The sequence below is a fragment of the Erinaceus europaeus genome, chromosome 12 (assembly GCF_950295315.1).
Source record: "Erinaceus europaeus chromosome 12, mEriEur2.1, whole genome shotgun sequence".
Lineage (NCBI taxonomy): Eukaryota > Metazoa > Chordata > Mammalia > Eulipotyphla > Erinaceidae > Erinaceus > Erinaceus europaeus.
Window position 1 is genome coordinate 93740634 of NC_080173.1, and position 71862 is coordinate 93812495.

Here is a 71862-nt window from a genome sequence, read left to right on the forward strand (position 1 = left end):
TTTCTGAATGACTCTATCCAACAAATAAATAAATAAAATACTCCTTAAAAAAAAAAAAGATGAGCCTTGTAATTAAATGGATCAAGAAGTCTACATCTGGGCCTTTCTGTCACCTAAGAGAAGTCAACTTTACTAAATTGTTCTTGTCAAAATGCTCAGTGGTAATCAGGGGGAAAAGTATTAAGAATGGTCCTGTGGCTTTTGTCTTATAAGACAGCAGAACAGATTTTCTTTTAATATTTATTTATTCCCTTTTGTTGCCCTTGTTGTTTTATTGTTGTAGTTATTATTGACATCATCATTGTTGGATAGGACAGAGAGAAATGGAGAGAGGAGGGGAAGACAGAGAGGGAGACAGAAAGATAGACACCTGCAGACCTGCTTCACCGCTTGTGAAGTGACTCCCCTCCAGGTGGGGAGCCAGGGGTTAGAACCGGGATCCTTATGCCGGTCCTTGAGCTTTGCGCCACCTGCGCTTAACCCGCTGCGCTACCGCCTGACTCCCAGCAGAACAGATTTCTAAACTATGTTAACGATAACAATTTGATTCTGGCACAGACATAGACCCAAAGATTTAAAATGGTGTCCCAAAGCATATGAGAAAACACAGAACTATTTAATTTTTTTTTTTTTGGAAAATTGACTAACCATAGGGGAACAGTTAAATTAAATTTTATTTCATATGTTTATACTAAATTCAATTACAGGCAAAATGATAGATCTTAAAATAAAATAAAAGTTGTAGAAATATCAGGAGAGAATTTTGGTGGGGGCCTTGTGGTATTGTTGTTTATGGGGTTTGGTTTTTTTTACCTCCAGGGTTATCACTGGGGATCAGTGCCAGCACTACAAATCCACTGCTCCTGGAGGCCATTTCTTCCATTTTATTGGATAGGACACAGAGAAGTTGAGAGAAGAAGGAGAAATAGAAAGGGAGAGAGAAAGAGAGACACCTGCAGACCTGCTTTGCCACTTGTGAAGTGTCCCTTCTGCAGGTGAGGAGCCGGGGGCTTGAACTCAGATCCTTGCACAGGTCCTTGTGCTTAGTACTATGTGCGCTTAACCAGATATGCCACCGTCTGGCCCCTATGCCTTTGTAATTAAAACAAAATTCAGAAATCATAAATGATGGAAATAGCTGGATAAATATCTTAAATCCCACTCATACCAACAACACTAAAATGATGCAAAATACAAGTGAAGAGATGGGAGAAAGACTGGAACAACAAGTTTCAAACAAAGCACTGACATATACAAAGTGTAAAACAGGAACCACAAAGCACGACATATGCTAGGTTACCTTGATGTTCTTTTAATCTCTAGAATGAACATGACCTCTTCACCGAAGGAGTCACTCTTTACTTGGATGAGCCCCATGGGATGGCAGAGACATGGGCCAGAGCCACAGGCAATTAGAGGCCCCAAAGTCTGCTTCCAAGCTCCCTCATGTGGCTGTTGTTGGGAGGTTTCAGCTCTTCACAGTGTGGGCCTCTTCACTGGGATGTCAAGTAGGTGACATGGCCTTTTGTTTTTCCCCCTGAGCAAGCCATCTGAGGAGACAACACAGGCCTCCATGACTAAATGTACAGTCTTTTTATAACCTGCTCTTGCAGACCACAGATTTCTGTCATTCACTATTCATCAGAAAGACGTTGCTAAGTCTAGCCTTTTGCTCAGGTAAATGGAAATGAACTTCTATTTAAAGGGTGGGGTATCAGCATTTGTGGAGGCATGAGATATAAATAGCCCAGAGACTAGTGTGTCTGCCAGGCCTGTGGCCCAGATTTAATCCCTTGCACACCTTGTAAGGAGTGCTAAGATGTCGTGTCTTTGCCTCTCGGGCTCTTTCTCACTGTCTGAATAAGCAGTGAAACCATCCATGCTTCAAATAAGTCCGTGCATATTCTTAAAAAGACAAAAGGATATGTGAAATATTTCTAGAAACTACTCTTCCACATTTTCACTGATGATTTTTTTTCTACATACACACACACACACATTACACACATAGACTCACATTCTCACCTACAAATTCTTGCCTGGGTCAATCCTACTTACTCTTCAAGTGTCAAGTCAAGCTTCACTTCCTGCCAAGGCCCCCTGCTTCCTCAAATGGCTGAGTATGACAACTGCATTCCTCCAGTTTCCACCCAACAGTAATCACCGATTTTTTTTTTTTAAGACTTTTCAACACGTGGCCGCAAAGAGGAGAAGCCCATATTCTCGGGTATTTCACGATAGGCAAGGAAGTCTCTATCCTGCTGAGCCTGCTACAGTGCTGTCTCTGGAATTCCATAGCCTCACCTTGTGGAGACCCTCAGACAGTCTCCTATGCATGCCTCCCCTTTAAAAAGCTTTTAGCCCAAACCCAGCCATGAGCCAAAGGGGCTCCAGGCTGTGTGACAGTTTCCAGGCAGTTGAACAGCTCCAACATGTATGAGCTCTGGTTCAAATCAGGACTAAATTCCAGGGCTCTCTGCCGGGCATGTGTGTCCCGGGATGGACAAGCTGCTGACTCAAGGAGGATCCTGAGCAGGGAGCAATGGGCCCCTGTGTGGTGAGGCTATGCTGTCTGGGTGATAAAAGTGGAATCTAGGGTTCAGGTGCGATGTCTCTGCTTATGAGAACATAGGGCTTTCTCTAGCCCTGGGTCTTTCCCAACTCAGGGTAGCTGGGGGCACTGAGTAACATAAGTGAACAGGTTGAGACTGTGTACATCCTGTACAAAGATAAAGTGTTGTTCTGAAGGCAGGTCAGGGAGAACGAAATTTGGTAGATCAACAACTTCCTGGAAATCAAATACTCAAATCAAGCAGCACAGATGACCATACAGTGTTACCTAGCTAGACCTAGCTATTCAAGAGTAAGTTGAGGGGCCGGATGGTGATACACCTGGTTAAGCACACATATTACAGTGCACAGAGATCCAGGTTTGAGCCCCTGGTCCCCACCCACAGAGGGAAAACTTTGCAAGTGGTGAAGCAGGGCTGCATGTGTCTCTCTGCCTCTCTCCCTCTCTAGTACCCTTTTCCCTCTTCTGGCTGTATCTATCCAATAAATAAAGATGATTTTAAAAAAATTGTAAAGAGTAAGTTTAAGGGGGCTGGGTGGTGGCTCAGTGGGTTAAGCGCATATGGCACAAAGTGCAAGGACCTGCATAAGGATCCCAGTTTGAGCCCTCCGGATCCCCACCTGCAAGGGAGTTGCTTCACAAGTGATGAAGCAGGTCTGCAGGTGTCTGTCTTTCTCTCCTCCTCTCTGTCTTCCCCTCCTCTCTCAGTTTCTCTCTGTCCTATCCAACAGCCACAATCACAATAATAACAGCAAGGGCAACAAAAATGGGGAAATGGGAGTCAGGCGGTAGAGCAGCGGGTTAAACGCACGTGGCGCAAAGCGCAGGGACCGGCGGAAGGATCCCAACAACAATAAAAACAAGGGAAACAAAAGGGAAAATAAATATAATTTTAAAAATTTTTTAAAAAAGAAAATCTTGTGGTCAAGAGGTGGGGAAAAAAATGGGGAAAATGCCCTCCGGGAGCAGTAGATTCGTAGAGCAGGCACCGAGCCCCAGCAAGAGAAAAAAAGACTAAGTTTAGGGGCCAGACAGTTGTGCCTCTGGTAGAGTACACATATTACCATATCCAAGGGCCTGGATTCAAACCCCTACCCCTACCCCCAACACACACACACCCATGAAGAGGGGAGGGGCGTTCCCAAGTGGTGAAGCGGTCTGTCTCCCTCTCTATCTCCCACTTCCCTCACAATTTCTGTCTCTACCAAACACGAAAAAGAAAAAAAGAAGACATGGCCAGCAGGAGTAATGAACTCATCACGCAGGCACTGAGCCCCACCGATAACCCTAGTGGCAATAAAAATAATTAACCAATAGCAAGCTCAATCTCTTTGACTTCACAGACATCCAGGATGCATTGTTAAGTAAGCAAAGTATAGGAGATGTTTTTGTTGTTGTTCTGTTTTTTTGTTTGTTTGTTTGTTTTGTTCTGTTCCTAATTGCTGAGGCTTCAGTCTGGCACTCAGCACACTGGAGGGAACTTTGAAGCTGTATTCTCTCTCTGTCTCTATCTAAAAAAGATTGCCATGTGCACAGCAAAGCAGGCCCATGGTTCAAGTGAACTCGTTTGCCTTCCCTAAAATGAATCATTTGGAAGGCTCCTTCTCTGAGGCAAGTCATCATGGCCACTGTAATGTGTGAGATGTGCATTCAGGAGGTCCTGGGTTTGATGCCTGCCACTACTGTGTGTCAGAGCTGAACAGGGCTGTTAAAATGCAAATACTTTATGAAAAAATGAATTTTTTTACTTTTTATTTATTCCCTTTTTGTTGCCCTTGTTGTTTTTAGTGCTGTAGTTACTATTGTTGTTGTTATTGATGTCATCGTTGTTGGATAGGACAGAGAGAAATTGAGAGAGGAGGGGAAGACAGAGAGTAGGAGAGAAAGATAGACACCTGCAGACCTGCTTCATGACTTGTGAAGTGACTCCCCTGCAGGTGGGGAGCCGGGGGCTCAAACCGGGATCCTTACGCTGGTCGTCTTTGCACTTGGCACCATGTGCACTTAACCCGCTGTGCTACCACCCAACTCCCATGAAAATCTGTTTTTTATTTTTTAAAAAAGCAGTGATTTCCTAAATATGCGAGAATTGGTTATTTCTACCTACAAGGCAATATTTGTCAGCCAAGGGATATGAACTCCAACATTTCATTCTCGTCAGTGTCTGTGAAACTACTTCACACCAGGCTGAGTTCACACGTTACCATACGCAAGGACCTGGGTTCAAGTCTCCTCCATGGGGAAGCTTCAAGAGTGGTGAAGCAGTGTTGCAGATCTCTCTCTCTCTCCCTCTCTCTCTCTCTTCCCTCTATCTCTTTCTCCCTCTATCTCTTTTCTCCCTCTCTCTCCCTCTCTTCCCTCTGTCTCTCTCCCTCCCCTACCTCTCTCACTTCCTCTCTCCCTCCCTCTCTTTCTCTCTCCCTCTGCTTCCCTCCCATCTCTCTCCCTCTCTCTTTCCCTCCCCTCCCTCCCTTTCTCTCTCCCTCTCCTTCCCTCCCATCTCTCTCCCTCTCTCTTTCCCTCCCCTCCCTCTCTTTCTCTCTCCCTCTCCTTCCCTCCCATCTCTCTCCCTCTCTCTTTCCCTCCCCTCCCTCTCTTTCTCTCTCCCTCTCCTTCCCTCCCATCTCTCTCCCTCTCTCTTTCCCTCCCCTCCCTCCCTTTCTCTCTCCCTCTCCTTCCCTCCCATCTCTCTCCCTCTCTCTTTCCCTCCCCTCCCTCTCTTTCTCTCTCCCTCTCCTTCCCTCCCATCTCTCTCCCTCTCTCTTTCCCTCCCCTCCCTCCCTTTCTCTCTCCCTCTCCTTCCCTCCCATCTCTCTCCCTCTCTCTTTCCCTCCCCTCCCTCTCTTTCTCTCTCCCTCTCCTTCCCTCCCATCTCTCTCCCTCTCTCTTTCCCTCCCCACCCTCTCTCTCCCTCTCCCCTCCTTCTCTCCTCTCTCCCTCCCCTCCCTCTCTCTTTCCTTCTCTCTCTCCCTTTTTCCCTCTCTCCTTCCCCCTTTCTCCATCCCTATCTCTCTCTCACCCTCCCCTCCCTCTCTCTCTTTCCCTCTCTCTCCTTCCCCTCTTTCTCCTTCCCTGTTTCTCTCTTTCTCTCCCTCCCTCTACCTCTATCTCTCCCCTCCTCATCCTCTCAATTTCTCTGTCCTGTCGAATAAAGGAAAAAGAAGAAAGGGGAATGGGTGCTGGCAGGAGCAGTAGATTTTTAGCACAGGCTCTGATCCCAGAAAAAAACCCTGGTGGCAACTGGAATTTTTTTTTTTTTTAAGAAGCTGTTCAGGGTAGAACAGTGGCCAGGGAATGAGCATCCTGGAGCAAGCAGTGTACAAATGTGGACCCTGCCTCTGTATTATTGACAAGGAGCCTTTAGGGTGAGGACCCTGGCCCAAAGTAAGGTGACAGCTCCATGGCGCTACAGAAACAAACATAAAAGTGGAGCCGAGCAGAAACTACAGGCAGCTTTGAAATGTTTGAAAAACTCACCCAGCCACTAAAATTCCACTTGGCCAACAACTCACTGTGACCTCATTCCTCTTTATAAACAGCTGTCCTGATACTAATCCTGCCTCCTTCCATAATCTCTTTTTCAGGAGACGAGAGAGAACATGTCCTGAGCCTAAAGGAAATTTGGTCTCCCAGACAGAGACCAGCACTTCTCTGTAACACACACCACCCCGTGATACGATCCGGTGATGGACCCGTGTCCCCACAGCTCCGCGTAAGCTGTGGCATGTCTGCTATGTTCACAGTGGGCCCTGGCATCCTGTCAGGCACCAGGCACAAGGAAATACTCCAGGCTTATTTGTCGGGTGCCTCTCACCATGGATGCAAACGTGAAAATAAGAGAACAAGTTAAGGCTGTAAGGCTACACCCCTTCTGATAAAGTCTAGAAGGAAGAAGTTCAGAATTCTCTCAGATGGGCATGGAATTATCGCTTAAAAAGAGCAGACAAATGAGATGTAAAGGTGTAAGAGACTGGGTGGCCAGGTGGTGGCTCACCCTGGTTGAGCACATACATTCCAATGTGCTAGGAATCAGGTTCAAGTCCCTGGCCCCCTATAGGGGGAAGACTTCACAGTGAAGCAGGGATGCAGGTTTCTCTCTCTCTCTCTCTCTCTCTCTCTCCCCCACCCCTCTCTTCCTGTATCCCCATTCCCTCTCAACTTGTCTCTATCCAAAATAAGAAATAAAATAAGGTTTAAGAAACTGTACCTCTTGTTTTTTGCATCCCTCCACTGTTCCATAAGAAATGGCACACCAGGGGCCCGGGAAGTGGTGTACCTGGTTAAGTGCTCATAGCACCAAACACAAAGACCCCTTCGAGGACCTGGGTTCGAGTCCCCAGCTCCCCGCCTACAGGGAGGACTCTTCACAAGCAGTGAAGCAGGGCTTTAGGTATCTCTCTGTCTCTCTCCCTCCCTACCTCCTCCTCTCTCAATCTTTCTCTGTCCTATCCAGTAAAATGGGGGGGAAATGGCTACCAGGAGCAGTAGATTCATAGTGCTGGCACCAAGCCCCAGCAACTGGAGGTGAGAGAGAGAGAGGGAGAGAGAGAAATGGCAAATCACAATTGTCCTTTGATGCTTTATTAGGCCCATAGTGCCAGAACTAGATGGAACTTTACAATGTAGCTGCCTACTCAGGACTCAAAACTTTAAACTTTTTTATCTTTATTTATTGGATAGAGACAGCCAGAAATCAAGAGGGAAAGGGGTGATGGAGAGAAAGAGAGGCAGACATACCTGTAGCCCTGCTTCACCACTCGCAAAACTTTCCCCCTTCAGGAGGGAACCCCGAGGCTCGAACCCAGATCCTTGTGCATTTACGCTCAACCAGGTGTACCACCACCCACCTCCTCAGGACTCAAACTTTCTCTTTTTTTATTTTTTTAAATATTTATTTATTCCCTTTTGTTGCCCTTGTTTTTTTATTGATGTCGTTGTTGTTGGATAGGACAGAGAGAAACCAAAAGAGGAGGGGAAGACAAAGAAAGGGAGAGAGAAAGTTAGACACCTGAAGACCTGCTTTCACCACCTGTGAAGTGACTCCCCTGCATGTGGGGAGCCAGGGCCTCGAACCAGGATCCTTACTCCAGTCCTTGCGCTTTGCACCATGTGCGCTTAACCCGTTGCGCTACCGCCCGACTCCTAAGGACTCAAACTGTCTGCAAAGCTTAGCCACATGGTTTTTCCAGTGTCTGGATGTCATGAAAGACACTCCCTCTTACCAAGGCATCTAGTTTCGGGAATTAAGACTTAATGTTTTGTAAGTAACTTGCTCCATCAATAACTGAGCATGAACTGTGTGACAGGCCATGGAGCAGGTTCTGGGAATTGAACAATGAACACAAACAACCTTGTCCAAGCCTAGCAAGTCTGCTGGTGAGATAAAACAAAACAATGGACTCCGGAGAAGCATGTCACACAAGAAGGCTGCTTCGAAACAGAATGTGCTCACGCTGAGCCTGAGTGTACTTAGTAGCACAGCAGAACTGTCCCGGGCAAAACCAAAGAGGGGGTGGGGAGATGCTGAGTGCGGCAGAAGCAGCCTGCACCTGGAGCTAAGAGGTGGGCCCAGATGCCAATCCCGAAGGAGCTCTTTTGCCTAGGCACTAGCCTGGGAAAGCAAGGACAGTAATCGGACAGGGATAAGACCCAGTGTGCTGGGAGCCTGACACCCTGCAAGCACACTCCCTTCGAGCTGTACTTCAGTCTTCCAGATGGTAGACACTCAAGAAGGATTCCAGAGTTGGGGGGGGGGGGTTCTAACTTGCTTGCAAAGCCATGGTTTCTCACCTCCTTTGTCGACCAAAAATAATAATGGAATGTTCTGGATGACTGAACAATCGGACTTAAAGAGGAAGTGAATTGATAGCCTGACCTTGTGCTGGCAGGTGGGGGGGGGGGTGGTATAAGCTTTCTAGAAAGATGTTATTTGGCTTGGGAATGTTTACTGCTCCTGGAATACACAGTGTGGGAGAAGAGATGGGGTATCTCGATGCCAAGTTCAATGTCCTTTTCATACACCATGGTCCCAGATGGAAGTCAGATCACAGTGAGGACCAAGAATATGGGATGCTAGCGAGCCCCACTGAAACTTTTGTGTGAGTTAATATTGATTTACAATGTTACAAGACAGCAGGGGTACAACTCCACACCATTCCTGTCTTCAGAGTTCTGAGTCCCCAACCCCTCCATTGGAAGCCTTAACAACAGTTCTCATAAGGTTGTAGACACGGGTTGACTATTATTTCTACAACTGTCTATCTATATTTGTATAGATTTTCCCTTTTTTTTTCCTATGGTTCCATCTTCTCTTCCTTTCCAAGTCACACATACACCTACTACTACATCCAAACATCCCTCCTATTTTCTTCTTCTTTCTCCAGGTCCTGATGGAGTTGGAGTTCAGAGCCCTCTGGTCATCTTCCCCTTATCATTTGTCCCCCCCACTGGGAGTATGAATCAAAATTATTTGGGTGGTATAGAAGGTGGGAGTTCTGGCTTCTAGAATTGCTTCTCCACTGGACCTGGGTGTTAGCAGGTCAGTCCATACTCCCAGCCTGTCTCGAGCTTTCCCTACCCCACCTAAACTTAAGGTGTTTCTGTATCCCCTATTGGTCCTGCCTGCCTCCCACCCAGCATGCCCTGCTCCCCAACCATCAGCACCTGCACCTTAGAGAAAGTCCATCTAGATGCTCAATCAGGGACAGACCTGGCCCAGTCCTCTGCTACCAGGTGAGGATGTCCTAAGTGTGACTTCTCGCAGTGCCAAGTAGCTTGTGGTAGCTTTGGTTTCCTATCAAAAGATGAGAGGAGGGGTAGAGTAGTGAAGGAGGAAGGGGGAAGATTCCTGACTATTTGACAAGCATAAAGCCAGGCCTGAGCTTCAGTCAAGGATAGGAGGCCACAGGATATCTAGGGTCCCTGATTATCTCCCTCCCCCAGTCTCTCATTCTGCCTTCTCTTGTCTAACACTGACAATAATGTGCAGGCTTTGAGTATATGCCTGCCACTCCAGATTGGTGGGGATTCTGAAAAGCTTCTAGGAATGAATGAGTCAATGCAGGCTGAAAAGAGGCAATTGTCCAGATGTGGACATTTGCTGTGACACATCTCACAAAGCAAAATTATGATCTTCTCACTATCTCTGTGGACAAAGAGGCAGACTGCAAGGCTACCCCCTCATTTTCTGTCTCCAGGGACACCTCATTGGCCCCTGCCCCTGATAGAGATTCCTGTTCAATCTCCCCGGCTTAATGAGACGTCCCTACTATCTCAAAAGTTCCCATCTAAACACCAGAGGTCAGGGGCAGAAAGATAATTCTTTCAGTAGGGCTCACATGTTATAGTATGCACAAGGACCTGGGTTCCAGCCACCAGCACCACATAGGAACATTGGCCATGGCACTTGGTGAAAACCCCATGAATGGGAGTCGGGCTGTAGCGCAGCGGGTTAAGCGCAGGTGGCGCAAAGCACAAGGATCGGCATAAGGATCCTGGTTCGAACCCCAGCTCCCCACCTGCAGGGGGGGTCGCTTCACAGGCGGTGAAGCAGGTCTGCAGGTGTCTATCTTTCTCTCCTCTCTGTCTTCCCCTCCTCTCTCCATTTCTCTCTGTCCTATCCAACAACGACAATAACAATAATAACTACAACAATAAAACAACAAGGGCAACAAAAGGGAATAAATAAATAAAATAAATACTTTAAAAAAAAAGTCTTAAAAAAAAAACCCATGAATGATGGAGTCGTGCTGTAGTGTTTCTCTTTCTGTCTCTGTCTAGAATTAAAAGGCAAGAAGGACTAGAAAGAGGAGATGGGCAGAAGGAGGGAAATAAGGGAAGGGGAAGAAGAAGGAGATGGATAAGGAGAAGAGAAGAGGAGAAGGAAAGGAGGAAGAGGAGGAGGAGGAGGAGGACAAGAAGAAGAAGGAAAAGGTAGTGGAAGTTGTTTTCCAATAGTAATGCAATCACACAGGCTCAAAATCTTGGTGCAAAGCAACTCAGGCGCACACCTGTCAACATATGCAAGGACCCAGGTTCAAGTCCCTGCTCTCCACCTCAGGGAAGGACACTTCACAAGTGGTGAAGCAGGTCTGCAGGTGTCTTTCTCTCTCCTTACCTCCCCCACCCCTCAATTTCTCTCTGTCCTATCTAGTAAAATATAAAAAAGAAACATACACTCAGGAACCAAAGTCCCTCCCTTGGAGCACCCATTTTGCTCTCCTTGTCAAAAAAGAAAAGACCAAATGGTTCTTGAAGGATTCATGTCTCCTACATAATGACCTGGACTCAGTAAGAACAACATCCTTAGCTGACCCTATTGTACTAGTTACATATTTTGCTACAAAGTCCAAAATTCTCACCATCTTCTTCCTGCTTTCATGCCACCCCATATATCATGCCAGATGAAGGTGACAGACCACCTCCTCAGACACACCTGCACACCAGTACCATTGTCTATGCAAGTATCACTTAAAGATTTCCCTCAAGCAGCCTAAATGCAAGACATGCCCCCAGAACAGGGCTAGAGAAGTTACAGAATTGCAGAATTAATATCCTTGGAGCCATGCCAGTGTGACAATGACCATCAGGCCCAGTCACTCTGCAGAGATTAATTATCAATAGTTTAAACACCAACTGTGGAATCTGCAAATGGGGCAAACACCAGATTGTTCACGGATGCCAAAGAATGTGGTGAAAAACAGCTACTTAATAGGTGTCAGAGTGGGGCCAATTAGTTACAGAGAAACACAAACAATCCAACAAAATATTCTGGTATTTCATAAGCCTTCTACAACAGGGAGACACTTGGAAACAACTCTCCTGCCAGACTGAACGTTCCAGATGGCAAGGAGATAAAATGAAGAGGCTGTGGCCTCTGGACCTTTAGAGAAAGCCAGTTCCCTGGGGAAGCTGGACAGTCTGTTCAGAGTAGCCTCAGAACCTTTCAGCTTAGACAGGCAGATGAAGTCGCTTTAGAAATAACCCACATTCCATTCTGTGCCCTGCCTTCTCTTGACAGACTTCAGGCCTCTTGGGACAACTGCACATCTGGTTCTGGGAACACCAGGGATGTCTCTCTGATTCTCCAAAAAAGGTTAGTCCCACCAAGAGACCTCTGAGCTCTACCAGACCTGGCTGTTTTGTGTCCACACCCACAACAGTGGGTCCCTGCTCATGGTTTTTTTTTTTTTTTAACTCTAAATAGACAGAGGATTAATCTAAACTTGACTATCTATAAAAGTTATTTTAATTAGACAATATAAGAGTACATATTTCTGTGGAAATTCTTGAATACTTAGGGGAAAAAATGAAAAACTGCAACTTCTTTGTCCTTGAAGATACAGAGTGGTTGATAAATGATTCCAAATTCCTATATATTTTAACAATCAATGGGGTTTTATAATCCATAACTTTTTTAAAAATCTCCAAAGTATTTTATTATTGGATAGAAACAGTGAGAAGTTGAGAGAGAGAGAGAGAGAGAGTTACAGAGAGTTACAGAGAGATACCTGTAGCACTACTTCACCTCTTGTGAAGAATTCCCCTTGCAGGTGGGGACCAGGGTCTTGAACTCAGGTCCTTGCTCACTGTGATGCGTGTGCTTAACCAGGTGTGCCACCGCCTGGCCCCCATAACTTCCCAAATATACTCTGGTTATGACCTCCCATGAAGGGATAGAAAGAATAAAAGCCCTTGGAGAAATTTATCACCTCTCTTCATGCTGAGAAGTGCTCTAAGGGCACAAAATATAGTCATTCAGATTCACTGAATATATATATTTAGTGAATGCATTCTGACCAAGAGCTAGGAACCTAAGACAAGGTTTTGGATCCAGATTTGTGCAATTTTCTTAGCACAGCTGTGTCTGGCCAGTATACGTACAAAGATAAAGTCTATCTGCTCCAAGACTGATTCTACATTTCTTGCTTCAGAGCTATTTGAGAACAGCTTCAAGCATGAGTGGATCAATTTGCACTGCGGTCTGGTAAAGGACAACTGGAGTTCAGCCAGGAAGTCCTCTTCTGCCAATTCTGTGTCCCAGGTCAAGCCTTCAAGAAGTACAAAGGATTGTCATTCCACACCTGAAGTCTCTGGTCACAGTCTGAAGTGCAGCATGCTGGGGTGGCACTCGTTGTGTTGATCGCAAGATCCGCAGATGCAATATTATTTTATTTGAATTGAGAGCAGCATGCAGAAAAGTGGGCCCCACCCTAAGGTTCCAGGACTGGGGGAAATATATGCTCTATAGTGGAAATGTGAGGTTCCTGTTGTCTTAGGGTTCAAGAACACAATGGATAGTTATTGTTATCGTCATATTATTTGGTGATAGGGTTAACTTTGGAAAGTCCCTTTGATAGGGTTTGGGGTATAGTACCCAGCATCTTGTATATAGCTGTGCTATCAGTTGCTTCTGTTCTCCCTGGTCTAGGCTTTTGGGAGAGAACATATCAAAGACAGCCTATGTATTAAAAAGACTCAGTCTGTGTTTTAAGAAGTTCTAGACATATCATCAGTTTTTCACCTCTCATATTAAATAGTGGTTTATATAATGTTTACACTTTAATAGGATTGTACATAAACACCACTCCCACCATCAAAAGACTGTGTCCCATCCCCACCACCCACCTTCACCCCCCAACATCCACCGTGCCGGGAAGCCCAGTGGCCACCCTCCCCTTCACCACAGTGTTTTTACATTGGTGCCCTGCTCTCAGTTTAATCAGATCCTGCTTTTAGTTTCCCTTTCTGTTCTTCTTTCTCAACTTCTGTTGATGAGTGGGGACATCCCATACTCATCTTTATCTTTCTGACTTAGCTGACTTAACATAATTCCTTCTTGCTCTGTCCAAGACGGGTCAGATAAGGTGGGCTCATTGTTCTTAATAGCTGCATAGTATTCCATTGTGTATATGTACCACAGCTGTGGAATGGTGTGGAATGACAACCCTTCAGCTTCATTACTCGGATGAGACCTTTCCTTTCATAGTATTCTCTAATTCCATTCCAGGTGTTCCACTCCCCAATAAAGTCCCCAAACCTAGATATAGTCCAGGTCCCCTGAGATAGAGCAGAGGTTCACCCGTGCCCATAAACTAGGGGAAAAATATATACCTGAAAGCAGAAGTACACAGGAGCATGCAGGGAATACCCCCAACACTTCATCTGCACTATTACAGTCTTTAGGTCCATGATTGTTCAACAGTTTGTTTGGCTTTGTATGTTAACTCTCTTTTCAGCCACCAGGTTCCAGATGCTGACCAGACTTCCCTGGACAGACGACCCCATCAATGTGTACTGGAGCACCACTTCCTCAGAGCCCCACCCTACTAGGGAAAGAGAGAGACAGGCTGGGAGTATGGACCGACCAGTCAACGCCCATGTTCAGCGGGGAAGCAATTACAGAAGCCAGACCTTCCACCCTCTGCAACCCACAACGGCCCTGGGTCCATGCTCCCAGAGAGATAGAGAATGGGAAGGCTATCAGGGAGGGGGTGGAAATCGGGTTATGGGAATTGTGCGGAATTGTACCCCTCTCATTCTATGGTTTTGTTAATGTCTCCTTTCTTAAATAAATAAAAAATAAATAAATAAAAATAAAGAAGTACAAAAGGAGAAAATGCTTCGTTTTTCAATGGGGAGGAAGGGTATCTGACCACCACCCACACACGGTCACTTCATAAACCTTTCAAGGAAAAAAAATTCATTATTAAACTCTAGTTTCTAGTGGAGTACTAAAGTGCAGTACCTCACAACCCTACCATGCAGGTAGGACTCAATTTTCTCTTCAAGCCTTTATTTTCATAAAATACTTTGAGAACTCAGCGCTGAAAGTCTACAAGCCACACACATCCCTGCTTTCCTCCCCAGTAGACTTAGCAATGTAGCAGGGGGTAGACAGTAGGAGAGCCTTGAAGGCTTAGAGGAAGAAGGAACACAAATTCTTGGCTTGCTTCCTGTTTGCCCGCCATTTGCTTTAGATTCTTGCAAGCTTCCCCTGGCAATATTCACACAGTTGCAGTCCTTCCCTGAAAAAAAAACCTCATGGTGTCCACCAGTCAAATAACATGCACACACCAAAGGTTGTCCTCTGAGCTCAGAGACACCAGCGTCAATTTGAGGAATGTTCCCACACTCTTGCATCAGAAATCTTGAGATTCAACCCACATGCCCCTTCTCCGTGTTGTCTGACTTTTAATGAGTCCATTATCTCTTCCCTTTGTCTTCCCAAACCACGGCGGGGTGGGGGTGGGGGTGGTAATTACTTCCTACAGGTGCCCCTCCATTGATAACCTTTGTGTTCTCTTCCTGCCTTTTCAGTTTTGGGTTAGCAATTCTTTGCATTAAATGAATTCTGGTAAAATTGCTGTGGTAGCCACACAATGGGAGCTCAGACCCACAGGGATACTGAGGTTGCACAGGCTTCTGTGCTGAATGAATATGGGCCCCAGATCAAACCGGTGGGGTTCACAGTTAACAATATTTATACACTTTTCCCATATTTGAGAGATACTCTCTTCCTTGATCCAGCTTTCTAGCCCTTTTTCCAACTATGACACCATCTCCCCAGATAATGACATAAGTCATTTGCATACTAGATGTCAGGATCAGGCAAAAACTAGTAGGGTCATGGGCCTCTTGGAATATACCTAAAATAGACCTACTTTTTCCAAAATGGAGACCCCAAATCTTCATCTGCAATATTCCAGCCTTTGGATTCATAATTAGTCAACAATCTGTTCTGCTTTATATCTTAACTTTTTCAGCCACTAGATTCCAGATGTTATCATGATGCCAACCTGACTTTGCTGGGCAGACGACCCCACCAATGTGTCCTAGAGCTCCACCTCCCCAGATCCCTTCCCCACTAGGGAAAGAGAGAGACAGGCTGGGAGTATGGCTAGACCTGCCAATGTCCATGTTCAGCAAGGAAGCAATTACAGAAGCCAGACCTCCCACCTTCTGCATCCCATAATGAGTCTGGGTCCATACTCCCAGAGGGTTAAAGAATAGGAAAGCTGTCAGGGGAGGTGATGGGATATGGAGTTCTGGTGGTGGGAACTGTGTGGAATTGTACCCCTCTTATCCTATGATCTGGTCAATATTTCCATTTTTATAAATAAATTTTTTTTAAAAAAAAATAGTGTGGTTTTATCTCCTGCCTGGACCTAGGCAAATCACCCACCATTAATCCTTGCTGTTTGTATTAGGTGTCATGAACTGAGAGTGTCCCAGGGACCCTTCTGTTTGGGATACTAGAGGAGGGAGAGGTGCACTTGCCCACCCACAGCCCATGCTTGTGTCTAGTCTATCTCAGTCAACAGAAGCAGAAGCGAGAGAAAATATAAAGGACATTGTGAAGATAGAGGCAAACAGAACTTAATTGCTGCACAATCTTGGGGGGCTGACTGCAGGGACTCTTCACTAAACACTGACATGTTTCTCCTTGTTGGTCAGAAGTGAGCTGTATGGAAGCCTCCTCGTGACAGGTCTTCGAGAAAAGATGATCTTGTTGTAGTTTGCAGTGGGACTATCTCTGAAATTCATATGACTGTTCTTGGGCTCTAAGATAGCAGGGAGGCCCAGGGTTGAGACAGAGTAGGTACCCCACACTGATAACGTGGTTTCTGATCTTGAGTCCTTGTATGTGGTACCAGTTGACTTGGATGACTTTTTCCTTTTGATCTGGGTGTAGCTAGGAGACTTGCTCAATCTTGATGCCCTTTGACTTTCCTCAAAAGCACGCATGCATTCCAGTTCCAGAGCTTTGCTTTTCTCAATCAGTTTTTCAACCATCGGGGAGGTATATGTGACATAGGCTGGCCAAGGATTGCGGTTTTCAAGTAGACTAAGGGGAAGTCCAATGTTTTCTGTGAGTTCTACCAACAAAGAGAAAAATAGACAAGTTAGAGGCATGCCTGGATCTTTTTTTTTTTTTTTTTTTTTTTTAGAAACTGAAAGGTGCAAAAAGGAATCACATTTTGAACTGGATTTCTTCTTACACTAATAGTTCTTTTACCTCTTGTGTTCACTGTGAATAAATCTCATTCAAAATTGGAAGGGTGTGTTTATAGTTTTGGAATATATATATATATATATATATATATATATATCCTGATCTTATAGTTTTGTTAACTGGTTTCAAATAAATAATAAATAAGGTTATGAAAAAAAAAAACCTGGAATTTCCAAAACCTGGAAGCAATCCAGGTGTCCAACAACAGATGAGTGGCTACATAATTTGTGGTCTATACACACAATGGAATATTACTCAGCTATTAAAAATGGTGACTTCATCTTCTTCATCTCACCTTGGATGGAAATTGAGGGACTCATGCTACATGAGATAAGTCAGAAACAAAAGTATGAACATGGGATGATCTCACTTCTTCTTCTAGCGTTTGCCCTTCTTCCGTAGCCAGTCAACAGTGTCAGGTTGAAAGCTATCAGGAGCTGCTTGTTGCTGGCTTTGAAAGTGACTGGGATCCATGTGGATTCAGTCGGCTAGGAAGGATCGTCAGTTTCCCCAATGAATGGGTACTCACGGGATGCACCACGAGAAGGTCGATCCAATGATCTCACTCATACACAAAAGTTGAAAAACAAGATCAGAAGGGAAAACGCAAAGCAGAACTTGGACTGGAGTTGGTGTATTGCACCAAAGTAAAAGACTTTAGGTGTGAAGGGGAGGGTTCAGGTCCTGGAACATGATGGCAGAGGAGGACCTAGTGGAGGCTGAATTGTTATGTGGAAAACTGAGAAATGTTACACATGTACAGTCTACCGTATTTTACTATTGACTGTAAGCCATTAATGCCCAGTAAAGAAAATCTTAATTTTTTTAATGGCATTTCATGTTGTTAAACAAAATCATGTTGGTAATGAGTAGTGGGCTTGGGGTCAAGCAGGCTTGGTGCCAACTCTGATTAATATGGTCTTGTCTGCTGTCTCACTTATACTTGAACATAGGCCTTAGTAAACCCTGTCTGTGAATGTGTTGGATTCTTTTCAATTGCTACTGTATGAGAGTGAGCCCAAGAACCTGAGTTAAGTCACCATAGTACATGACAGCTATGAACATTCTCACTGTGTCTCCTTGCCTGACTAAATTCATTTAACCCTCATTACACCTTCCCTTTGAAACGTCACTCTGTCTGCACAAGGGTCTTTCCACTTTCTCCCCTGCCGCTTCCACCTTTCCCTGCGTTCATATTTGATATGTATCAAATAGTACATATATTCTAATCTTTGGCATCATTTCAATAAAGTTCTAAAGGAAGAAGATTAAAAAGATTCATATTGGGGGTTGGGTGGTGGCATACTTGGTTGAGTGTACATGTTATGACGTGCAAGGACCCAGGTTCATGCCTCCAGGCCCCACCTGCAGGGGAAAAGCTTTGCAAGTGGTGAAGCTGTGTTGCAAATGTCTGTCTGTCTCCGTACCACCCACTTACCTCTGGGTTTCTGGCTGTCTCTATTTAGTAAATAAACAAAGACCATGAATTTTTTTTAAGTCATCTTGCCATCTTCAACTAATTCCGTGAAAGATGTCATGGGTGGGGATAATCAGAAGGTGCTATGATGCCTACAGTTATTCTCAGACTTTGTCAAGGACATTCAGGAAGTTGGAGGTCATTTGGAGATAATCCTATCAGGAAAGAACCACTTGCATCTCCATCTTTCTGCAAGAGCCAGGTATTATTCTGCCCGCTGAAGGCAAGATGCTTGGCAACACTTCCTACCAAGAATCATACAGCAGGACTTCCAAGGCCAGACCTGATGACATATTCTTGTTTCCCCAAAACAAATACAAGATGAAAAATTTCTGTACCTCAGGACATTTGCTAAAATATGCCAGAAAAATAAACTAAAGCCACCTGAAGCAAAATAAACAGTAAGACCATATCACAACATGCTGTGTTTCTTCTCAGTATGACAAGAACAGGCACCCCTCCAAATCCCACCTCTGTGTAGTCCCACCCCAACTCTCCAACCTTATCCAGCTCAATGGTAGAAGTTCCTAATATTAAAGCCAAGTCTTACCTTCATTTTCCTTCACCTTTATTGCATCGATCTTCTCCAATACTAGCGAGTCCCTTACCTCGAAGTCCCAAACACCTTTGGAAAAATGCACTTGTTAGACGAAGCTATCTCAAAGGGACCTGCAAAGAAAGAGATCAGCAGCCAAGTCCAGGTTCTCTCTGGATGAGGATATTTGCTCTGAGGTATGAGAATATGCCTCCCTTGGAGCTGGAGACTGGATGAACCCAGAGCAAGAAGTCATTTCAGTCTCGAGGTTCTTTCTCTTCTTTGATCTCTTAACTTTCAAAAGGTGGGTGCCAGGCAGCTATGAGGATTCAGTAGGCAAGAGACATACCATATTCTTTGTCATTGTTTATTATTATTATTATTTATTGGTTAGAGACAGCCAGAAATCAAGAGGGGGGAAGATAGAACAGGAGAGAGACAGAGAGACCCCTGCAGCCCTGCTTCATCACTCGGGAAGCTCTCCTCCTACAGGTGAGAACCAGAGACTTGAGCCTGGGTCCTTGTGCATTGTAGTGTCTGCACTCAACCAGGTGCACCACCACCTGACTCTCTATCATTGTGCAGATGTGGTCATCTTACTATATGCGGACTGAGTTTCTGATATTTTGGTTGCCTTTATCAGTCTAGGGTCAGGAAATAATGCAAGGTAGACAGAAGCCAAGGGCAGTATTAATGTTGTCCATGGCCTTGGGGGAGGGCAGTCTGTGATCTTGCTGACTCCACAACCAGTATTCTAAACCAAAGGTAGAGGTGGTGAAGATCTGGAAAGTTTTTTTATTGACTACCTAGTAATAGGGAATAAGCCTAGGAGATCTTCCCACTTCCGGTCCATTTCTAGAGCATATACTTTTATCCCAGAAGTCATTCTCTCATGTTTGCTTTTGCCATCTCTGTAACCAGGAAGCATTTCCTGTATTTCTTGCCAATGTCTAATAAAAATGAGCCTTGGACATTTCTACCCAGGCTTTTATAATATCACTTTTCAATTTTATTGGGAAATAATTGGCATGCATCTCTGCATATGTTTAAGTCATATAGACAGATGCCTTGATTTTTTTTCTTATAATATTTACTTAATTTTCCCTTTTGTTGCCCTTGTTGTTTTTTATTGTTGTTGTAGTTATTATTGTTGTTATTGATGTCATCATTGTTAGATAGGACAGACAGAAATGGAGAGAGGAGGGGAAGACAGAGAGGGGGAGAGAAAGATAGACACCTGCAGACCTCCTTCATTGCCTGTGAAGTGACTCCCCTGCAGGTGGAGAGCCCGGGGCTCGAACCAGGATCCTTAATGCTGGTCCTTGCAGCTTCTCGCCACGTGCTCTCAACCCACTGCACTACCGCCCGACTCCCAGATGCCTTGATTTATATCCATTATGAAATCATAAGCACAACTGGTTCAGCTGACATCTCTATTCTTGAATATTCCCCAATATATCAGAGGCAGCAAATGTTAGCTATTGCCATCACGTGATATACTGTATCCCGGGGGCTTTATCTTATTATAACAAGTTTGTACCTTTTTACCAGCTCCCTGCAGTTCCCTTTCCCTACCTTCTGTCTGTTGACCCCAAGTCTGATCTCTTCTTCTATGAATTTGACTTTTCTTTTTTAGATTCCACATATAAAGCCATTTAATATCTGTCTGCCTCTGATTTATTTCACACAACATAATATCTTGAAGCTTCATCCAAATCATCACAAATGTGGATTTTTTTTATACTTCTCATGACTAGGTAATATTCTAACACATACATACACATGTGTGTATATATGTGTGTGTTTATGTGTGTATGTGCATATATAGCAGTTTCATTATCTAATCATCTGTTCATGGACACTTTAGTCATTTTCATATTTTGACTATTTAAATAATGTTGCAGATAATTTTATTTTTTAGTTAGTGCCTTTATTTTCTTTGGATATATTCCAGAAGTGGAACTGATGGATCACATTGTAATTCTTTTATTTTTTTTCACATCCTGCATAGTTTTTACCACTTGAGACATTTGTTACCAAGTTCAGAGGTATTGCTGTTGCTACTGGCCAGCATATGGCTCTTGGAGAACCATCAGCTTGGGACAGAGCTTCTCCAAATTGAGTGAACATTGTAATTACTTGGGGAGTCTGATTAAACACAAAATAAATTCCAGGGATTCTGATTCGGTAGGTCTGTTTGGGGGCCTCAATTCCCAGGTGCTCATGGTGATGGTATAAGAACCCCTGTTCTGAGCAGCTCTGGCTTAATGGTTCTAAATCTGCCAGGCTATAACACCTGTGTCCACAGCCATATTCAAGTGGAAAGCACTCTCCTGAGAGAAACACTTTCCAGGTTTTGTCTCTACTTTTTTGCTCCTAATCAAAGAACCATTGTGAAATGCAAGTAGAGTGTATCATTGCCGGGGCAACCTTGAATTTCACTATGTTTACAAAGCTGATTGTAATTGTTCATAAATTTCAACATTGTATCACATGACTAGCAAAGAAAATAGCTCAAGGATTCATTAATGCCCATAAGAACAAATAATCAAACAACAAACAAATGACAACAAAACACTGTTTTGCCAAACTGACTCTGACCCCAACCTTACTGACACTTCTTAGAAGCAATCTGTCATGACAAGAGAATTCACTCATTTTATTTCTACTGGGAAATGGCATGCATGTACAAACTATTGCATTTACTGTAGACTTTAAAATGTTAATTTCCCAATAAAGAAAAAAATAAATAAATAAATGTAAAAAGATAGAGATGGGCATTACTTAATGCTCAGAGGATCAGTCAATCAAGAGGACTTAACAATTATTAACATCTATGTACCCAATGAGAAGCCATCTAAATATATCAAACATCTACTGAAAGAGCTAAAAAAAAAAAAAATCTTATATCTTCTTTTAAGATCTTGGGACTCTGCATTAGCAAGTTACTTCAACTGGTGAGGGGGGGGTGCCTACTCTGTCATGCACAGAACAAGGTTTCAGAGGGCTCCTACCACATTGGGAGAAGCTTCAGTGCTGTAATCTCTCTCTCTCTCTCTCTCTCTCTCTCTCTCTCTCTCTCTCTCCCTCTCTCTCTCTCTAGCTGAAAAAAACAATCTGCTTGCATTGATGAAAGTCTGGCAACAACAAACATCTCAAAACTTTAAGGTTTCCAAATTGCAGGCCATCCACCCCAAATCCCTAATGACATCAAGTGCTCCGTCAAGTGGCCATCAGCACCTCCAGTGAGAGAAAATTCTTGACTCCTCTTCCATGTTAAGCTGTTAGAAATGTGTTTGTGTTTCTCCCTGTATGTAAAAGAAGTTTAATAAATTGTGCCAGGCAGTATGAAACTGTTGTTTGCACCATGGTATTTGAAAGGACTTGGGAGAATTTCCTTTCATCTTTGCTTCTCTAAGTTAAATGAACTTAAATGAACCCCTGAAACCTCAGATAAGCCAATTAATAGCAAATAATCAGCTTTATCATCAACACGCTTTGTACTGCCCACCATATTGCTCAGAACCCTGCACAACAGGTCACGAGTCATCAGGCCAGTAAAACAGTTCTCTGTGGCTGACAGGTCAGCTCAAGAGACAGGTAGGTTTTTCTCACACCTACCAATGTAAGGACAAAAGAGAAAAAAATAAAAGCAATAAAACTAGAGAAAATACTGGAGACATCCTCAAAACCCAAAAGGAGACCTTGTTTGTTTAAAAATAAAGAGACAAGTAGTTGACATGAAGTCTGAAGACAGGCAGTGGGCTTTCCCAATCTCCTTTAACTCTTGACACAAAGGTTCCATTTCTGTAAATGGAGTGCAAACCAGCAGTCTGCCAACAGACATGGCACGGAGGGGATGGGCCAAAGGCATAATATTGAACAATATTGAATGGCGGTTCTTGTTTCTGCTATAAACATACAAAGGCCTGTGTTCAATTCACTGGGTTCTCCGCCCTAACTCCTCACACTCTTTACCTAAACTTTCATCCCATCACGTCCAGAATCCAGTCTGACCCAAAAGGATGCTTAGCCCAAATAGGCCATAAGGGCTGACACTAGCTTTGAACTTGATGCAAAGGTGTTCTTTATCATAAGCCTGTTAGCACCTCTGTTACCTCACTTAGGAAATGAGTATGAAGGGACTGGGCAGGGGCATCTGGTAGTGCACACAGTACTTATCACAAGGACCTGTGCAAGGATCTGGGTTGGGAGCCTCGAGCACCCCACCTTCAAGGGAGACACTTCACAAGCAGTGAAGCAGGTCTTCAAGTGTCTCTCTTTCTCTTTCCCTATCTCTGTCTCCTCTCTCACTATCTCTCTATCCCATTCAATAAGATGGAAAAAGTGGCCTCCGGGAAAAATGGATGTATAGTGCAGGCACCAAGTCCCAGTGATAACCTGGAGACAAAAAGAAATGAGGGTGAGGAGAAAGCCCCATTCTGTGACCCTCCCAAAGGCCTGGATATTGTCGTAAAATCTCTGGGAATTAAAATTCTCCCCAACCATCAGTTCCTCCAAATTTGTACACACTGGAATTACTGAAACTCACTTAAAAAATTCAAATTACTGGTTCCCACCTGCAGCACTGTGAGTTAATTGAAATGGAATACTGGAAAAAGAGGAGGAGGGGAGGAGGAGGAGGAGGAAGAGAAAGAGAAGGAGAAGAAGAGGGAGAAGAAGAAGCTTGATTCCAATATGCAGCTAAATTTGGGACCCACTAAGTGACAACATCAACCAATTTCAAGATTTCTTTTTTTTTTGTTCTTTATCCTTCCCTTCTTTTATTTTTTTTTGAAATACATTCTTTTTTATTATAAAAAGGAAACATTTCTAAGAAATTAACTTTTTTTCTTTTTTTTTCATTTTATTTGATAGGACGGAGAGAAATTGAGACAGGAAGGAAGAGAGACACACCTACAGGCCTGCTTAACCGCTTGTGAAGCCTCCCCAATGCAGGTGGAGGGCAGGGGCTCGAACCCAGGTCCTTCTACATAGTGCTATGTACACCTAACTGAATTGTCACCACCTGGACCCCAGGAATTAACTTCTGTTTTTTTTTTAATATTTATTTTATTTATTTATTCCCTTTTGTTGCCCTTGTTGTTTTATTGTTGTAGTTATTGTTGTTGTCGTCGTTGTTGGATAGGACAGAGAGAAATGGAGAGAGGAGGGGAAGACAGAGAGGGGGAGAGAAAGACAGACACCTGCAGACCTGCTTCACCGCCTGTGAAGCGACTCCCCTGCAGGTGGGACTCGAACCGGGATCCTTATGCCGGTCCTTGTGCTTTGCGCCTCCTGCGCTTAACCCACTGCACTACCGCCCAACTCCCAGGAATTAACTTCTTAAAGATAAGCAACAGAACCAGAAAATCATTTCAGTTCTAAGACACATTATTTTCCTTCAAGAATTCATTATTATTAGTAGTATTAGTATTATTAGTATTATTATTTTCTTTATTTTATGATAGGACAGAGAGAAATTGAGAGAGCAAACAGAGATAGAGAGAGAGAGAGAAAGAGCGGCAAAGAGAGACACCTTCATCACTGCTTCACCACTCATGAAATTTCCTTCCTACGTGTGGGAACTAGGGGCTTAAACCCCCAGTCTTGGTATATGGTAACGTGCACTCACCCGGGTATGCCACCACCTAGCCCCTATTCAAGAATTCTTAACTATATATATTCAGTGATCATTAAGTGTTTAAAAGGAACTTGAGTACCACTACCTTTCAGTATTGGAAATGGCTTGGATCAAAAGAGAACCAGTGTTTAAAGTCCTAAACGAAGACACTTGAGGCCATGGATGATATTCTCATGCCAGGCTAATCTCGCCCTCTGCCACAGACTGCATTCTCCTGGCAGGAACCCATCCCGCAAAAGAATTAGGTGGCTTCCAGGCAGGATTGATGGATCGGTGCATTGGCACGAGTTAACCTCATTGGGACATTTTTTGTGCCACTCAATATTGTGAAAGTAGTGTGTTTTCTCATGCTGGGTAAGACATCATCTTAACACAGCATTTCCTAAATTGTATCCCATAAAATGAGTGGCTCCTTTAACAGATTAATAGGTGTGACAGAAAGGAAAGGGTCACCCTATAACCACTGAAGTAACAATCCATTATCTACATGGCTGTGTGATAAAAGCATATCAAGCCCATCCTTAGCCAAGCACATATGAAAAATAGTATGTTAGCTTCCTTTAGTGCAAGACTTCTAAGAGTCTGTCATATATTAATGAGTTCTCTAACTCTCCAAAAGGGAGTATCATATTAGCATTCTTTAATGTTATCTGGTCCAGGAAAACATATGTTTATTTATCTACTTAATTCACTTTATTTATGTACTTATTACCCATGTACCTAGTAATACAAAACGTGTCCGTGTGGATTCTGAAACCATGTCTGCAGTGTCATCTGGTTTTTATTTTTTAACTTGAAGCCTAAGAAAGTGTGAAGACACAAGCAATGAAGCCTTGTCTCTCACTTTTCTCCCTTTGTCCTACCTAAGAATCTTGTCAGGTCCTAGAAAGGGAATCACACATTCCCAAACAGGAATTTGACACAGAGTGTCCTTCTCACCTCTGCATTTTAACCTCTTCAACTACCCATTTCCTCCCCAACCCTCCACTTCCTCTTCTGCCTGCTGGTGGCTCTTCATGTATTTTTGGGTAAGAGGAAGTTGCCACTTAAGCCAGAAAGTGTCTTAGAAGCCTTATCTCTAAGACCCAGAGAAACAGTCTAGATATGAATCAACTAAATGCAGTGTGCTGAGCTCTAGCCCCAGGTGGATTGTCCAGGCACCCCAACTTACAGGCCAAATGCAGGCTCTGCCTTCCACACTGAACCCACCTTCTCAGGACTCCACCTCCTGACTCTGACCCTGGTCCCTTGGGTGCTAGGAAACTCTGCCCCTAGCAACACCTCTACCTGACAGACTCTGGGCAGATACACACAAGATAAAGAGTTTGATGTGCTTTGGGTGGCGTTGAAGCCTGTTAAAGAAAGAGGGAAGTGAAGTTAGTCTTTTTTTTTTTTTTACCTCCAGGGTTATTGCTGGGCTCAGGGCCTGCACCATGAATCCACTGCTCCTGGAGGCCATTTTTCCCCTTATGTTGCCCTTGTTGTTGTAGCCTTACTGTGGTTATTATTATTGTTGATGCCGTTTGTTGTTGGATAGGACAGAAAGAAATGGAGAGAAGAGGGGAAGACAGAGAGGGGAAGAGAAAGACCTGCAGACCTGCTTCACCGCCTGTGAAGCGACTCTCCTGCAGGTAGGGAGCCGGGGCTCGAACTAGGATCTTATGCTGATCCTTGCACTTTGTGCCACGTGCGCTTAACCCACTGTGCTACCACCCGACCTCCTAAGTTAGTCTTTTAAAGAAATACTCCCTCTTTCTTTTCCCTCTCCCTCTCCTTATACAGCAGTCTTCCTCATTACTTTCACTTCCCCAAGCCCCACCCCACCCTCTTTCAGAGAAATTGAAAAACTAGTCCATTACTGCACTTTGTTAAAAATTCAAGTTGCAGGGGGCCAGGTGGTGGCGCATCTGGTTGAATGCACATGTTACAGGTGCAAGGACCCAGATTCAAGCTCCCAATCCCCATCTGTAGGGGGAAAGTTGCACAGCTGGTGAAGCAGGACTGCAGGTGTCTTTGTCTCTCTCCCTTTCTACTACCCCCTTCCCTCTTGATTTCTGACTGTCTCTATTCAATAAATAAAGATAATAGTAAAAAAAAAAATTCAAGTTGCGAGGATGAGTAGCTTTGGTAGGCGTCAGCACACTCTCATCTATCTCTTGCTGGAGGCGAACAGCTATCTCTGAGCAAATCTTGGGGTAGGGCGGTGGACAGAATTGCCCTTTGTCTATCATAGGTCCCGCGTTGGCGATTCACCAGTTTGGGTGGGTGGAAGGGGATGTGTTGTTTCTTGATGACACTTCTGGCTGGACACTGCATATTTGCTCTCCGATTGCAAGTATCCAAGGGTCACAGCAGTGGAAATAGGCGTCAAGTATCTATAGGCATGCAACATCAATTCATCCATTCACTCATTCGTGGGCTAACTCATTCTTTCAGCAAACCTGTGCTGAGTTCCAGACACATCCATGAGGTGCAGATCTTATGCTAAGAACCCACTATGGATTCTTGTACATGGCTCTTGCTTTGGGGGTGTACACTTCATTTTGGCAGGTGTGTCCTCTAAGCATGTTTGTCTTCCACGAGAAAAAGTAAATTAAGGAGGCCGGGTGGCAGTGCACCTGGTTAAGTGCACACTGTACTAAGCACAAGGACCAGCACCAGGATCCTGGTTCAAACCCGGCTGCAGCAGGTCTACACTTGTCTTTCTTTCTCTCCCCCTCTAACTCTCCCTCCTCTCTCAATTTCTCTCTATCCTATTGAATAAAATAGAGAGGGATGAAAAAAGGGGGAATGAAAATGACCACCAGGAACAGTGGATGCACAGTGAAGGTACAAAACCTCAGCAATAACCCTAGAGTCCTACATATGTGTGTGCGTGTATGTGTGTGTGTGTGTGTGTGTGTGTGTGTGTGTGCATGTATTAAATTAAACAAGGCTAATCCATGCCATAACATATCTAAACATATATATAAACATACAAATGTAATTTAATATATAAACTTATTAAATTACATATTAAATTTAAAATGGCCGGGAGTCGGGCAGTAGCACAGTGGGTTAAGTGCAGGTAGTGCAAAGCGCATAAGGATCCCAGTTCAAGCCCCCGGCTCCCCACCTGCAGGAGAGTGATGAAGCAGGTCTGTAGGTGTCTGTCTTTCTCTCCCCCTCTCTGTCTTCCCCTTCTTTTTCCATTTCTCTCTGTCCTATCCGACAACAACATCATAACAACAATAATAAAGGAGCTGTGGATTCACAGTGCATGGACTGAGCCCTAGCGACTGGAGGCAAGAGAGAGAGAGAAAGTTCCTATACACAGGCCCAAAAATAAATAATATAAGTCCTCCAAGCCACTGTCCCAGCAGACAGGTATGAGACATCCCTATGCACTGAGCATCCAAAGCAGGGTGAGGCCGATCTTTGGTTCAAGGATCTCACAGCCCCTGCAAAGAAGACAGTCTGTAAGCATCCTTTCTCAGCCTGGGTAGGGGGATACGTCAAGAAACAGGTTCAAAGAGAAAGATAGTTGTGAAGAGTGTTGAGGGACAAGGAGGAGGGTTTAAATGTCTGTCTCAACGTGTACAAAGCTTGTGACACACGTCTCAGCTCAGGCTCCATGTTTCCCTTTCAGTATGCAGGTTCCATGGACTGCTTCCAGCTGGCGTGCTCTCTGCGGGTAACTGCAGGAAGGCACACTGGGCACTGTGTACCTCTCAGCTCTTAGGACAGATCTGAATTTTATATTTACCCAAGCCACTCTATAAATAATGACTGACCACACTCCGTTATAAATGGGAAAGTTTCCATTTTAATATGAAGACCTATTATGGGGGGGGAGGGGGCAGGCAGTGGTGCACGAGGTCAAGTGCACATAATACTAAGCGCAAAGATACGGCTTCGAGCCCCGGCTCCCCACCTGCAGGCAGGACACTTCATGAGAAACGAATCTTCTTTTCTCCCTCTCTATCTGCCCTCCCCTCTCAATTTCTCTCTGTCCTACTCAATAACAAAAAAAAGGGGTGGGGAGAGAGAAATGGCTGCCGGGAGCGGAGCAGTGGATTTGTAGTGCAGGCACCGAACCACAGTGATAACCCTGGAGGCACACACACACACACACACACACACACACACACACACACCCGTTGCATATGGTTATATTACCTCCAAATCAAATTTCAGGAATAAATCAACTATATATAATCAGAAGAAAGTTTTTTCCACCTTTTCCTTCCATGACAGTTTGATGTAGACTTGCACACTGAGAATCTACACAAGTTGGAAAGAGGTAGAGAAACAAGCTGTGGAGAACGGTCCTCCAATCTGATTCGCAGGAAGTCAGACATGAAAGGCCTTCAGTAATGTCTGCCTAGAGACCCTCTCTCTGCCCGACAGCTGACTTGTGAGCAAAGGGACCATGAAAGTGAGTGACCTCACAACATCTAACCATTCAGAAAAAGGAAGTTCTGCACCGCTGGAACAATGGGGTCATTGTGAGCCTAGGGAAGCAAGGAGGCATTTCCCAGGACTGGTTTTAGTCAGTGGGGGCCTCAGTCAGGCCACCACCAACACCTCTTTAAAACTGTCCACACCACTAGGAACCCAGGTCAATGTTCGTTTCTTAAAAGCTGGCTCAAATTTGAGTTTTTGCTCAGAAGATCTGAAGGAGTTGCCTTCTACAGGATTCAATGGTCCATCCGTCAATGCACAACCTACCCTTGGGGTCATGCAATCAATCATTCTAGTTACGTGTGACAGAATGTGAGAAACCACATGTACCACATGACACAAACTTAAGACTCTCAAAGATCTGCAGGGAGTTGCCCCCAACAGGAAAACAATCCAAACAAATTGCTCTCTGGAAAACTATGAATCTGGGGTCCAGGCACATAGCACAAAGCACAAGGACGCACGTAAGGATCGGTTTGAGTCCCCAGCTCCCTGCCTGTAGGGGGGATCACTTCACAAGCACTGAAGTGGGTCTGCAAATGTCTATCTTTCTCTCCTTTCTGTCTTCCCCTCTTCTCTCAATTTCTTTCTGTCTTTTCCTATTAAAAAAAGATGGAAAATATAGCCTCCAGGAACAGTGGATTCATAGTGCAGACACTGAGCTCCAGGGATAAATTTGGAGGCCAAAAAAAAAAAGAAAGAAAGAAAAAGAAAAGAAAAAAGAAAACCAAGGATTTGACTACACCAGGAACATTTTCTTTTCTACTCAGCAAAAGAATATCAATCCTAAATCAAGATACAAAATAGAAATTAAGGGGGTCAGGTGTTGGTGTACCATTGAACTCACATGTCACAATGCTCAAGCACCCAGGTTCAAGCCCCCAGTTTCCACCTGCAGGAGGAGAGCTTTGTGAGTGGTGAAACAGATTTGTAGGTGTCTCTCCATCTCTCTATCTATCTATCTATCTCCCCCTACTCTCTCCATGTCTGGCTGTCTCTATCCAATAAATAAAGATAATAAATTTAAAAAATAGAAATTAAACAAAAGGAAGATATGCAACATTTGGAGATGAAGTGGGAGAAGGGGGATTTTTGTAGAGAGATACTCAGCACCACTATAGTCAGAAGATAGACGTGAAGGAGGCTGGTTTCAATGCTCACAGACAATGTTATTCAACAATCGAGAGTCCCATAGCCTTTCCCACATGTAGCTGGGCCCAATAGTCACTGTGAGGAGGAACTAGAAAGAGGGCTTATATGTCATGTTGTTGATGTTCAGGGTGAGCCTGCTATCCTTGTTTTTGTTGTTGTTTTGTTTTAGTTTTTTTTTTTTTTTTGTCACCAAGATTATCACTGAGACCTTGTTCCTGTATAATGAATCCACCATTCCCAGCAACCATTTTCTTTCTTTCTTTTCTTAATTTTTTAAAATTTATTTCTGTATTTACTTTGGATAGAGACAGAGAAAAATTGAGAGAGGAGGTATGATGGAGTGAGAGAGAGAGAGATACCTACAGTATTTCTTCACTGTTCCTGAATCCTCCCCCCCCCCTGCAAGTGGGGACCAGGGATTTGAACCAGATCTTCATGCTCTACCAGGTATGCCACTGCCCAGTCTCCTAGTGTGATCATTTGTATGTGTCCGTGACAAAAGAATCTTTATATGAGAATTATAGAAAATTTGGAAATAAAAATTATTTTCAAAGCTAATAATCCTGTTATCATCTGACAACTCTGACTTGTATGCCATCACCCAGATCTTAACCATGGTTGTGGGCACAAAAGTTAACTATCATTTTGAATTCATCATTTTTGCTCTAACATTTAGTGCTTTTCCTTATATCCATAAGGATTCCTCCTATCTCTTTGAGAGACAGTTCTGAAGCTCACCAAATGAATGGCCATTTATTAGTCCCACCTCCATTTGGAAGGGCAACATGTTTTCAGTTTTCTCCACTACTCACAATAAGTCATCTCTTTTTTTTTTCAGTTTATTTTTTTAATTTATTTATTTGTAAAATGGAGACACTAACAAGTCCATAGGATAAGAGGGGTACAATTCCCACCACCTGAGTTCCATATCCCATCCCCTCCCCTGATAGCTTTCCTATTCTCTATCCCTCTGGGAGTATGGACCCAAGGTCATTATGGGATGCAGAAGGTGGAAGGTCTGGCTTCTGTCATTGCTTCCCCGCTGAACATGGGCGTTGGCAGGTGGATCCATACTCCCAGCCTGTCTCTCTCTTTCACTAGTGGGGCAGGGCTCTGGGGAAGCATGGCTCCAGGACACATTGGTGGGGTCATCTGTCCACAGAAGTCCGGTTGGCATCATGGTAACATCTGGAACCTGGTGGCCCAGGCAAGATCGAGGGCCTGATTGGTCAGGTATTCTGTCTCTCAGACTGATAACACTTCTGGTGCTCTTTGGTCTTGGATAATAAATACTTTGTACACCCAAGTGCTGAGGAAATGCTGGCTACCTAAGATTCCTAGTCTCCCAAAGATAACAGTAGTACTAAAGCCACTCCCATCAGCCCAGAGAGCTAAGCAGGGTCCCCCTTGCTCCCTTATCTATAGAAAAAAAAAAAGGGAGTCGGGCTGTAGCACAGCGGGTTAAGCACAGGTGGCGCAAAGCACAAGGACCGGCATAAGGATCCCGGTTCAAACCCCAGCTCCCCACCTGCAGGGGAGTCGCTTCACAGGCGGTGAAGCAGGTCTGCAGGTGTCTATCTTTCTCTCCTCCTCTCTGTCTTCCCCTCCTCTCTCCATTTCTCTCTGTCGAATGACAACAACAATAATAACTACAACAATAAAACAACAAGGGCAACAAAAGGGAATAAATAAATAAAATAAATATTTTTAAAAAAAAATTTTTTAAGGGAGTCCAGCGGCAGCGCAGCAGGTTAAGCGCAGGTGGCGCAAAGCACAAGGACTGGCATTAAGTACCTGGTTCAAGCCCCCGGCTCCCCACCTGCAGGGGAGTCATTTCACAGGTGGTGAAGCAGGTCTGCAGGTGTCTATCTTTCTCTCCCCCTCTATGTCTTCCCCTCCTCTCTCCATTTCTCTCTGTCCTAGCTAACAACAACAATAATAACTACAACAAGAAAGCAACAAGGGCAGCAAAGGGGAATAAATAAATATTAAAAAAGTAAAATAAATAAAATATTTAAAAATATATGTATTTTAAAATAAATAAATAAATAAAAAACAGGTCAGGTTTTTGCCACTGTGGTTTCTGGAGTTCCACCCAGATCCAAGATCTGTCATTTATCGGAAAACAGTCTCCAGGCAAGAAACAGTAAGGCACTGTGTCTGTGAACCAAAAAGTGAAGTTGACTTCGGGCAGGACTATTATAGTAAAAGCTGCCCCAGTCATAGAAAAATGAGGGGAAAAGATTTTTAAAAAAAACTAGTATAATCATGGGTCCTTTGGAATATAACTAAAGTAGACCTACTATCTATTTACAAAACAGAGACCCCCCCAAATCTTCATCTGAAATACTCCAGCCTTTAGGTTCATGATTAGTCAACAACTTGTTTGGCTTTATATGTTAACTCTTTTTTCAGCCACCAGGTTCCAGATGCTACCATGATGTCAACCAGACTTCCCTACATAGACAATCCCACCAGTGTGTCCTGGAGCCCTGCATCCCCAGAGCCCTGCCCCACTAGGGAAAGAGAGAAACAAGCTGGGAGTATGGATCGACCTGTCAACATCTGTGTTCAGTGGGGAAGAAATGACAGAAGCCAGAATCCCCACCTTCTACTCCCCATAATGACCCTGGGTCCACACTCTCAGAGGAATAAAGAATAGGAAAGCTATCAGGGGAGGGGATGGGATATGAGTTCTGGTGGTGGGAATTGTGTGGAGTTGTACCCTTCTTATCCTGTGGCTTTTGTCAATGTTTCCTTTTCATAAGTAAAAATTAAAAAAAAAAAAAAAAGAGAGAGAGAGAGAGAGAGAAAGAACTGTATCCCAAACACAAACTATGAAAAAGGAAACTGTACTGTAAACTATCCCCCATGCTATGATGCTATGGTGTGCTGGTAAGGAAATAGCAAAGGGATCAGTGGGTTGGAGTGTGTGTGTGTGTGTGTGTGTGTGTGTGTGTCTGTGTGTGTCTGTGTGTGTGTCTGTGTGTGTGGTGGTGGTGGTAGAGGAGGGTAGTTCCTAAACTCTCAAGGCACAGAAACTACTTAACATTCCTCTCTGGACAAGGAGGTACAAAACAAACTAGCCCACGGTCAAGACGCTAAGTGACAACTCAAGTAAGCAAAGAACTACAGAACTACAAAGAACAAACCTGAGGAAGACTGCCCACCTCAGCTGCATCCCAGTCTGCAACGGCAGTGAGGTGGTTCAAGTGTTGTTCCCTACACAAATACGGATGCTCTTGGAGGACGTCCCTGAATCATCAAGGTATTGTCAGATTGCGCTCCCATATATTCTACTGAGAAAACACTGAGACGTGAAAATGATCCTTCCAAAGCTTTGGGTTTCCTTCCCTACCCCTGATTATGGACTTGGAAACATCAATAGGTTTTCCCCCAAGAAGCAGTTGAATAAAAAAGGGAGGTGTGGGGGAGTCGGGCGGTAGTGCAGCAGGTTAAATGCATGTGGCGCAAAGCGCAGCTAAAGGATCCCCGTTCGGGCCCCCGGTTCTCCACCTGCAGGAAGGTCACTTCACAGGTGGTAAATCAGGTCTGCAGGTGTCTATCTTTCTCTCCCTCTCTCTGTCTTCCCTTCCTCTATTTCTCTCTGCCTTATCCAATAACGACGACATCAATAACAACAATAATAACTACAACAAGGGCAACAAAAGGGAATAAATCAATATTTTTTAAAAGGGAGGTGGGGTGGGTGGTGGTGCATCCAGTTAAGAGTACATAGTACTAATACAAAGGACCTGCACAAGGATCTCAGTTTGAGCCCCCCCCACCCCCGCTCCCCACCTGTGGGGGGGGAGGGGGCTTTTTAGAAGTGGTGAAGCAGGTTTGCAAGTATCTATCTTTCTCTCTTCTATCTCCCCTTCGCTCTCAATTTCTCTCTGTTCTATCCAATAAAGTGTGGGGAGGGAGGAGGAATGGTCTCCAGGAGCAGTGGATTCCTAGTGCCAGCACTGAGCTCCAGTGATAATCCTGGAGGGAAAAAAAAAAGCGGGGGGGGGGGGGTGAGGAACTCGCCAGCTCTGTGAGTGGATAAAAGTGGTCCCTTTTGTTCACTCAAACAATCTTGTGAAAACTGACAGGTGAAGTAACTCATAGGTGCACAATGACACAAGAAACTGTCTTTACTCCCTCCCAGGAAAAGAAGCCGCCATACCCCCTGTACTCCTGCAGGAAGGTCAAAAGTGGCGCCGTGATCAACAGAAGATGTTGAGAAAATTCCCAAGGATCAAAAGTTGTAGGATTCACTGAGAGCCATGAGCATATTAACGCAGTTGTATCTAAAAGTCTGTAAAGCTCAGTATATGCAGCTGAAATCTGGGGTCACCCATGCCCTGCTGCCCCACCTCTGGAACATTTTGCTAAAAGTGATCACCACCAAATGAAGTGCATACTCACCTGGCCCTTAGACACCCAGACCCTGAAGGCCTCCCGAGGGAGGGCCCTTTCCTTCCAAGTGACCCTGAAAGTCCTTGCATACTTCCCACTCCCATCTACAATCTTTTTTTTTTCTTCTTCCTTCTCTTTGGAAGTCCATGGTATCAGACTCAAGAGTTGGTGCCAGTTTCTGAGCCCTGGCCTCTGCCCATACAGCACTGACAATCTGGAGCTCTGGGCACACAGCTGGCTTCTTTTGCACTCACTCCTGTCATCAGCCATGGCTTCCTCATCATCTCATGAAGGATCCAAGCCAACATTCCTTGATCCCTCACCTCATCAACCTCGTCCTCTGTCCTGACTCCTCCTAGCTCACTCTTCAAGCAGACCCGAAGTTCATAGTTTCTCTGTTACAATCCACTCATTCTGTCTCCCTCTCTGTCACCCCTTCATGCCCTCAGTTCTCGCTTTACCCTTTTTAGTATCCACGGTCCCTTCCTATGGTCTTTGTAAACAACTTTAACCCCTTGTCTTCCTCCTCCATAGTTGCATGACCAGCCCCAGTACAAGTTAAATTCTGCCTGAGAGATTTCCTGTTTCCCCACTCCAGCAACTAAGCATGGTGGATAGAAACACCCCCCTACTGACCAGAGTCTCATGACGTAATAGTCGGTGACTTTGTACTATGTACTGAGCACTGTCGAAGGGCCTTGCCTAGATTTATCATTTTAATTCTCAGGGGCCAGATGGTGGTGCACCTCGTTAAACATGCACATTACAGTACACAAGGACCCAGGTTCAAGCCCCTGGTCCCCACCTGCAAGGGAAGAGCTACAGGTGTCTGCCCCTTTCCCCATCTTTCCCTCCCCTCCAACTTCTCTCTGTTTCTAACCAATAATCAATCAATAAATCAATCAGTTTAACCCTGTCAAAAAGCACATGCATTAAATGCTGCATTCACCCCCATTTTACAGGTTCCATAGGTGTGGAATCTCAACCATCATGTTGGCTGTTCCATTTCCCCAGGTTCTTGAATCAGAATCATCGCATAAATGAACGTTACTTGCCGGGCTAACTTTGCGGGTGGGAGAGAGACGACCAGGGACTCATGGCTGAGCTGGGAACGTAGTGCAATCTTTATTGATGAGCGGGGATGCAGTTCAACAATCTAATCTCTCTTCATTAGAAAATACTGTCCTTTATATCTCCTGAGGCGGAAGTGTCAGGAAGAGGAAGTACGTAGGATAGGGGGTGGGGAGAAGGAAAAAGCGCAGGAACCAGTGGGGATTAAACCAATGAAAACAATGATTATATAAATAGACCACAGCATTAAGCAATACAAGAGAACCTAACGTGATGATCAAAACAGAAGGTCTTATATGCAGAATTTAGAAGCATACCAACAGTTACTGAAATTGTCACAGAAAGGCCCCCCTGGGATCCCTATGGATTATTGTAAATCAAACATCAGGTTTGATTGACACACTTGTATGGGACAGAAAGGATTCCAGGGACTAGTCAAGTTCAAAGGGGATGAGGTGAGACATGACCCTAACAAATAGACAAATAAATATGACCAATGAAAAATCCTGGGTTCAACTCCTAACACGGTCACTTCCTACTTACAAATGAGCAAAACCCCTGCCCCACCCCAATCCATACTTTTGCCTTACCTGTCAAAGGGATTGGCAGTGACCCTCATAGGATATTGTGAAGACTGGATGAGACGCCCCATGTAACAGGAGAGAACAATAATACAGACACTTCTGAGCCACAACAGTTAGGATTCAGGCTTCATTGACAGGTAAATAGGTAGAGTCTTTGGGGCCCAGTTGTGCCAAATCCCAGCTTAAGCCCTACTCTACTTTTCCTTGGCACCTCCACTTCTATCTCTGCCTGTTCTGGTATGAGCTCAGGACCCACCACGCCGTCTGTACATGGCCAAGTCCTTCCACAGCCAGATGTAGCACCCAGGATATCTTCCAACTGTTGTTGGGAGATGCATCTGCCTTGCCAGAGACACATGACTTCTTACCTCAACACAATTCTAATTGTAGACATAGTCTATACTCCTACTGCCTCTCTGTTCACAACAGTTCCAATGACACTTGTCTAATCATGTCTTAATCATAATTAAGTCCGATAGATGGACTTAAATATGCCTCTGCCCTCATACCTCATCTCCCAGGTCCATTTATCCCACCGTGTTTTACATGGTTAGTCTCTCTTTCTCTCTCTCTCTCTCTCTCCCTATCTCTCTCTCTCTCTCTCCCTCCTTCTCCCTCTCCCTCTCTCTCTGTCTCCCATGAGTTCTATAAATTTCAGCGACCTTTTGTCCTGTACAGTGTGTATTCTGAGGAACTATTATGCCCAAAACCTGCAGTCAGACATACTTACCATGTTTTGAATTGCTCTTGAACTCATATCTCCCACTTGGTAGCTCTTGCAACTTCCTGGTATAGCTCATTTTCCTATATTTTAAGAAACACCAAGTTAGAAAAAGCAAGCTGGCAGACATATACTGTAATTAGTATGGGTGATGGGTGGGATGAATAGTTGACTATATAGAAAATTATTGTCTGTAGTTAAAAGACAGCAGTTAATCATCTTATTGTTTATCCTCTATGGATATTGAAATATACAATACCATGGAAACACAAGAAGAATAAGAAAAGAACTTGTTTCCCTACAGTGCTGTCAGAGATTTTAAAGGATTCACTGAGGAGAAGACATCCAAACAATATACTCCACAATAGAAAGAGCATCTGTCATAAAGCTTTTTTTTCTTCTTCTTTATTGGGGGATTAACAGTTTACACTTGACAGTAAAACACAATAGTTAATACATGTATAACATTTCCACATAACAATACAACCCCCACTATGCCCTCCTAAGCCATTACATTCCAGGACCTGAATCCCCCACCCACCCACCACTACCCCAGAATCTTTTACTTTGGTGCAATATACCAACTCCAGTTCAAGTTCTGCTTAATATTTTCCCTTCTGATCTTGTTTTTCAACTTCTGTCTATGAGTGAGATCAACCCATATTCATCCTTTTGTTTCTGACTTATCTCACTTAACATGACATCTTCAAGCTCCATCCCAGATGAGGTAAAGAAGGTGAATTCACCATTTTTAATAGCTGAGTAGTATTCCATTGTGTATTTAGACTACAACTTGCTCAGCCACTCATCTGTTGCTGGACACCTGGATTGCTTCCAGGTTTTGGCTATTATAAATTGTGCTGCTATAAACTTAAGTATACACAGATCTTTTTGGATGGGTGTGTTGGGTTCCTTTGGATATATCCCCAGGAGAGGAATTGCAGGGTGACAGGTTAGGTCCACTTCTAGCCTTCTGAGAGTTCCCCAGACTGTTCTCCACAGGGTTTGGACCAACTTCCATCCCCACCAGCAGTGCAGGAGGGTTCCTTTGTCCCCAAAACCTCTCTAGTATTTGTTGCTACTACCTTTTCTGATATGTGACATTCTCACAGGAGTGAAGTTTTTTTTAAAAGACAGAAACAGAGAGGCAGAGAGAGAATGAAAGAGGCTATAACACTAAAGCTTCCTTCGATGCAGTGAGAGCCAAGCTCAAGCACATAGCAAAACATCACAGTATCCAAGTGAGCTATTCTGCTGCCCCCAGACATTGAGTTTTATTCATAAGGGAATGACGAAGGTCACAGAGAGCAGGTGGCAGTGTGAATGTCATCCCATACCCCTCTACTTTTGTCGGAGTGGGGGGTAGGATGGAACGAAAAGTGGAGGCTGAGAGTAACTAAGAAACACAGAACTACTCGCCCCTGAGAAGTCTTCAGAATGTGGTCATTATCAACGCCTAGCCGTTGAGAAAGAGCTCTCTTAAAATTAGAAATACTTAACGAGTTTGAAATGAGTCTTTCGACTCTAGTCATATACAATGAAACATAACTGCTACCCACATAGAAAATGTGTGTGGGTCACAGGCCAGGAAATTTCAAAATCCTGTCTAAAAGAGTTTTTGTTGAGTCATAAACTTAATCAAACAATGGAGGCCGTAATGTTTACCCTCAGCAGTGTGGAAGGATGCACCAAGCATCTCTAAAACCGGGAAAGAGGCCCCTCCCTCATGGAACATCCGATAGAGACGGCCTTTTTCCGGTAAAGACATGGCCTTTAAGATCCACCACAAGGAAACACATTCAAGCCCCCAACGACCCCTTAATGTAGAGGGAAATTTCATGAACAGTGTTAGAGATGTCTCTCCTTTTCTCTTTCTCTTCTTTCTCTGTCTCTCTATTTCTGTCTTTCACCCTCTACCAGAATGAAAGAAAAAAAATGATTGGCAGAAATCTGACAGAACTTTGGCAGTGGGTATGGTGGGTGTGAATCTATACCCTATAACCCTACAGTCTTGTTACCCACTATAATCACACATTGTTTCAAAAACAATAAATAAATAAAAGATTGGCAAGAACAGAAGCATCATGCAGGCATCAAGATCTAGTGATAGCCCGGGTGGCAATAAATAAATAAATATTTTTTCAAAATTAATCCACCCTCATACAGCATCACAGGAAATCAGTTCCTGCCTCGCTGTTCTTGTATTTCTGTATGTTTTATTGTGTATTTCATTAAGGGGGCAACTGTCAAGAGAACTATCTTAAGTTTCTAATATGGTACAACCACGCAGTTAACAACTGTTTGGAAGGTAAAGTATAGCACAGAATTAAGATCAGGTACTCAGGGTGGTCCAGCTGTTATTTCAACCATGCGACCAGAAATGACACACTTAAACTACCTCTCACTGTTCTCATAGTTAAGATTGGCACACTTATATGACTATACTTGAATTTCCACAAGGATTTTTGCCAGGAGATAATTGGAATAAAGCATTGTGCGCAGGCCCAAGGCATGTGGTAACACCCCGTTGATCTGACTGCTATATTCATATGATCTTCTCCAAAATGCCCATGTGTATCTATGGTCTGATGGGAGCTGGGTGGTAGCGCATTGGGTTAAGTGCACATGACACAAAGCGCAAGGACTGGCATAAGGATCCCGGTTCGAGCCCCGGGCTCTCCACCTGTAGGGGAGTCACTTCACAAGCGGTGAAGCAGGTCTGCAGGTGTCTATCTTTCTCCCCCCCTCTCTGTCTTCCCATCCTCTCTCCATTTCTCTCTGTCCTATCCAACAGCAATAACAACAAAGGCAACAAAATGGGGAAAATGGCCTCCAGGAGCAGAGGATTCATAGTGCAGACACCGAGGCCCAGCAATAACCCTGGATGCAAAAAAAAAAAAAAGCGGATTTTTCAGGTTGCAAGAATTAGTGACAAAATGAGTCTCACAAGAAAAAGGGAAAAAGAAAGGTTAATAAATTTAAGGTCAAGGAACAAACTAGAGTAGTAAAAAAGTCAGAAGATGGACTCAGCATACTCTCAAACACAAATGCTTCCATCTTGTGTTACAAAATCTGTCATCTACTCCTGTCCCATTCACCCCATTTTTTTTCAGATCCTAACACCCCCAGCTATTCCATTGACTGACCAAGTGCAAAGACCTGAGTTTGAGCCCTAGCTTCCCACCTGTAGGGGGGATGCTTCCCAAATGGTGAAGCACGTCTGCAGGTGTCTTTCTTTCTCTCTCTCTATCTCCCCATCATCTTTAATTGTTCTATGTCCTAATAAAGAAAAAAATGAAAAGTTTTTTTTTTTTTTAAAAAAGGGTAAAATGGCCACCGGGAGCTGTGGATTCGTAGTGCCAACATCAACCCCAGTGATAACTCTGATGGCAAAAATAAATAAATTCCATAGCTCTACCCCATCAGAGAAAGATAGAGACAGGCTGGAGGTATGGCTAGACCTGCCAATGTTCATGTTCAGCAGAGAAGTCAGACCCTCAATCTTCTGTACCCCATAAAGATCTTTGGTCCATACTCCCAGAGGGATAAAGAATAGGGAAACTTCCAATGGAGGGGATGGAATAGGGAACACTGGTGATGGGAATTGTATGGAATTATACCCCTCTTATCCTACAATATCATCAACCATTATTAAATCACTAATAAAAAATGTCAGGTTCTATCATGGAACTATTTTACACAACCCCTACATAATATATAATATTGTTTGGTCTCTTCCTTAAATCCTGAAGCCAGGAAGATTGGTATTAATCTTCCTTTCCTGTTTGTACATGCATGAGTATACACACACACACACACACACACACATATACCATTAAAGATGCTCTGGAATTGCCTTTCAGGGTCCAAAATCACAGATCCTAGAATGATATGAATGTCAAGGTCATAGTCTAGCTCATACCCTTCTTGGATTGGGGTTGTTCCCATTCATGCAGCTGATAGACATCTGTGTTGGGCCAGGAACTCCAAGAATACCTCCGGAGAAAGCAAGTCATTGTAGAGTCCTATTAAGAGCCCCTCTAGGGAAAGATAGAAACAGGCTGGGGGTATGGACCGTCCTGTCAATGCCTACAGCAGAGAAGCAATTACAGAAGCCAGACCTCCCACCTTCTGCACCTCATAATGATCCTGGGTCCATGATCTCAGAGGGATAAAGAAGAGGGAAACTTCCAATGGAGGGGATGGGATACGAAGACTCTGGTGGTGGAAATTGTATTAATTGTACCCCACAATCTTATCTGTCATTATTAAATCACTAATAAAATTATTTTAAAAAATAAACAGTGAAAAATATAACAGTTACCAGAGAAAAAGGAAAAGGAAGTGGGAGGAGTGAACAGAGGGTTCACTTTGCTAGTGTGATGGTTCTAAGACTAGGCTTGGGGTGTGGTGAGATTTAGGTATAGAGTGAGGTGTGAACTTGTATGCCAGAAATGTTTACAATCTAAAAATCAATCTAAAAATGAGAATTTCTTGGGCAGGGGTAAATAGCATAATGGTTATGCAAAGAGATTCTCATGCCTGAGGCTCCAAAGTCCCAGCTTCAATCCCTCCACGCCACCATAAGCCAGAGTTGAAAAGTGCTCTGATGTTTCTCTCTCTGCATCTCTCTCAAAAATAAAAAATAAATAAAATACTTTTAAATTTTTTTAAAACTTTTTAAAAAATAAATTAAAATAACAGTTTCTTAAACTGTAATTAAATTAGACTTGTAAATTATCTTTCTCTCATTAAAATGGAATTAGACTTGTTAATTAAAAAAAGAACTGCCCCAGGTTCAAACCCCTGGTCCCCACCTACAGGCGGAAAGGTTTGCAAGTGGTGAAGCAGGGCTGCAGGTGTCTCTCTGTCTCCCTCCCTGCTCCCCCTTCCCTCTCCATTTCTCTCTGTCTCTATCCAATAATAAATAAATAACTATTTAAAAAACTGTCCCCTCTGAATTGATACCCATCCCAGAACACAAGAATAAAGAACCATCACCCTGCATTACGGAAACCAAGAACAACTTTAGGGGATGGCTGGCAGCACATGAGCAAGGACCCAGTCCCTGCCTGCACGAGGAAGCTTCATGAAAGGTGGAGCAGTGCTATGGGTGTCTCTCTTCTCTCCCTTAAAAGGGGGGGGAAGCGCACCTGGTACAAAGCACAGGGATGTGGGTTTGAGCCCCTACTCCCCACCTGCATGGAGGCTGTTTCCCAAATGGTGAAGCAGATCAACAGGTCTCTCCGCCCCCCCCCCTCTCTCCTCTCAATTTCTCTCTCTCCCCTCTCAATCTTTCTCTCTCCCCTCTCAATTTCTCTCTCTCCCTCTCCCATCTCAATTTCTCTCTCTCCCTCTCAATTTCTCTCTCTCCCTCTCCCCTCTCAATTTCTCTCTCTCCCTCTCAATTTCTCTCTCTCCCTCTCCCCTCTCAATTTCTCTCTCTCCCTCTCAATTTCTCTCTCTCTCCCCCTCCCTCCCTCCCCCTCTCCCCTCTCAATTTCTCTCTGCCCTATCTAATATCTCAATTTCTCTCTCTCCCTCTCCCCTCTCAATTTCTCTCTCTCTCTCCCTCCCTCCCCTCTCAATTTCTCTATCTCTCTCCCTCCCTCCCCTCTCAATTTTTCTCTCTCTCCCTTTCAATTTTTCTCTCCCTCCCCCTCTCCTTCTCCCTCTCCCTCTCCCCTCTCAATTTCTCTCTGCCCTATCTAATAAAAATGGGGGAAATGGCCATCAGGAGCAGTGCATTTGTGTACAGGCACTGAACCCCAGCAATGACTAGGGTGGCAAAAAAAATATTTTCTTTTAAAAAGGAGACCTTTACCTTTGAATTCATCCCACTGCCTCCTTTGAGTTCTCCAGATGTGATGTCACCTGTTTATCCACATTTAAAGGGAAAAAAAGTCTCCCATGACCCTGTGTGCATATGTGGTCACTTGGCTCTGTAATCAGTAGTGATGGTTACAAGTCACCACAGTCCCTACCCAGAACAGGTCAGAGAGCTCTAACAAGTTGTGTTAGAAACACGTCCTTCCAGTGCAATGCACTAGACTTCACATCACTACACCACCCCCCCCCCTTATGCCGCAGCTCCTTCTTATATAGAGTTAAGGGCTGGGTCTGCCGGGCTCCGTCTCCTGCCTAGCTCTCCCTGCCTGTGTATCCCTACTCACACAGCAGGCCCCAAAAGCTGGAAGGCAATAGCCCACCAGATGACCTTCTGATGGGTCCAACTTCTGGGTTTACGAAACAGAGTAAGCATGGCAAGCCCGCCCTGACCTTCAAACTCTCAGCTGGTTCTCATTCCTTGCTGTGTTTTAAGAGAGAGAGAGAGAGAGAGAGAGAGAGAGAAGAGCTAACTTTTGCCCTCTAGGGTGGGGAAATAGGAAAAGCACCACACAAGTCCTGGGCTGAGACCACAGCAAACCCCTCCTGTATGTGGAGCCTTGTGAGCCCAACCAGGTCTCCATCCTGAGGTAGAAACTGTAGCTACACAAAGGACCCAGCCAGCCCCCTGCGCTTGCTCCCTCGCCAACTGCTGTAAACCTGTTTCTGTCCCATTGGAGTTGCAACATGGAGCCAGAAATCTGGAAGAATTTAACACCCAGTCGGTTCAGACACAGGAAAACATTGTTCAAAGTAAACACTGGAATCCCTCTCTCATCAACCAGGAATGTGGAGCCAGCAGGGTTGAGATCAGCAGCTTCTCAGAAAAGCCATGGCTAGTCACTCTGCTTGGAGCTGCAGACTGGGAGGGCCGGGAGGGGCTCAAGGGCTGTTTTCTGGCTGAGACCTGGTCAAGGCTGGACATGGGGGTCAGCACACAGTGCTTGTCCCCTCCCAGGTCAACATGGGTAGTGCTGTGTGAGATCATTTCCAACTACAGAACTCACTGTTCCCCCCCTACCCCCAACCCACACAGGACCCAGCCTGCATGCAAAGACCCTGCATGGCCCTGAACTTGGGGAAGGTGGAAGGAGGCAGGGTGTCCCCCACCCTACTCCCCTGAAACTGAGAGGAACTCAGTATGCTCGCTCTGAGACTTTCCATTTCCTTTGCTTGAGGCTGGCTGTGGAAAAGTCACTTTTCCTTGAGGAAGAAAGAGGGGGCTCTGTGTGCAAGGGAGGGTGCCTGCCTTTAACCAAAAGACTTGTGTGCAGAAGGGGTGTGGACACAATATTCATTTTGCTTTGACTGAGACTTCGTTCCATCTCTCAGAACCATGTGGCAGGCCCCCACCCTGTGTCCTCTGGCCTTAGAGAGTGGAAAGGAAGAGCTCGTTTACCCCCGGGGACTACATAATGGATCCAAGGAGGACAGGACACACTAAATCACTTGTGTCACCATGTCTTTCTTCCTGAAAGTCTGCCTAAACTCCACCCTTAAAGATCCGAGCCTGAAATGGATTGTTAATAAAGCGGTTTCTGAGACTTTACATTCCCACCATCAGAAAAACTGGTCCAGTCCCTGTGGAAAAGGAGTCTTGAAAGCCCCCAAAATTTTCAAAATAGACCTACCATACAATCCAACCATTTCTTTCCTAGGGATCTATCCAAAGGACACAAAACGGCTTGTCCCAAGATGCTTCTATAATGCAACACTACATGTGATAGCCAAGATTTGGGAGCAACCCAAGAATTCAACGACAGATGAGTGGGTATAGAAGCTGTGGTATATATATATACACATAATGGAACATGACTCAGCTGTAAAAAAAAAAAAAAATTAAAAAGAGAGAGAGAGAGAGAGAGAGAGACCTTGTCTTATGCTACAATATGAGTGGACCTGGGAGGAATCATGTTAAGTGGAAGAAGCTGGAAGGAAAAGGATGTGTGTGATGTGATCACACTCACAGGTGAGACCTCAGACACAAAGCACTAGGAAATAAGGGATGAAACGTGAAGCAGCCGTGGGCTACCTCACCAAATACAAGGAGTCAAAAGAGGACTGACTCTGGAACCAGCAATGTCAGTGTCACAGGGGAAGCTATCAGAAATGCGATTTTCTTAAAAAAAAAAAAAAAAAAAAGAAAGAAAAGAAAAAAGAAAAAGAAACAAACAAACAAAAAGAAAAAAGAAAAAGAGGGAGAGAGAGATAGTGCAATTTTTAACTGTTTTTTTTATATTTATTTATTTTCCCTTTTGTTGCCCTTGTTTTTCATTGTTGTAGTTATTGATGTCGTCGTTGTTGAATAGAACAGAGAGAAATGGAGAGGAGGGGAAGACAGAGAGGGGGAGAGAAAGACAGACACCTGCAGACCTGCTTCACCACTTGTGAAGCGACTCCCCTGCAGGTGGGGAGCCGGGGGCTCGAACCGGGATCCTTAGACCAGTCCTTGAGCTTTGCGCCACCTGCGCTTAACCTACTGCGCTACCGCCCAACTCCCTTTTTAACTGTTTTTTAAAATATTTATTTTCCTTGTTGTTGCCCTTGTTGTTTTTCATTGTTGCAGTTATTACTGTTGTTGGTGGTGGTGTCGTCGTTGTTACATAGGACAGAGAGAAATGGAGAGAGGAGTGGAAGACAGAGAGGAGAAGAAAGAGAGACACCTGCAGACCTGCTTCACCGCCTGTGAAGTGACTCCCTGCAGGTGGGGAGCCAGGAGCTTGAACCGGGATCCTTATGTGGGTCCTTGCATCGTGCCACGTGTGCTTAACCCGCTGTGCTACCACCCAGCTCCCTAGAAGTGCAATTTTCGAGGAGAGCTGACTCATTGGGTAGAATGCCTGCATTGTCACGTGTGCAATCCAAGTTCAACTTCCAGTACCACATAGGAGGAGCCACGCCAATGGAGAAAGCTTCAATGCTGTTTCCCTTCCTCTCTGTGTCTCAGCCTCTCTATCTGATTTTTTTTTTTAATAGTTGCCCAGATAAATGAAATGGCACATGCACAAGGCCTGGGTTCCAACAGCAACAAAAAGCAATTTTCTGTCTTGGTTTAATGACACCAGAAACTTTAGAATAGGAACTGGAATGTGTGTGTGTTTACAAGCCTTCGAAATGATTCTGATGCACTGAGATTCTCTCCATCAATCTCTCACCTCCCCACTGAGAAAGCAGAAAGGTTAACGGCTGATTTGGGGGAAGTCATAGAAACACTGTGTTAGTCTGCTCCTAGATTCAAAACAGCTTAGCCGGGGGCAGTGGTGGTACACCCAGTACACAAGGACCAGGATTTGAGTCCCTGTTCCCCACCTGCATAGGGACCGCTTCATGACTGGTAAAGTTGGTCTGCAGGTGTCTATCTTTCTCCCTCCCTCTCTATGTCCCCTCCCCTCTCAATTTCTCTTTGTTTTTTTGTTTGTTTGTTTGTTTTCTTGACTCCAGGGGCTCAGTGCCTGCACTGTGAATCCACTGCTCCTGAAGGCCATTTTTTCCCCATTTTTGTTGCCCTTGTTCCTCTTGTTATTGTTGTTATTGTTATTGTTGTTGTTGTTAGATAGGACAGAGAGAAATCAGAGAGAGGAGGGGAAGACAGAGAGAGGGATAGAAAGGTAGACTCCTGCAGACTGGCTTCACCGCTTGTGAAGCGATCCCCCTGCAGGTGGGGAGCCAGGAGCTGGAACCAGTATCCTTACGCCAATCTTTGCGCTTCGTGCCATGTGTGATTAACCCGCTGCACTGCCACCTGACCCCCTCAATTTGTCTGTCTGTCAAAGAAAAATAGAAATAGAAAAATAGAAACAGGAACCAAGTGTTAGCAATAACACTGGTGGCAAATAAAAACAGCTTAGCCAAACTAAGTGGCATCACTGGAAAGAGTTCGCTCCAGCCTCAGAAACACATTCTCCATCTTGATCTCATGACGTGTGATTGGTGTTTCTGACATGAACATGGAGATAGGGACTGTTTCTTCCCTTCTGGGCAGTTTAACAAGTGAAATCGGTTAAAGTGCGGCAATCAGCCCAACAGGCCCATCAGAGCTCCCATTGAAAGCTACCCTGAAAAGTTTGTTTGAACCCTGTCCTCTGTGGAACAACCTGCTCCTCTAATTCTTCATGGCCCATCAAGAAAGGAGGCAACTGGACTTGCTAATTGAGGGAAAAATTCATTTGCCTGGTCAGCAAATGAGTATCATGTTAACAAACACAGTTACTGACTTTTGTGTACCTCTTGGCTGGTCTGGCCTGTGGCAGTGGATCCTGCCTGCCTCCCACTGCCCACAACCCTTCCTGTCTTTTTGCAGGATGCTGCTGCTCAACTTTACTTTGAAAGCAAAATATCAAGGAATCAGGTGGTGGCGTACCTGGTTAAGCACACACATTACAGTGAACAAGGACCCAGGTTCAAGCCCTTGGTCCCCACCTGCAGGGGGGGAAAGCTTCACAAGTGGTGAAGCAGGGTTGCAGGTGTCTCTCTGTTTCTTTCTCGATTTCCCCCTCCCCTCTCAATTTCTCTGTCTCTTTCCAATAATAAATAAATAATATTTTTAAAAGGAAGAGTAGGGGGGCCAGGTGGTGGCACACCTGGTTGAGTGTACATGTTGCAATCCAGAAGGACCCAGGTTCAAATCCCCAGTCCCCACCTTCAGGGGAAAGCTTGGTGAGTGGTGAAGCAGGGATGCAGGTGTCTCTCTGTCTCTCTCCCTCTCTATCTCCCCCTTCCCTTTCAATTTCTGACTACCTTTATCCAATAAATTTTTTAAAAGTATAACAAATTTTAATTTAAAAGAATAATAATTTTTAAGAGTAAATAAAATCTTTAAAAAATAAGAGAGAGAGAGAGAAAGGAGGGAGGGAGGAAGGAAGGAAGGAAGGAAAGAAGGAAGGGAGGGAGGGAGGGAGGAAGGAAGGAAGGAAGGAAGGAAGGAAGAAGGAAGGAAGGAAGAAGGAAGGAAGGAAGGAAGGAAAGACCCCTATTGGAGCTATCTTTTCTATCACATTTACAGTGTTCCCATGTACCCTGCCAGCTGTGCCTCAGCTCTTAAATGTATGACCCCAGTCATGGACTCTACCTGAACCCTGAGACCCTCCTCCAAGTACTTGTCAGATATTTCCTTTTTGAAGTCTTATAGGTGACTCAGAATTCTCTGTTCAAACACTGAGCTCTACACACACACACACACACACACACATACACACACACACACACACACTATTGGGTCGCACCCCTAGGCTTCCTGATTCAGTAGATCCCAGGGTCAGAAAATGTGCACACCTAGCAAATCCTCAGGTGAATCTTGTGTTGCTTGCCTGGGTATCACACTAAATCACTAAATTGGCCAGTCTCTTCATCCCAGATCACCATAACAGAGATGCTGTGTGTCACTTTCTCTGATAGAAATATGGGCTGATGGGGGATTGGGCAGTAGCACAGCGGATGCAAAGGACAAGGACCAGTGTAAGGATCCCTGTTCATGCCCCCAGCTCCCCCAACAGCAGAAGGTAGCTTCACCTGAAGCAGGTCTGCAGGTGTCTATCTTTCTCTCTCTCTCTCTCTCTCTCTCTCTCACTGTCTCCCCCTTCTCTCTCCATTTCTCTCTGTCCTATCCAACAATGACATCGATAACCACAATAATAACAACAATAATAACCACAACAATGATTTTTAAAAAAGAAGAGAAATATGGGCTGATGTGTAAGAGATGGTCAGCCAGGTCACTGGGTGGAGGAACCACCCAGTTTAGTTAACCAGCACCTGAGTTTCGTTCTGAATAATTAGTAGGCAGGACTAAGACAAAGAAGGGAAGAGAGACTGGAAAAACATGGAGGAAAAGAGAATCGCATATATCTTCTCAGTCTTTGGAGGTAACGGCTCTTGAATTCATAAACAGTTCCTAGCTTCCAAAGAAGTGTATCCCTAAACATGACCTTTCATCTGTTGTGAACATTATGTAAATGAACCCATGCTGCATTTATTCACTTGTGACTGGCTTCTGTTGCTTAGTTGTTTTTTGTTTGTTTCTTTGTTTCTTTGTTTGCCTCTAGTCGCTGGGGCTCGGTGCTGGAACTATGAATCCACTGCTCCTGGTGGTCATTTTTTCTATTTTATTGGATAGGAAAGAGAGAGATTGAAAGAGGAAAGGGATATAGAAAGGGAGAGAGAAAGACAGACACTTGCCAACCTGCTTCAATGTTAGTGAAGCATCGCAGGTGGGGAATCCGGGGCTTGGACCCAGTTCCTTGAGTGAATCCTTGTGTGTATGACACACAATACACACAAGGATTCACTCAAGGAAGCAGGTCAGCAAGTGTCTATCTTTCTCTCTCCCTTTTATCTCCCTTTCTGTCTCCCAGCATGGTGCCTGTCACCAGATGTCCACTTTCCATAAATCGCAAAGCTGCCCTGTGTCTCTGTGCAAATGATGTATATGTCAGACACTGTTGATAGAAAGAGAGTAGGGAAGTGGTGAAATCACCTTCTTCGCCTCCTCTTGGATGGAGCTTGAAGGAATCATGTTAAGTCAGATGAACCAGAAAGAGAAAGATGAATATGAGATGATCTCACTAATAGACAAAAGTTGATAAATAAGTACAGATGGGAAAACACTAAGCAGAACTTGGACTGGAGTTGGTGTATTGCACCAAAGTAAAAGACTCTGGCAGGGAGTCGGGCGGTAGCGCAGCGGGTTAAGCGCAGGTGGCGCAAAGCGCAAGGACCGGCATAAGGATCCCGGTTCGAACCCCGGCTCCCCACCTGCAAGGGAGTCGCTTCACAGGCGGTGAAGCAGGTCTGTAGGTGTCTGTCTTTCTCTCCTCCTCTCTGTCTTCCCCTCCTCTCTCCATTTCTCTCTGTCCTATCCAACAACGACAACAACAATAATAACTACAACAATAAAACAACAAGGGCAACAAAAGGGAATAAATAAATAAAATAAATATTTAAATAAATAAATAAACTTTAAAAAAAAGACTCTGGGGGCTGGGGGTGGGGATTTCAGGTCCTAGAACATGGCAAAGGAAGACTTAGTGGGGGATTAGAATGTTATATGGAAAACTGAGAAATGTTATAGGTGCACCAACTACTGTATTTTACTATTGACTGTAAACCATTAATCCCCCAATAAAGAAAAGAAAAAAAAGTGAAAGAGAAACCTCATGAATCAGACCAAGATTTAACACATAATAGAAATAAAAGCATACATACATAAATGTTGATACAGAAATGTGGGCGAAAGCATAGTTAGTAATCACTTAGGATCCTTTGTATTTTTGTGCTATCTTGTATAATTTTTTCCCATTCATTTCTGATCTTGTTTACTCTGCTTTTTGACTATTTCTTTCTTTTTATTGAGGGGATTAATGGAGATAGATAGATAGATAGATAGATAGATAGATAGACAGACTGATAGATAGGGGTGGGAAAGGTCATAAGACTGGGCGGGAGTTGGGGAAAAGGATCTTCAAGAGGGAAATGGAAAATTGTGAAGAAGTATTGAGCTATGGCTAGTCACCACCCCAGTTAAAAAGTTCAAGTGCAGGGGAACATGTCTGTGCTAGTATATGAGGTAGGCTGTGTGGGTGTGTGTGAGAGAGGGTGGAAGTGGGTGTTTGGGGGTTGTGAAGAGTGTGTGTGTGTGTGTGTGTGTGTGTGTGTGTGTGTGTGTACGGACAGGCATAGGTATGAATCTGTGGATATGCTGGAATGGAAGTGTGTGGTTCTCTTTAACATCAATTGGGAGCCAGCAACTGAGGCAACAGGGTGGCTTAAGATTAGGGTGTTTGCAGGAGCTAAATGAAGAGATAAATAAATGAGAACTATTGGACATTTTCAGAGTCATTCGCCCCAAGAAACTGGAATACACATTCTATTCAAATCCGTATGGGTCATTCTCAAGAATAGACCATATGTTAGGCCACAAAGACAGTGTCAACAAATTCAAGAGCGTTAAAATCATCCCAGGCATCTTCTCAGACCACAGTGGAATTAAATTAACACTTAACAACAAACGAAATTTAGTAAAAGTTCCAAAATACGGAAACTCAACAGTTCACTACTTAACAAAGTACTGGGTCAAAGAGGAAATTAAGGGAAGAATCAAAAAGAATTCTTCCAAAAGAATCATGTTTTGAAAAACCAAAGAAACACAATGTTTCAAAAAACCAATGAAAATGACACAAGCTATCAAAATATTTGGGACACAGCTAAGGCAGTACTAAGAAGGAAGTTCATAGTCATACAAGCACACTTTAGGAAATGAGAAAAAAGCTCAAATAAACAACCGGATTGCACACACACACACACACACACACACACAGATTAAGGTGTTTGCAATGGAATACTACTCAGCTATTAAAAATGGTAAATTTACCTTCTTCACCTTCTCGTGGATGGAGCTTGAAAGAATCATGTTAAGTGACATAAGCCAGAAAGAGAAGGATCAATATGGGATGATCCCCCCCCCCAACCCCACAGGCAGAAATTGATAAATAAGAACACATGGGAGGGGCCAGGTGGTGGTGCACCTGGTTGAGCGCACAGGCTACAGTGCGCAAGGACCCAGGTTCGATCCCCTGGTTCCCACCTGCAGGGGGAAAGCTTCACAAGTGGTGAAGCAGGGCTGCAGGTGTCTGTCTCTCTTCCTCCCTGTTATGCCCTTCCCTCTGGATTTCTACCTGTCTCTATCCAATAAATAAAGGTAATTTTTTAAAAATGAAAAAAAAAAAAAAAAAACATGGGAAAACACAAAGCAGAACCTGGACTGGAGTTGGTGTGTTGCACCAAAGTAAAAGACTCTGGGGTCGGGGAGGAGGGGTTCAGGTCCTGGAACATGATGGCAGAGGAGGACCTAGTGGAGGCAGAATTGTCATGTGGAAAACTGGGAAATGTTACACATGTACAAACTACCGTATTTTACTATTGACTATAAACCACTAATCGGATTCCCCAATAAAGGAGGAAAAAAAGATTCGGGTGTTTGTGAATGTGAATGTGTGAATGTGGGCTGGGGAGAAGGATGGCAGACAGCCACAACAGAGCAGAGAAGAAAGACCTGGCCCTCAGCCAGTGACTTTTAGGTTTCCATTAGCAATTGGTCCTATCTCCAGCTAAGCCAAACAAAGTGTCTAAAACCAGAACAGAATCACTCTCTCCCATGTTCCAAAAAAAAAAAAAAAAAAAAAAAACCTGCAGAATCACAAAGGTGAAATAAACATTTGTTTTAGAAATAAACTATGAAAATTGAAAGTCAGAGCAGGGTAAGTATTTCCCAGGCAGCTAGCAGGCCTGACCTGCCACACATTCCTGGTGTCTGGTTTCAACCAAGCACTTACTGCGACTTGGCAAACCTTTCCTTGCTTTTTCCTTGGATGTCTGGCACATTCCATACAGCTCCACCCTCTGTGAGCCCCAGATTCAACTCCCCAATCTTCTCTCTCCGAACAACCCATCTTCAGCGTTTACTGGAGACTGTAATGGCCTCCTCCTCTGAGTCTGTCCCCTGCCAGTCAGTAGAGGTGGGGTTAGTCTCAGGGAAAGCAAGACTGGGCTTGAAAGAGATGGAGGTGCTGGCTCGCTGCTGATGGAAAAGTCTAAACTGAGACATGGAAACTGGCTGAGCTTTGACAGTAAAAGACCACGTCAGGAGGAGACAAAACAGCATCAGAAAGCTAAGCAAGAGCTGGGAATATAGCATAATGGTTATACAAAAGACCTTCCTGTCTGTGGCTCTAAGGCCCTAGGTTCAGTCCCCAGCACCACCATAAACCAGAGCTGAGCAGTGCTCTGATTAAAAAAGGAGGGAAGGGAAGGGAAGGGAAGGGAAGGGAAGGGAAGGGAAAGGGAAAGGGAAAGGGAAAGGGAAAGGGAAAGGGAAAGGGAAAGGGAAAGGGAAAGGGAAAGGGAAAGGGAAAGGGAAAGGGAAAGGGAAAGGGAAAGGGAAAGGGAAAGGGAAAGGGAAAGGGAAAGGGAAAGGGAAAGGGAAAGGGGAAGGGGAAGGGGAAGGGGAAGGGGAAGGGGAAGGGGAAGGGGAAGGGGAGGGGGAGGGGGAGGGGGAGGGGGAGGGGGAGGGGGAGGGGGAGGGGGAGGGGGAGGGGGAGGGGAGGGGGGAGGGAAGGGGAGGGGAAGGGAAGGGGAGGGGGAAGGGGATAAGATAAAGAAGGCCAAGCAGGCAGTTGACTCAGAAGTCAGGCAGGTTCCAAGGACCAGAAATCAGATTGTCTAGGAGTTAAGACCACTGGGCCAGAGGATGCTGGGTTTGACTTCTGATTCTAGTACTTGCCAGCCACGTGACTTTGTGACAAGTGAGAGACCTCTCTTAGACTCAGTTTTCTCTGAAGAAGTAGATTGTCCTGAGCATGGGGATACAGCTAGGATGGAGCCAGGCATGGACGTAGGGTTAGAGTCAGAGATGGGGATTGGGTTAGAGACAGGCAGGGATGGACATCATTGGAGGTAATGACTCGTGGGTCAGGCAAAAACACACCCACCCACCCCAACCCACTCCCCCAAAAATATCATGAATCCATCAGAGATAGAGCCCAGCACCTGACCCAGGTGTGGCCCCTGGCAGGAGTAACATCAGCAAGTCTATATGCATGAGCCATACTCCCAACCTCACTCCAGCCTTTGCTGTCTTTCTCAAAGCCCGTTCCTGGCAGTGGCAACACACTTGCTAGAGGGGTGAGCTGACTATCCGAGAGCCTGGTCACCAATCCTGGGGCTAAAAGCAGTCCCTGCTGCCTTTCACTTCCATGCCCCACCCATCCTACTCACCCCCCATCCCCTTGCCCCAGCCTCACTACCATTCTCCAAATGTCCCTTCCCTTTGCTTTCAAACATTCTCAAAAGTCTCCTCTCCTCCGAAAAATTCTTCCCTTGACCCCAAGGCTTCTCTGACTGCTATTTTTTCTCCCTTTTCTCTGCCAGATTCCTCCGGGGGGTGGCCTGTACCAGCTGCTGCTCTTCCCTCACTCCCCAAGGCCTGGCGTCTGTTGTCTGTCCTCACAGCTCTGACAGCTGCTGGGCAGGAAGTGCTGAAGGCACAGTCTTTGAGGGGCCCTGGGAAACCTGGGTGGCCGGGTGCACACTTCACAGAGACATACCTGGGAGTTTACAGACTCACAAAGACACACAAAAGCGCACACACGGGCACAGACATAGATCCATGCAAACACAAACATATACACAGAGATCTATACTAACATAAGCACATATACACACAGTCAATTACATAAACATGCACGCATGCTTGGAGGCATAGCAGACACACTATAACACACATATACACACTCTAAACTAAGTGTGGGAACTAAAAGCCTCACACTTTGATTTTAGAAAATGGTTTAGGAAAGTCGAGGGAGGACCCGGAACCATCATAGCCAGGTTTGAGGGCTCCAGGCCTCTTGCTGGAGGCAGTAGGTGTAGGCAGAACAAGAAAATGTGAATTGCTGCTCCAAAGGGTGAGATTCAGATTTTCTGATGCCTGAAAGACCCCAAGGGGCACAAAGGGGGGCCCAGAAGGTGATGATCTGAATAGAGCCTTGAACTCTGAAGTATGAAGTTCAAAGTTAGATGCCTAACATTACTCTGGCTTCCTCTTTCTATCTATCTCTCTCTCTTTCTTCTTCTCCTTTTATCACTAATGAGTAAACAATTTTTTTAATATTATTTTTATTTATTAGGTAGAGACAACCAGAAATCGAGAGGGAAGGGGATGATAGAGACAGGAGCCGGGTGGTGGTGCATCCGCTTGAACACAAGTGTTACAATGCACAAGACCCAGGTTTCAAGGAGAAAGCTTCATGAGTTGTGAAGCAGAGCTGCAGGTGTGTCTCTCTTCCCACTCCTACCCTTCCCTCTTAATTTCTGACTATATAAAATAAATGAAGATAATTTTAAAAAGAGGGAAAGAGAGACAGAGAGACACCTGCAGCACTGTTTCACCATGCACCACACTTTCCCCCCTACAGGTAGGGACTGGGGGCTCAAATCCTGGTCCTTGTACCCTGTAACACATGAGTTCAACCAGGTGCGCCACTACCCGGCCCCATAAACAAATGCTGTGAAGAAAAGAAAGATCCACAGTGGGGAGGAGAAGCCATTTGGCATCCTCCTCAAGGCCCAGCTGAAAGGCATTCCTGAAATGCTGGGAGGTCACAGGATCACAGTTGTCAGGAGGCCTAAAAAAAACCGGGACCTTGGGGCTCAGAAGGTCAACTCTGCCGGAGCCAGTTCTGATCGCAGTCGGTGACCCCTTCACAACTGGCAGAGTCTGAATTTGAACCCAGGGACATGCGTTCTCCCGCTCTGTCTCTCATCTGCCCACTCAGTGTAGCTCAAGCAAGACGCAAGGACACAGCCAGAATGGTGCACAGAGAGGAGGTCTTCCAGCAGTCGGAAGTACCCAGCCTGCAGAGAGTTCAGTTCGAATCCAGACAAAGGCGCTGTGCACACTCGGTGTGTGACTTGAAGGCTGACTGTGCGCTCGCCGGCGCAGCCCCCCAGTCACGTCCCCAGCTGGTCTTTGTAAGGGCAGCTATGTGTTTACAAAGATGTTAGCTAACCTAGCAGCACACCAAGGACTGGGTTTGCTATCTACAAGGAACGGTGAGACCTTCTAGACCCCCAGAACTGACAGCTATAGTGGTCCGGGAGGTGGCACAGCGGATAAAGCATCTGACTCTCAAGCATGAGGCCCTGAGTTCGAGCCCGGCAGCACATGTGCCAAATTGATGTTGGGTTCTCTCTGTCCATCTCCTCTCTCTCTCCCTCTCTCTCTCTCTCTCTCTCCCTCTCCCTCTCTCTCTCCCTCTCTCTCTCTCTCCCTCCCTCTCTCTCTCTCTCCCCTATCTTTCCCATTAATAAAGAAAGAAAGAACTGAGAGCTGCCTAGACAAATGCAGGTGAGGGGATGACAATTTACAGCCCTCCTGCCACCTTACCATTGGTTTCCTCTGGAATCTATCTACTCAACTGCCTCTCAATGTATTTCCCATAACTGCTCTCTCCATTCTTTCCAAACTTTGCTCTCTGTCAGTTCATTCACTCCCACAACTGTCTGAACCTCGTTGTGGTCCATCCTTGGGAGCCCAAGTGGTACGTCCAGGTTTCACCAAGCAGAGAACCTCCTCAGTTATGCAAACAGGCCTCCTTGCCTTTCCCCACCCCCCTCAACCAGCACCTTCCGGGATGGTGTGACCTACTGAATGTTGACTTTATTTGCAGACACTTTGTATTCTTTGCTCCTAATTACAGACACCCCCCCAACACACACACACACACACACACACACACACACTGCCTGAAAGTAGAACAATCCTACAAAAATTTTCAGAAACCAAAGTGCACATCGTGATAAATTCATTGGAACACTGCTTTTGCTTTTAAAGCAAAATTTCTCTGGGGGGTTTCTTCTGAGTAGTCACAATAGATACTCAAGTAGCTCTTTGAAAAAGTAAAGCAGCTTAATGCAAATTTTCAAAAAGTGGGGAAGCCCGGCACTTTCCGATAAGCAACTTGAAGACGCGTTACTACTTTTTTCATGGATTTCATTCTGCTGCTTCTGAGGCTATTGATAACCTCCTCTCCTATCGCCCTATATAGGCTCATAGTAAAAATCATCTACCAATCTTGAGTTTATCATCCCTTGGGTCGGAGCTTCTCTGGGGAAAAGCCAAGACAAGGAACTTGACAAATGGTGAAGCAGGGCTGCAGGTGTCTCTCTGTCTCTCTCCCTATCTCCTCCCCTCCTCTTAATTTCTCTCTGTCCTAACAAATAAAATACACTTTTTGAATATTAAAAAAATGGAATCAACTGACTCTGTGTGTGTGTGTGTGTGTGTGTGTGTGTGTGTGTGTGTGTGTGTGTGTGTGTTTTACTACCCAGGGATATCACTGAGCCTTGATGTCTTCAAAACTCCATGGATCCAAGTTTTCATTTTATAATAGAGGGTGACAGACAGACAGAGAGACCAATAGCACTGCTCTACCACTTGTGAAGATCCACCCCCAGCCCCTTGAGGTGAAAGCCAGGGATTTTAACGCAGGTCCCCATAACATGATAATGTTATATACTCTACAGGCTGTGCCACCCTGGGGAGGATTATTTTAAATTGGGGAATGCATGGATTACAGTACAGTTGTTGACACATGGTTCAGTCTCTCATCTCCCCACGATAGGTATCTGCAAAAGACTCTGACACCTAACTCCGTTCCTCCTCCACCATCATGGACCAGCACTCCAAAACCCTTCCAACTGACCTTTGGGAAAAAAAAAAAAATGTTCGAACTTCTACCAATAAATTTAGTGACTGGAGGCAGGACTCAGACATGTTTTAGAGTCACAATGAAGAGGTATGGCCAGAATGGAGAAGGCTGAGGGACAGGGAATGCCAAAGAGTGGGAATCCTAAGATAGTTCCTTCTCAAAAAGGATGACCACCGCATCGTTGGAACGGAGGATGAGTGCCTCTATCTGGGGCTTTCCATGTTCAGTACCTGGTCTCCAGTGAGAGAAGTAAGATATTCAACTGCCCCCCCCCCCCAAACTGTTACCTGAGAGCCTTCTGTGTTTTCCCATGCTTTAATGTCTTGGTGTTTCTCCTCCCCTGCGCTTATTTTTTGTCAGCAGATACCCTCCCCTGTGTCCTTGACCCCAATTCCCCCTTTGCCCTCCCTTTGTTGCTATTGGCCATCCTCCCTCTGCTGCGCTCAGGTGATCCAGGAGCCTGAAGTCAGAGGTAAATGGGGCCATTGTGACATCAGCAGTTGCCATGTCTCCTACCCTTAACTCTTCCACACTTGTTTGCTTCCTCCCTGGTGAACTCACCCTGCTTCCATACTGAAAGAATCTCCCCACCCCATGCACTGAACCTCAGCCTGGGTCATGCTTGGACATGATTATATTTGGGACCTCTGACCTCAGAGGAGCCAATCAGATCACTGGGTTCACTTCATCCGATAAATGCTTGTCTGGGTCAGATGTGGCCAGGTACAAAGATGAATGAAGCCCACGGTGACATTTTCAGTCATGTGGCATCATCTAGAGGGTCTGTTGAGAGAACATCTTCTGGGTCTTATCCAAGTTTCTGATTTGGCGGATCAGTAGCAAGACCCAAGAATTTGCCTTTCAAACAAACCGTGTCCAATATTCTTTGGAAACAAGCTATTCTTTGGGTCAAATAAGAGACAGCTGCTGTCCTCAAGCTGTCATTAAGAAACTCTTGAGGGTTAATAAAATAACTCACTTGGACAGTGTGTGTGCTGCTTTGCCATGTGCATGACGCAGGTTCAAACCCAGCCCCACAGCAGTAAAGGAAGATTTGGTGCTTCAGTCTCTTTCACTTTGCATTTCTCTGCCTCTCAGTTATATCAGGAAGAAAAGAGAAGAAAAGCGCAGGGACCGGCGTAAGGATCCCGGTTCCAGCCCCCGGCTCCCCACCTGCAGGGGAGTCGCTTCCCAGGCGGTGAAGCAGGTCTGCAGGTGTCTGTCTTTCTCTCCTCCTCTCTGTCTTCCCCTCCTCTCTCCATTTCTCTCTGTCCTATCCAACAACGGCGACAATAAAAACAACAAGGGCAACAAAAGGGAAAGTAAATAAATAAAATTAAATTTAAAAAAAAAACAGAAGAAAAAAGGAAAGAAGAGTGAAGAAAAGAGAAGGAGATAATTGTGAATCTTGGAGATTAATTTTTATTTACTTATTTTATTTTAATGAGATAGACACAAAGAGAGAAAGACCAGAGCATTGTTAAACTCTGGCTTATGTTGGGGCTGAGGATTGAATATGGGACCTCAGACCCTCAGGCATGAAAGACTTTTTTTTACATAACCCATTATGCTGTCTCCTCAGTCCTTGAAAGGTATCTTTGAATTGAAGTTTCAGGTAAGGTTAGAAGCTGCCAGTTTCCACATGTGGACAGGACATTGGCATAATGGGAGAAGGGGTGCAGAGGGTTGATAGCATAATGGTGATACAAAGAGACACCAAAAGGTTGTGCCTGAAGCCCCAAAGTCCCAGGTTCAATCCCCCACACCACCACAAGCCAGGGTTGAGCAGTGCCAAGTTCTAAGGGAAGATTTTTATACTAGGTTTTACATCTTGAACACTTGTCCAATGTCTCTCAATCATGTCTCTCTTTTCAAATTCCTATTTGCCTGTGTTCTCAAATGCTAGTCTGTGAATGCAACAGAAACACAAACCGGCCAGTAGCACACCCAGTTAAGCACACATGGTGTGAAGCACAAGGACTGGAGCAGATATCCCAGTTCGAGCCCCTGGTTCCCCACCTGCAGGGGGATCATTTCACAAGTGGCCAAGCATGTCTGCAGGTGTCTATCTTTTTCGCTCCCTCTCTATCTCCCCCTCCACTCCCAATTTCTCTCTGTCCTATCCAATAACAATGTCAACAGTAATAATGATAACAACAACAACAAAATGGCAAACACTAGCCAAGGAAGATAAAAGCATTATAACTAGAGTTTCCTCTATTTTCCCATAATCTGCTTTCCTCAGTGTAGGGTACACTCCCAGGCAAATGGCCACTAAGTGAGGGGCCCCAGAAGGGACATGCTTACAACTTGACAGTTGTAAGGTCTCTGGGGAACAAACTTCTCTTCCCAAGAGTTACAGTCAAAAACTTGCAATCATGTCTTCATGATAGAAACCTTGGCTGTGGAATTTGCCCCTACCAGCATTCAAGAATCTGAGAATTAGATAAAGATTTTCCTCATTTAAAAAAAAAAAAAAAAGTTTTACCACCCATAGGGGGCCGGAGAAGGAATAAATCGGTGCTGAATACAAGTCAGGCTAAACAGAAGAAGGTACCACGGGGCCAGGCGGTAGGACAGCAGGTTAAGCGCATGTGGCACGAAGCACAAGGACCGGCATAAGGATCCTGGTTCGAGCCCCACCTGCAGGGGAGTCACATCACAGGCGGTGAAGCAGGTCTGCAGGCGTCTGTATTTCTCTTCCCCCGTCTGTCTTCCCCTCCTTTCTCGATTTCTCTCTGTCCTATCCAACAACAATGACAGCAATGACAACAACAATAATGATAACAAGAGGGAAAAAAATGGCCTCCAGAAGCAGTGGATTCATAGTGCAGGCACCGAGCCCCAGTGATAACCCAGGAAACAGAAGAAGAAGAAGAAGGAGGAGGAGGAGGAGGAGGAGGAGGAAGAGGAGGAGGAGGAGGAGGGAAGAAGAGGAAGGAAGAGGAGAAGGAGGAGGAGGGGGAAGAGGAGGAGGAGGAGGGAGAGGAGGAGGAAGTGGAGGAGAAGAAGAAGACACCTGAGATGCATTTTAACATAGAGGTTCATATATTTAGTCAATCAATGTCCAGCTGTTGAGTGTATGTCCTTGTTCCTGGTAGTTGAGTTAAATGGATAAACAAAATGAATGATGTTCCTTGCCCCCTTGGAGTCCATAAGCTACAGATGGCCAAGGAAATCATTGTATTAAATTCAGCACTTGCCATTGTGTGGATTCTGGCTGTTTGTTGAATGAATTAGTGAATAGAAATGAGAACAAATGTATCTGCCACTGAATTCTAAAGCATGAAATTGGGAGGTGAAGTTCCCAAATGCTACATGGGATGATACTTCAACAGAGAAGGAAGGAGAGGGGCCAGGCAGTGATGCACCTAGTTAAGCCCACACTTACAATGAACAAGGATCCAGGTTCAAGCCCCTGGTCGCCACCTGTAAGAGGAAAGCTTCACAAGTGGTGAAGCAAGGCTACAGGTATCTCTCTGTCTCTTTCCTTCTCTCTATCTTCCCCTCCCCTCTCAATTTCTGTCTCTATCCAATATTAAAAATATTGGACCAGCTAAGGATCCCAGTTCAAGTCCCCAGTGAACTTTCAGGGCAGTTGCTTCACAGGCAGTGAAGCAGGTCTGCAAGTGTCTGTCTTTCTCTCCCCCTCTCCGTCTTCCCCTCCTCTCTCCATTTCTCTCTGTCCTATCCAACAATGACAACATCAATAAAATAACTACAACAATAAAACAAGGGCAAAAAAAGGAAATAAATATATATATATATATATATTTAAATAAAAAACTGAACACCTCTTAAATACTGATTTTCTGTTCCTTCAGGAAGCTCCTTACCAGGCTACCGCAGTGTGCAGAAAATTGTTCTTATTCTAAAAAATCTTTTTAAAGGAAGAGCATTAAGTCACTCTGTTTTGCAACAAGGATTCTTCTATGGCCAAATGCATTTAAATCCAAAAGGTTCCCTCCCTGAATGAGATCACGGATGGAGTGAGTATTCCAACTGAGTCGGTGAGCTCTCAGAAAATAAGTGTAGTCCCAAAATAACAGTCCCAGTACATGCAGCCATCTCTGAAAGTCTTAATAATTCAAACAGAATCCTGGCCCCACAAGTGAGTCTCTGTGCTGGCTTTCCATCTATAACGAGAGAAGCCACCGGTGAAGGTTTTAGGGCAGCGTCACCACTATCAAAAGCATCAGTGGTATTTGTTCATTTAGTTACTCACTTGTCAACAAATGCATTTTGGAGCACTCCATTCATGCATGAGAAAGAATGATCAGTAAAGACATGTACAGATCTGATCTCAGGGGGCAGGGTGGTGGCGCACTCAGTTAAGCACACATAGCACTGTGCTCAGGGACCTGAGTTCAAGCCCCCACTCCCCACCTGTAGGGAAGATGCTTTATGAGCGGTGAAACAGGCCTGCAGGTGTCTATCTTTCTCCCTGTCTATCTCCCCTTCCCTCTCAATTTCTCTCTGTCCTGTCAAATAATTTTTTTATTTACTTATTTTCCCTTTTGTTGCCCTTGTTTTTTATTGTTGTTGTTGTTATTATTATTGAAGTCATTGTTGGACAGGACAGAGAGAAATGGAGAGAGGAGGGGAAAACAGAGAGGGGGAGAGAAAGAGAGACACCTGCAGACCTGCTTCACTGCTTGTGAAGCGACTCCTCTGCAAGTGGGGAGCCAGGGGCTCAAACCAGGAACCATATGCCGGTCCTTGTGCTTTGCACCACATGCGTTTAACCAGCTGCACTACCGCCCAACTCCCAAATAACCATTTTAAAAAGATCTGATCTCAAGGAGCAAGTGACAGACTGGCAAAATAGCTCACTTGGACAGTGTGCTGCTTTGCCATGGGTATGACCCAGGTGTGAGCCCAGCCCCACAGCACTAAAGGAAGCCACAGTGCTATGATCTCTTTCACTCGTTCCCTGCCTCTTTGTCTTTATCAAAACAGGACATTTCAAGAAGCAATCCATCACAAATAAGCAAACAATTACAAGTTTCATGGAATCATCACTAAGGAGCTCTAACCCCAGCTAGGGGCTCAGGGAATTCTCTCTCTCTCTCTCTCTCTCTCTCTCTCTCTCTCTCTCTCTTTCTCTCTCTCTCTCTCCCTCCCTCCCTCATTCCCTCCCTCCCTCCCTCTCTCGTCTCCAGGGTTATCTCTGGAGCTCAGTGCCAGCACTACAAACCCACTGCTCCTGGAGGGCATTTCTCCAATTTTATTGGATAGAATAGAGAGAAATTGAGAGAGGAGAGGGAAATAGAGAGGAAGAAAGACACCTGTAGACCTGCTTCACTGCTTGTGAAGCAACTCCCCCCTCCCCCACAGGTGGGGAGCCAGGGGCTGGAACCGGGATCCTTGGGCTGGTCCGTGCACTCAGCCTGGTCCACTACCATCCAGCCACCAGGAATACTTCTCTGAAGTAGTTATAATTTTAACTTTAAAATACATCAGATGAAGAGAAAGGAAAAAGGAAGTTTTCTAGAAAGGATAAGCTGTACAAAGAGCAGGAGTGAGAAATGGCCAGAAAGAACCTTACTTGCCTAAAACACACACAGGTGCAGTGGGGAGGAAGACTGGAACAGCTGGCTGAGGACAACCATAAAGTACAGCACACGAAGAAGTTTTGTGTTTCATTAGTGATTTAATAATAGATTTTCAAAATTATAAGATAACAAGGAGATAATTCCACACCATTCCCACCACCAGTTCTGTCACCCCATTCCCTCCATTGGAAACTACAGTAGTCTCTCCCAAGATTACAGATAGAGGTTGACTATTATTTCTATAACTATCTATCTATCTTTTTCTATATTTGCTCAATTTTCTATGGTCCTGCAGAAGAAGTTTCATCATTTTTTAAAAAATATTTCTTTCTTTATTGGATAGACACAGCCAGAAATTGAGAGGGAAGGGGATGACAGACAGGGAGAGAGAAAGAGAGATACCTGCAGCCTTGCTTCACCACTTGTGAAGCTTTCCCTCTGCAGGTGGGGATCGGGGACTCAAACCTGGGTCCTTGCACACCGTGCGCTCAACCAGGTGTGCCACCACCTGGCCCCTCATCATTTTTTTTTAGTGATTTAATAATAATTGACAAGACCATAGGATATGAGGGGTACAATTTCATATGGTTCCCACCACCTGGCCCGAGATGTCTGACCTTTGAGTCTGAATACTATTTGTAAGGGTTTGTATCAGTCGCTGAACTTCCTCAAGTCTAAAATGAAAGGATCTAATCATCCTTAACAAGTCTAAGACAAGAGGTCAACTGATAAAGAGCAAGCTTTCTATTTACTGGCATCTTTCTTCTCAGACAATGTACTAGTTGCATAGCAGTACTCGCCCATGCAGACAGACTCAATGGTCTCCACTAAGAGAACAAGAAAAGTCCAATGGAGGATGGATTCCCCCCTGCTGGCCCTCCCAAGGTGAGCATTGAGGTGGCATCTGGTGGTCTCCTATCTGAACAGAAGGTTCTCGACCCTCGTGGGAGAGTGCTTGAGAATAACTTGGACCTGCCTGCACTGCCTCTCAGTGCAATAAGGCCAGTGTAAAGCCCTGATTCTTGTGTCTTCTCAGCCTCCTCTCTATCCAGGAACCTGACTGTCCTGACTTCCGTTAGCAGGAGGCCCTGAGTCCAGTCCCTGGCAGCACATGTACCAGAGTGATGTCTGGTTCTCTCTCTCCTCTTATCTTTCTAATAAATAAATAAATAAATAAATAAATAAATAAATAAATAAAATCTTTTTTAGAGGAGGAGGAGAATGAGAAAGAGTAGGAGAAGGAGGAAGAGGAGAAGGAGGAGAAGGAGGAGGAGGAGGAGGAGAAGAAGAAGAGGAAGAAGAAGAAGCTGTTGTTGTTGTTGAAGTTGTTACTTCTCCCAAGCCATACACTCACGGGGAAAATTACTCCACTGCTCCTGGGCTTTCAAGAATCTCTGAGAGAAAGGAGACAACCAGAGAGGCGGAAATAAAAAGATATTCCTAGAGAGAGAGTCATCTGAGTCTTAGTCACGGTGCTCTTCCGAGGACTCTCCCTGCAGGGTTGGGAAGGGCAGGAGGTGGTCCTGAGAGGGTGACGCCCCTGGCAGATGTCTGTGCTGGCTGAGATAAGATTCTTCTCAGGAAGTCTGAATCACCTTGGCCTGATTTTCTTTCAAAGCACATAGACCTCCCGGGAGTGCATCCCAGAGACAAAAACTAGTATTTCCTCCCTGCCTGGGGTCCCTAGGTGTCAGCATTTCCTGTTGGTGTCTTTTGGACTGGACAGCCTGCACCACGACCCCCACCCCCCTCCACCCCCGGAAAGTTTCTGGCCATCCCCGTCTACACAGTGTGAGCCTGCTACTCACAGCTCTGGGTCTCTTTGCTCATTTACATCTATTTCCTCTGGAATGTTCCAAGTCCCTTGTATCATCCCCATGCCTAGAATCTCTCAACTTGCCAGGGGTGGGAACAAGTGTCTGTTACTCATCCCTCCATGTGATCCACAGACTGGATCCTAGGCCATCAACAAACTGACAGTGACAACAGACATCCCTTGTCATGCGTAATGCCCAGGCTTAAAACCCTGAGTAGCATGGGAGTATGGGAGGGCCACAGCACCACAGCACCACAGCGCCGGAGGAAGCTCTAGGACTGCAATCTCTCTCTCTCAATCTCTCTCTCTCTCTCTCTGTCTCTCTCTCTCTCTCTCTTTCTGAATGGAAAAGTCAACCAGCAGAGGCAAAATAACACATGGCAAGCTCCGATCCCCCAGAGAAAGGATAAATGAATTGTATTAAGTTAAAAATAAATCTGACATGTAAGCTTTCTCCAAAATGAAGACACCATAATGATGATTCTTGCATCTGTCCAATGCCTTTTCTGAAAGAAGCCCAGCCTTGATTTTTCACATCCATGTTTCCCCAGACCTACCCATGTACAGAATGGAAAAGAAAGGACTATGTCCCTCCCTCTTCTGTGGCGGCAACTGCAGAGAATAGTCCAAAGAAACAGCACTTCTGGTTGTATCATAGTAGCATCTGAAACCTGGCAGCTGAAAGAGTCAAGATATTGGTGGTGGCGCAGCAGGTTAAGCGCAGGTGGCACAAAGCGCAAGGTGTAAGGATCCCGGTTCAAGCCCCCGGCTCCCCACCTGAGGGGAGTTGCTTCACAAGCAGTGAAGCATGTCTGCAGGTGTCTCTCTTTCTCTCCCCCTTCTGTCTTCCCCATCTCTCTCCATTTCTCTCTGTCCTATCCAACAACAATGACATCAATAACAACAACAATAATAACTACAACAACAGTAAAATAAACAACAAGGGCAACAAAAGGGAAAATAAATTAATAAATATTTTTTAAAAAAAAGAGTTAAGATATAAAGCAAAAGGGCCAGATGGTAGAGCAGCAGGTTAAGCACACCCAAACCGCAAGGACACGGGTAAGGATCCCACTTCCATCTCCCGGCTCCCCACCTGCAGGGGGATCGCCTCACAAGCAGTGAAGCAGGTCTGCAGGTGTCTGTCTTTCTCTCCCCTTCCCTGTCTCCCCCTCCTCTCTCCATTTCTCTCTGTCCTATCCAACAACAACAACAGCAAGAACAACAACAACGATAAACAACAAGGGCAACAAAAAGGAAAAAATGGCCTCCAGGGAGCAGCGGATTCATAGTGCAGGCACCCAGCCCCACCAATAACCCTGGAGGCAAAAAAAAAAAAAAAAAAAAAGATATAAAGCAGAATAAATTGTTGATTAATCATGAACCTAAAGGCAAGAATATTGCAGATGAAGATCTGAGGTCTCTATTTTGGAAAAAGCTAGTAGGTCTATTTTAGGTATATTTCCAGGAACCTGTGACTTTACTTGTTTTTGCCTGAGCCTGACATCTAATATGTAGGGGGACCCAAGTTATTGTCTGAGGAGATGGTGTCACCCTGACTTCCCGGGACACATGGCCCCACCAATGTGTCCTGAAGCCCCATCTCCCCAGACCCCTACCCCACTAGAGAAAGAGAGAGACAGGCTGGGAGTATGGATCCACCTGCCAACACCTCTGTTCAGTGGAGAAACTATTACAGAAGCCAGACCTTCCACCTTCTGCACCCCATAATGACCCTGGGTCCATACTCCCCAGAGGGATAAAGAATAGGAAAGCTATCAGGGGAGGGGATGGGATACGGAGTTCTGGTGGTGGGAATTGTGTGGAAATGTACACCTCTTATCCTGTGGCCTTGTCAATATTTTCATTTTATAACTAAAAATTTTAAAAAGTAAGAAAGAAAGAAAGAAAGAAAGAAAGAAAGAAAGAAAGAAAGAAAGAAAGAAAGAACACTTCTGAAACCCCATTCCCAAAACCCTCAAAGACCGGGGCCTGTCAGCAGAGGAGGGCTGAGGGCCACAGAGGCAAACAGGCTCACAGGAAAGAAAAAGAACAGCTACCACTCCCTGCTTCAGTGCTGCCAGGCTGGAAGAGGGACAGCTGCTGACTGGGGGGGACAGGCCCTACCTTCCTGGGCACCGGAGAGCAGCCACGGGCAGCTGCCAGGACACTGCGGAAGGCCGGCTTCCAGTGCTGAGCTGTTCTGCGCCCTGAGAGCCTTTGTCTCTGTCAAAAGAAGGGATTTATGCAGCTCAGCCCCAATACAGTCTGACCACTGTGGACCTGTCTGACTGCATTTCCACTCTGGGCTTCACAGTCGGTGGAGAGCGGACCTCAGGTCACACAGGATCCCCAACGGAAGCAGCAGCAATCGGCCACCTCACCCTGGTCTGCCAAGAGCATCTGCAGTTTGGGCCTAGCCCTGTGCTGGGGGCGGTAGGCCAGTCAGAAGAGCTGCCCCCTGCCTATGCGAAGAGAAGCCAGTAAGAATAAAGTGCTGGGGGCTGAGCAGTAGCGTAGCGGATTAAGCACACATGGCGCAAAGCGCAAGGACCGGAGTAAGGAAGCCAGTTCAAGCCCCCAGCCCCCCACCTGCAGGGGAGTCGCTTCACAGGTGGTGAAACAGGTCGGCAGGTGTCTATCTTTCTCTCCCCCTCTCTGTCTTCCCCTCCTCTCTCTATTTCTCTCTGTCCTATCCAACAACAACAGCTATAACAATAATAACAGTAACAACCACAACCACAACAAGGGCAGCAAAATGGAAAAAATAGCCTCCAGGAGCAGTGGATTTGTAGTGCTAGCAGGAGCCCCAGCAATAACCCTGGAGGCAAAAAAAGAAAAAAAAAAAAAAAAGAAAAGAAGAGAAAAGAAAGAAAGAAAGAAAGAAAGAAAGAAAGAAAGAAAGAAAGAAAGAAAGAAAGAAAGAAGTGCTGTCTTCTTGGACTCTGGCTGAGGCATCTAAATTAAGGTTTGACACCACGTCAACCTATCTGTATGGTAAAAACCAACAGGGCTATGTTGACAACATGTAATGGAAGCAACTAGTCAGTGTTCACACCTCTCAAAGGTGAGAATACACAACTAGTAGTTTTTAGAGCCGACATTGCTAGACCTAAGGTCTGGTTACAGGTTACACAGATAAAGACTATACTTTCAGGGGTCATTTCTATAGTATGTTACAAGTTACACAGATCGTATTAGTATTCATTTGGATTGACATGCATTAAGTAAGGTACAGTTCATCTCAACTAACCTTTTAATTTTTTATATAATATTTTATTTATTTACTTTTTTATATAATATTTTATTTATTTATTCCCTTTTGTTGCCCTTGTTATTTTATTGTTGTCATCATTGTTGGATAGGACAGAGAGAAATGGAGAGAGGAGGGGAAGACAGAGAGGGGGAGAGAAAGACAGACACCTGCAGACCTGCTTCACTGCCTGTGAAGCGACTCCCCTGCAGGGACCAAGGACTTTGCAAGCTCTTCCTTTCTTGACCCCTGTCATCCTGGTGCCCACCCTCCAGTCCCAAGTCTTGCCCTGGCTGCCTCCACTCTTTCTGCTGGCATCCTAGTCCTACTTCTCTTCTACCCTCTCTTTCTTTTTCTTTTCAAATTTATTTTTATATTACAGAATTAATAGGGGTCAATAGGGGTTTGAATCCACACCATTTCCACCACCAGGGTTCTGGAATCTTCAGTCTCCCCACTGCAATCTGTCGTTTTCGACGGGTTAGGTTGTTTTCGCCGGGCTGGCTTCACGGGCAGGTAACAGACGACCAGGGACTCATAGTTGAGCTGTAGGCAGTATCTCTTTATTCATGCAGGTCGCAGCACAATCTAAGACGAGCTAAGCTAAACTCAAGGTAAAGTACTCTAAAACTCACAATGCTGTCTTTATATATACTTCCCAAGTAGGGTGGAAACAGGATGTGACATAGAGAGGGTGGAGAGAAAAGTGACTGGTGAAAATCAGAGTGTGACAAAGAGGGGGCAGATTAGGCAAGAATCCTATCACTGAACCACAAATGCCCTGGAGGGAGGGTGGAACTTGTTAATAGTGGTTATGTAAATAAAATAGTGTTAAGCAGGGGGGATTTAAACCAAATGAAACAGAAGGGGTCTCATGCATACCAACAATGATTATGTTAATTATTCTCATGCCTGAGGCTTTTAACTGGTTCTTCTGTTTACCTTTCCACATTTTATTGAGTTTAAACTTTTTAAATAACCTTAAAATCATACTAGAAAGGACTTCCAATTATAATGGAGTTATCAATTATAGTAAACTTCTAATCTGCTACAAGTTTTGTTTGACAAGTAAGTGAATTTCAGCTGTCAAAGTCTTCACATGAAAAAGCATCTACTCAAATGGAATTCCTGGAAATCCATTTGGATCCGGTTCTCTGACATCACCCCCGGAAACCAATGATGAGACCTGGCACGACCTGAAGAAACAGATTCACAGACTCCAAAGATCACTCTCTACAGAAAAGCAGAATTCAGGTTGCCGACATTCCCCATTGAGACAGACGTACAGCGTTTCATCCCTTGGCATTTTCTTCTGTGGTCAGCTACTTTGGACTGACACCTCCATCGGACTTACTGGTACACACTGCTGTGTTTCTCAAAGACTAACTTCAGCCACTTGCCTTGAGACTTTATAGACCATGTCCCCTCGCCTGCAGGTTCTGTCCCAGAGGCAGAAAACTCCCCCTCCTTATTAGGTTATGCCCACAGAGGCATGAAGCGCCCCAAGAGGCAAGAGATGCCCACAGAGGCAGGAAACGCCCTTTGAGGCAAGAGATGCCCCCAGAGGCATGAAGCGTTCCCAGAGGCAAGAAATGCCCTTTCGCCTGCTAGGCCTTGCCCTTTGAGGCAAGAAAAGCTCCCCTTGGCATCACGCTGGTTATTGCTGCTCACCTATTTTGTTTTCCATGTCTTATGCCAGTTCTTTTGAAAATGCCTGTACGATATAGGTTTCTGTTCACCCCACAATGGCCATTAGTTAAAAAGAAAGGGGGAATTGTTGGTATATTCTACCACTGCCTTGTGTTTATGTATATATGAATGGATATTGTTGGTATGCATGAGACCCCTTCTGTTTCATTTGGTTTAAATCCCCCCTGCTTAACACTATTCTATTTACATAACCACTGTTAACAAGTTCCACCCTCCCTCCAGGGCATTTGTGGTTCAGTGATAGGATTCTCGCCTGCTCTGCCCCTTCTTTGTCACACTCTGATTTTCACCAGTCACTTTTCTCTCCACCCTCTCTATGTCACATCCTGTTTCCACCCTACTTGGCAAGTATATATAAAGACAGCATTGTGAGTTTTAGAGTACTTTACCTTGAGTTTAGCTTAGCTCGTCTTAGATTGTGCTGCGTCCTGCATGAATAAAGAGATACTGCCTACAACCCAGCCATGAGTTCCTGGTCGTCTGTTACCCGCCCGTGAAGCCAGCCCGGCGAAAACAACAGCAATCCACCACAGTTCCCCTAAGATTGTAGACATGGGCCAACCATCTTCTTGACAACTAACTGTCCACATTTATACATAGTTGCCCCTTCTTTTTCTGATCCAATCTTCTCTTCCCCTCTAAGGCACTCATGACATCGAAGCTACCTCCTTATGTCCCTCTCCTTTTCCTTCTCTCTCTGGGTGCTGATGGAGCTGGAGTGCAGAGTCCTCTCATCTTCATCCTCTCACTGCTCCCCCGCTGGGAGTATGGATCAAGGTTGGTTATGGGGAGCAGAAGGTAGAAGTTCTGGCTTCTGTAGCTGCTTCTCTGCTGAGCATGGACATTGACAGGTCGATCCATACCCCCAGCCTGTTTCTGTCTTTCCCTAGTGGATCAGAGCTCTGGAGATGCAAAGGTCCAGGACACATTGGTGAGGCCATCTACCCAGAGAAGTCGGGGTGGAGTCATGGTAGCATCTGTAACTTGGTATCTGGAAGGTGGCAGCACCTGAGGCTGTGGAATTTTTCAGCTGTAGATTCTGTGTCCCGTTTGGTCTCTTGTTGGGTATAATAGCTGTATGGGGAAAGCAGAGGTCTCATTGTGGCTACTCCATAACCCATGCCTCCCAGAAGCCCCCCCCCCCCCACTTTCTACTGTTGTGAGAGATCTGCAGAGAGCTGGGAGCTAGTCTGCCTTTCCTTCCTGCTGGGATCAACCCAGCCTAGTGACTGACAGAATAGACTATGTGACTAGCTAGTGTCTGAGGTCCATTCTGCTCCCTGACGTTGCGTGATTCGGGGAAGGTTACTGTAGCCTCGATAAGCTTTGCTTTATCTGAAAGATGAGGATAATGGTAGCGCCAAACTCATGGATTAGAGGAGTTAATGTAGCAAGTTGCTTAGTTAGAGCTGGACACAGGGTAAATACTCAGCGAAGTGCTTTCTGTTTTCCTCCAGGCCTGTCTCTTCTCAGGGAGTCATGTTCTGTGAAAGAGGTTCATTGGGGTTGAGGACGGAGCAGAGGGTGTGCCTTCACTTCATCCCTTAGACCAGCGTTTTCACCAAGTCCCATTGCCTTTTGCTCATAGGCACGAGATGACATTTCTCTGCCCGCCTTGTCTTTAGAGGGAACCACATGACTGCATTTGGACCAATGGGCTCAGAACAACTATGGCCTGTGGTTGTTTCCCTTTGGGGGGCTTGTTCTTATCCACCCCCTCCCCACCACCCCCACCCCCATCTCATGTACAATCTACAAGACAAGTCTCACTCTCTCCAGCTGCTGGCTGAAATGAGAAAGGCCCTGAGACCCTAGAGGAGGGGAGCATCATGGCCTGGAGGAATTCTCCTTGACCACCAACACTGAATTCTGAAAAGAGCAAGAAATGAATCTGTGTGGTGTTAATCCACCGAAACTTGGGGTGTGTATTTGTTATAATCATAATGTGTAAAATTATTATAATTCTTAAATGTGATATAATGTAATTGTATATTACAATACATGAGCTATATATATATAATTATATTTATAATTATTATAACAAAGTCAGCTTTTATTTCCAAGTTAGCTTTTATTAAAAATCTAAAGTCTCTTTAAGATTTGTGAAACTTTTGTTGTGCATGTTTCAAGATGTGTGTGTGCATTCTTGGCTTTGCTATTTAATTCTCCAACTTTATCTCTAAAATGTCATGTGCTTATGTTATATTTATTTCTGTATTAGTGATTTAATGATGATTGACAAGAGGGGTACAGTTCATACAACCCCCACTACCAGAGTTCCATATCCCATCCCCTCCATTGGAAGCTTTCCTGTTCTTTATCCCTCTGGGAGTATAGGCCCAGGATCTTCATGGGGAGCAGAAGGTGGGAGTTCTGTCTTCTGTAATTGTTTCTCCGCTGAACATGGGTTTTGGCAGGTGGATCCATACCCCTATCCTGTTTCTGTCTTTCCCTAGTGGGTCAGGCCTCTGGGGAGGTAAGGTTCTAGGACACACTGGTAAGGTTGTCTGCTCAGGGAAGTCAGGCTGGCCTCATGGTAGAATCTGGAACTTGGTGGCTGAAAAGCAATACATGCAAAGAAGAACAAGTTGTTTAATAATCAGGAACCTAAAGGTAAGAATATATGCTTATGTTTTATTTCCTTGCTGTTTCTTGCTGTCATTTTAGAAGAGGTTAATACAGACAAAAAAGTTTAAAAAAAAAAAAAAAAAAACACTTTTTCTCTTAACAATGGACCAAAAAAAAAAAAAAAGCTACCTGAGGAATA

The 71862-nt window shown here is 44.9% G+C and overlaps 1 protein-coding gene across 6 annotated transcripts; it reads right to left on the bottom strand.

Annotated features, from left to right (window-relative positions):
- Positions 1-15933: 15933 nt before the first annotated feature.
- On the bottom strand, positions 15934-57177 carry CDRT4 (CMT1A duplicated region transcript 4). 6 transcript variants are annotated; one of them, XM_060204464.1, is made up of 4 exons: positions 57049-57177; positions 36627-36700; positions 18614-18688; positions 15934-16449 (listed from the first exon to the last, which is right to left on the bottom strand). In XM_060204464.1, exons 2-4 carry the CDS (start codon positions 36694-36696, stop codon positions 15995-15997), a joined length of 600 nt encoding a protein of 199 aa, XP_060060447.1. In that variant the 5' UTR covers positions 36697-36700; positions 57049-57177; the 3' UTR covers positions 15934-15994. The 6 variants fall into 6 exon arrangements, with proteins under 6 accessions (XP_060060447.1, XP_060060445.1, XP_060060444.1 ...); XM_060204462.1 differs by lacking the exon at positions 57049-57177 and adding an exon at positions 53048-53167; XM_060204461.1 differs by lacking the exon at positions 57049-57177 and adding an exon at positions 53043-53128.
- Between the last annotated feature and the right edge of the window lie 14685 nt (positions 57178-71862).

Coding starts and splice junctions, on each gene's coding strand:
- CDRT4 (XM_060204461.1), bottom strand. CDS start 53,101: ATGGCTCATGCATATAGACTTGCTGATGTTACTCCTGCCAGGGGCCAC. Junction 18,689..36,626: donor CAAGAGCAATTCAAAACATG/GTAAGTATGTCT, acceptor ATTTTTCCAAAG/GTGTTTGGGACTTCGAGGTA. Junction 16,450..18,613: donor AAAGGTGAAGGAAAATGAAG/GTAAGACTTGGC, acceptor CTTTGTTGGTAG/AACTCACAGAAAACATTGGA.